The sequence below is a fragment of the Phalacrocorax aristotelis genome, chromosome 17 (genome assembly GCF_949628215.1).
Source record: "Phalacrocorax aristotelis chromosome 17, bGulAri2.1, whole genome shotgun sequence".
Taxonomy (NCBI): Eukaryota; Metazoa; Chordata; class Aves; order Suliformes; family Phalacrocoracidae; genus Phalacrocorax; species Phalacrocorax aristotelis.
This window is the reverse complement of record NC_134292.1, coordinates 7,548,370-7,619,079: the sequence shown is the minus strand read 5'-3', so window position 1 is coordinate 7,619,079 and position 70,710 is coordinate 7,548,370. Positions and strand designations below refer to the sequence as shown.

The 70,710-nt window shown below is 45.9% G+C and overlaps 2 protein-coding genes and 2 long non-coding RNA genes across 10 annotated transcripts; 1 reads left to right on the top strand and 3 right to left on the bottom strand.

Annotated features, from left to right (window-relative positions):
* The first annotated feature begins 3,941 nt into the window (after positions 1-3,941).
* Positions 3,942-14,499, top strand: FAM78A (family with sequence similarity 78 member A). Of its 2 annotated transcripts, XM_075112448.1 has the most exons (3): positions 3,952-4,045; positions 4,456-5,178; positions 13,305-14,499. In XM_075112448.1, the coding sequence occupies exons 2-3, from the start codon at positions 4,916-4,918 to the stop codon at positions 13,831-13,833; spliced, it is 792 nt and encodes a 263-aa protein (XP_074968549.1). In that variant the 5' UTR covers positions 3,952-4,045; positions 4,456-4,915; the 3' UTR covers positions 13,834-14,499. The 2 variants fall into 2 exon arrangements, with proteins under 2 accessions (XP_074968548.1, XP_074968549.1); XM_075112447.1 differs by having other exon boundaries at positions 3,942-5,178.
* Positions 6,094-8,363, bottom strand: LOC142065805 (uncharacterized). Its single transcript, XR_012663543.1, has 3 exons — positions 7,485-8,363; positions 6,816-6,961; positions 6,094-6,315 (listed from the first exon to the last, which is right to left on the bottom strand). It is a non-coding gene; the product is annotated as an uncharacterized LOC142065805 (long non-coding RNA).
* LOC142065806 (uncharacterized) lies at positions 13,936-16,690 on the bottom strand. The gene is made up of 2 exons (XR_012663544.1): positions 15,265-16,690; positions 13,936-14,957 (listed from the first exon to the last, which is right to left on the bottom strand). It is a non-coding gene; the product is annotated as an uncharacterized LOC142065806 (long non-coding RNA).
* Positions 16,691-24,539: 7,849 nt separating this feature from the next.
* Positions 24,540-69,615, bottom strand: NUP214 (nucleoporin 214). Of its 6 annotated transcripts, none has more exons than XM_075112440.1 (36): positions 69,500-69,615; positions 67,841-68,036; positions 66,852-67,003; positions 66,389-66,593; positions 65,830-65,900; positions 65,424-65,487; positions 64,601-64,704; positions 63,898-64,004; positions 63,208-63,274; positions 62,498-62,621; positions 60,453-60,614; positions 58,893-59,349; positions 57,335-57,510; positions 56,559-56,650; positions 55,869-55,958; positions 55,343-55,492; positions 54,944-55,102; positions 52,653-52,756; positions 51,933-52,115; positions 51,360-51,445; positions 51,176-51,259; positions 50,595-50,840; positions 49,707-49,868; positions 48,644-48,752; positions 45,269-45,344; positions 44,447-44,555; positions 43,136-43,241; positions 41,001-41,074; positions 37,456-39,222; positions 35,873-35,946; positions 35,203-35,359; positions 32,841-32,990; positions 29,965-30,136; positions 26,307-26,449; positions 25,432-25,456; positions 24,540-24,764 (listed from the first exon to the last, which is right to left on the bottom strand). In XM_075112440.1, the coding sequence occupies exons 1-36, from the start codon at positions 69,539-69,541 to the stop codon at positions 24,731-24,733; spliced, it is 6,279 nt and encodes a 2,092-aa protein (XP_074968541.1). In that variant the 5' UTR covers positions 69,542-69,615; the 3' UTR covers positions 24,540-24,730. The 6 variants fall into 6 exon arrangements, with proteins under 6 accessions (XP_074968541.1, XP_074968543.1, XP_074968542.1 ...); XM_075112442.1 differs by having other exon boundaries at positions 35,203-35,356; XM_075112441.1 differs by having other exon boundaries at positions 35,873-35,943.
* Between the last annotated feature and the right edge of the window lie 1,095 nt (positions 69,616-70,710).

Genomic DNA, 70,710 nt, shown 5'->3' with positions numbered 1-70,710 from the left:
TCAAAGGAAAATAATACACATCAATTTATTTCTGAATCACACCTTCCAGGAACCTACCCCTAGTCTGCAATGATGATCCTAGCCAGGGGAAAAGCTCGTCCCCTCGTCAAGCACCCTTACCCGGCCCATAAACCACAACCCCGTTCAGCTCGGGTACCATCTGGGGCTGCAGCAGCCCGGGAGCACGCACAGCTGCTGCCACATCACCGACACCCACCAGCTCCCGGCTGATCGCCGGCTGTGCAGCGGCATTCTCACGCTATCGGGGATGTCAGCGTCCCGTCCCTATTTGCTTGCCCTCATCCTGCTGCCCAGCTCCGAGGCATGTGGAAAATCTCAGCCCACCTGACATCAGCCAGCCAGATAACGGTTGTCACTGCATTAACTTGGCTACGGCTGTCGCCTCCCCACTGGACAGCCTCCCTGTTTCTCATGCTCCATGCAGGGCTGCTGCTCAGTGAAGGCTGCTGTAAATGTCTGTGAGCAGAGGGTTAAAGTGCTGGTGGTCAGGAGCCTGCAGAAACAGGGATTCGTCTCTCCCTCCCATCCTGCGCTGCCGGGGATGCTGAGCTTTTGCTGAGCAAGTTCCTCAGGAGTTGTCACTGGGGAAAAGAACAATACCTTGAAAGCCCCGGGCGTTAATTTAATTTGGTGCCTGTCTCTCCTGCTGACACTGATATGGGGGAATTTCTCTGCCTTACACACAGAACTACCCCGGCCTCTGCGTGGGAATCCAGCCCCACAGCCCAGCACGAGTCCTCAGCGGGAAGGGGACAGAGGAGGAAGGGCAGTGCGGGACAGAGGCAGGGCTAGCAAACCCCTGTCAAAAGTGCAGCGGGAAAGGAAAGCAATTTGGTCTCTCCTGCAGCCAGGTGGGCTGTCACCGCCAGTCCCAGCCAGAGAAACTGAGCCTGGGGGAAACAGCCCCGATCCCCGCGCTGGGACCATGCCGAGCACTGTCCCGCTGCACGCACGGAGGGAGGGACGCAGCGAGCTTAGGGAAGACATGCTCTCCTCGCAAAACAGCCACAAAACCAGGCGTTTATAAATATCCCCACTAAACCTGTAGACAGGCTCCCTGCTGCGGCAGGGCTATTCCAGGCCTGACACCCGATCCACGTGGGTCGAGTGCTTCGGAGAATGCCCAGACGTACAAATCCGGACAGACAAATCTGGCACGCTCCACGCATCGTGTCTGCTCGGCTCCGGCTGTGCTCCCTGCCTGCCTGCCCACCCCTGCCTGAAGGGGCTGGGCACTGGTGGCCACAATTCCCTGTGTAGCTGTGGCCATGCAGGGTGTCAGCCACTGGCATGGCCACACAGACCACGCTGGAGTGGGGCAGGAGGGACAGCAACATCCCCTTTCGCTGCAATTCACTGGCAGCTTCGGTGCATCCCAGCCTCCGGCAGCAGCTGGCCAAGAAGCAGCGCTTGCAGCCAAAGTGCTTGCAAGCAAACCTGCAGGATTCCTGGGTGGGATTCTTCTACGGGCCAAAAAGAAAGCTTGGCCAACATAAAACATAATATTCTGCAGCATTTACAGCACACGCAGTAGTGCCAGTCAGGCCCATTAGCAGAGCATAGCATAGCCTCTGGTGGGCTGGTTTCATTTGCCGCTGCTCAGATGGTGAAGGGGAGACCCTGCCTGTCAGTAAACCTGGAAAATGTGCTGGAAGGACATGGAGGCACAGTGCAGGCCATGGTGCCAGGGGCAGCGATAGCAGGAACGGAGCATGACCACGCTACAATGAGACATGGACAAGTGCATCAAATGAGCAGCAGGACGAAACGCAACTCGCAGCATCACCAGATGCTCCTAATTCTTACTTATCACAGCTTGGCCTCACATCTCCAGCAATTCCATCAGTGAGCACCATGCTCTTGGGCACAGGAACCGTTCTGCACACAGCTTAATGCAGCCACTCTGGGGTGGAGTCTGCTAATGCCTTAATCATTCACAGCAGCGCAACGGAGACAGGCACAACCAAAACCCAAAGAAAACTCCAGCTGAAGATGAAAAGCTGATTTAATTAGATTGAGATAATGCAATTTCCTAGTTGACCAGAACACCAGAGACAGCCAAGTTGAAGCGAGACCTGGCTAAAGCTTCAGTGAAACTGGAGTTGCAGAATGTGCAGTTTCACCAGATTCATAATGCTCTGAGAAACTGTGACAAGCTTGTTTGAAAAGTGTGAAAGAGTCTTGGAAATGTCAAAGGATTTCAGCACCTTCTGGAGGCTGCTGAAGCAACTGGATATATCAGAGATGCTCATTTCATTCTTTCTTGTACTACGTGGTAGTAAGTCGCTTGCTTGTAACTTGAGCGCGTTCTTAGTTTTTATATCTGTTGCAGGGCTAGTGACTGTAATTGTGCCCTTCACAGAGATTGGGAAGTCTAAAATAAATACTTAGCCAATGCTTTGAGAAACGTGCAGAAGAAAAACATGTCAATATACTGTGGGTTTTCCACCCCTTGCCAAGGGGGTGGAAAGGAGCAGATGTGCCTCCCCTCGTTCTGTGGCATTCACTTGTCAGGATCACCCAGTAGCTCCGGTCTCCCCTGCCTGCCGGAGGGCAGACAGCAAGCGCACAGTGTTGAAAAACACCAGGCGCTGCGTGAGCTCATCAAGCCTGCTGCGAGTGCGGGGTGTGAAGGACTGAAAGGCATTTACTTAGCTCTGCGCTGCTGTACCATGCCGCAAGTGGCACCGGCAAAGCACTTTTTACCTCTCGCTTCCCCAGGTTTCCTATTTAGAAACAAGTCACGGAGGACGCACACACCCAGAGCTCTGCGTAACGCTCGACGTACAGCAGCTATCACCAAAAAGCTGGACACACGCACCTCACCTGCTGCCCAGCTCTTGAAATTCGGATACTCAGCGGGCTGGCGGTCAGCAGGAGCGGCCAGCAACATTACTCCTAAAACTATCTATAATAGAAGTTTACAACTTTCCCACAGGCTATTACCGCCCCAGACACTTCTCCCTCTATTCCAGCTGCTCCTTAGACCCTCTGCTGCTATGGAGAGCTTTGCGTTTCTAGTTGCTTGAATCACAGCCCATCCAGCCGAGGGCTACGGGCTTTGCAGCTAAGGAGACCATCCCTTTACCGAATCTACCAACCAAGCTCCAGCTGGGAGAAGAAAATCTCAGTCCGAAAAACCAAAAGAAAATGCACTGCAGTTAAATTTAAGAAAAAAAAAAAAGGGAAAAAAGACGGTTCTAAAAAAAACTACATTACCCACAATTCACGGACATGTGGGAGGAAATGCTGTTTTTTGCAAAGGAGGTTTAGCTGCTACAGCTGCAGTTTAAAAGCGAAATGCAGGGGGAGGGATGGGACTGGGCGAAGGAGGGAGGACGGGGAGGGCGCGGGGGCAGAGACCTGGGGCCGGCCCCGCCGCCGGGCCGGGGAGCCGCGGGCATGTCCCTGCCCGGGCAGCCGGCGGGAGCGCCCGGGGGCCACGGGGAACCTACCGACGAGTTTCTACAAAGTTTGACCCGTTTGTCTTTTTGATGCTGCGGCGGCGACGGGAGCGGGAGCCCCCCCGCACCCCCCAGCTCCACCGGCGAGGCTGAGACCCGGCGCCGGCTCCGTCCCCGTATGCATGAATGTATTGCGAGAGAGGAAGCTTGCGGCAGCCGGGAGGCGGGGGCACCGATCCGGCTCCTCTCACCTCCCCGAGCATCTAGCGAAGAGGAGGAAAAAAAAAAAAAAAAAAAAAAGAGCGAGAGAAGGAGGCTCCCCCCGCCCCCCCCGCCGCACCTCGCCCCCGCACAGCGCAGGGGAGCCCGGCGCTGCTCCCCGCCGCCGCGGGATGCTGTGACGCCCTGCAGGACCGCGGGGCCCACGCGTGTGCGGGGCAGCCCCGCCGCCCGCCCATGAGCCCCGCCGGCTGATCCACAGCCGGCTCGCCCGGGAGCGGCGGCAGCAGCGGCAGCAACGGGAGGAGGAGGAGGAGGAGGAAGGTCGGACACCCCTACAGAGACCCGCTCGCCGAAGAGGAGGAAGGGGGAGCCGCGGGGCCGGCGCCCCCCCCGGGCCGGTGCGTGGCGGTGCGGGATGTCACGGGCGGCGATTCCGCGGCGCTGAGCGGGCGCGGAGCGGCGCGGCCCCGGGCGGGAGCGGGGGAGGCTGCCCGCCCCGCCGCGCACCCCCGCAGCCCGCCCGCCCCGGCTGGGGCTGGAGGCTCTCGGCTAGTGCTAAGGGAGGGGGGGGGAAACCCCACACATAGAAAAAAAATCCTCCAAGCCCAAGCCCTGACATCGCTGGCGGCGGAGGCTCCAAAATCGGCGATTTGGCTACTTTTTTTTTGCATTTTCCACCCGTCGTTTCTTTCTGTTATTATTGTAATTTTTGTGCGAAAGGAAGTTATGAACAACTGCAAGTCAGGAAGTGGAAATCCACACCGGTTGTGACAAGCTGGGGCTAACAACTATTTCATTATTTATATAGATGTGTCTATCAACATTCTGCTTTTCATCCAAAGAATAAAGGGAAATACCGGCTAGTCCTATGTTTGACGGTGAATGACAGACCGCGTCTGAGGAAAGGAAGGACTAAATATATCAGCTAAGAACACCACCGTTATTTATTGAACTCAAGAGACCTTTTTTTTTAACCCAAAGACACTTTGAGCGAGAGATTTAATGGGTCATTAAAAGGGGAAAAAAAATTTTAAAGGCCCTTTTGCTTCTGAAGTGCAGCTAACCTCAAAATAGGAGCAGTACTTGTAAGTCAGATACTCAGATTAAGGCTCTACATGATGAATTTTCTATCCTATGGATATCGCTTTTGAGATTACAAACCCAGAAGATCTGTAATTGATCTAGCACCAGATAATTTCAATGCCTAATATTCCCCAGGATTGCTGGAGTACCCTCGGAGCTGCGTCGGACTGTATTCGGGGTATGCCATGGGCTGTATTCAGAGTATTAGCTGCAAATCCAAAGTTTTCCGGGAAAGTATTTCAGTGATTGAAGTCAAAGCCTCCATCGATCCCATTCCCACCAGCATCGACGAGTCCTCCAGCGTGGTCCTGCGCTACCGGACCCCTCACTTCCGAGCCTCTGCGCAAGTGTTGGTGCCCCCTATTCCCAAGAAGGAGACCTGGATCGTGGGCTGGATCCAGGCTTGCAGCCACATGGAATTTTACAATCACTACGGGGAACAGGGAATGTAAGTATTTCCAAGAGCGCGTGCGAGCGGGTGCGTTTGTCTAGTGGGAAGAAAGAGCGGGATGACCATGGCCTGGCTGGGAAATACTGGATTAAGCCAAAAATTATAATCCAGTTGGTTTGATTTTAAAACCCAGCTCTTCTGAGACTTAACGGGACTTTCTCATAGGTTTAAAATACAGGAGAGCTTGTCCCTGCCCTTTTAAAGGAGTAGGTGTTCTCTTCTAATGGGAATGTGCCCAAGCCCTAACCAAAACCTACTTGCTCTCTTAGGAACCCAAAAGCAATGGTATATTTCACAACAGCTTTTAAGCAGCACGGGAGATCCTGAAATCCCAGGTCAGCCCTGCCACAGCAGACACCCCTGTTTCGATACGGGTTTTACACGAGGGGTTCCCCTGACCGCCAGCTCCTCTCTCCGGCATCCCTCCCCATCCCTTGCAGGGTAAAACCGCGCATTGACAAGCCCCAGGGAAACCCGGGGCCGACACTTGTGGCACGGTGCTGTCCCCAGCGTGCTGTACTGCTGCTGCAGCAGGCCATGGCCGTGAGCTCCGTAGCCCACCAGCTCCGGGAGCAGACTTTAACGTCACAGGAGGAATCCTGCTTGCTTTGCCCACGGGAGCAGGCAGCCCACAGGGGAAGAACAAGATGTGTTTAACCCACTGATAATTAAACCCTTTGCATCACCTTGGAGCCGGGTGAAAATTTCACATTAACCTCCTTTTTGGTAATGCAGAGTGGGAATATATAGGTTTACATGTAAGGTAGGGAGAATCTAGGGGCTGTTTGCACGCTAAAACCCCCGTGTTACTGGTCAGACAGTCATAGTGAGACAGGAATGAGTCAAATTAAAATGTCATCTCCCTACCGTGAAAAGTCGTCTCTCCCCAGTCCCCCACCAACGTTTGCTCACCAAATGTTGCAGGCTCTGGCCCTTAGTTAAAGCAGCAACAGCACCTGATCTCTGAACGCCTGCACAGGCAGCAGTTCTGCAACTCACGGCGCTGGGCAGCACCAGCTGCAGCCTCCTGGTGCAGCAGAAATCTGTCTGTCCAGCCACGAGGACAAAACCTGACCGCAGAGCCCGGTGCTGGCAGAAGGTTCGGTGGCTGGAGGCGCTGATGCTGCCCAGGCGCTGGGGGCAGACAGAAAGGACGGGAAGGTCAGGTTTAAGCAACCCTCCCCCTCTGCTCCTCCCAAGTCCCCTGGGTCAGGGGGATGCCGGTTCAGCCCCTCAAGGGTCATTCTGGGTGGCTTAAAAAATGGTGTACGAGGAGGGCTGAGGGAGGATGGGAACATGGAGTAGGGCTGGAGAGCAGGACAAACTCTGACTTAACGCAGCGCCTTTCTGAAGGCCTGAACATCTGCACGCGTGCCCCGGCCCTTCTTCCCTCCCTTCTGCCCATGAGCCCAGGTGGGGACGGGCTCAGCACCTCAGACGCAGAGCGAATACGCAGTGTAAGGTGTGGGCCAGAGGGAAGGTCGTAAGTGACAGTGTCCCCCCCATTCTGCCTCCACGTCCCCAGCCTGCTCAAGCAGAAAGTGCCTTGAGAAGCGAACTGGCACCTGGCAAATGCCAGCAGCAAGGCTCAGCGAGGGAGCGGACCAGCTTATCTTGATTTTAAAAGTACTTACAACAGGCCCGGAATCTGTAGGCTTTTTGGCTCCAACAGCATCTTTAGCAAGGACAATTTGTTGCTCAGATGTTCCCAATTCCAAACCTTTGGGATTTGCTTGTGTCATTCTTAGGTTCATTTAGAAATCCTGTCTTTAGTGACCAGCTGCAAAGAAAACAGAAGAGTCCACTGTATGTAAATACAGCTCACATCCACTGAAAGAAAGAGGACTGGGCAGAGAGCTCTTCTGTGAGTGCTGCTGTGGGCTGAAAACCTCAACATGTCCTTTTATGTCTCTGCACCTGAGTTTCCCTGTGTTTAAAATGAGGATTTGGTACGGTCTTCCCTTGCTGAAATGCTTTGAGACAAAAAAAGTTGTATCTACAAGCTAAGTGCTATAAACAGGTAGACAGAATTAAATGCTGCAGATATGTAGGAGAGCTATTAGCCAGAAAATCATGGAAACAAAGATTTTTCCTGAGGAGGTTCCTTCACATTTAACTGATATAAAAAACCACCAGAGTTACCCAAACATAAGGAGGAATTGGTCTGCTCCTCCAGTCTCTTTCTATAGACCTGTCGCCATCTGAAAGCTATAAATAAAGGCGTTTGGGAGGAAAGGCCTCTTTTAATGCCATTGAAACATGCTCTTGGAAGACCTTTACATAGAGAGGGACACGACACAAACCTGTCTGAAAGGATGGGCCAAGCCTTTAGCTCCTGTAACTCAACGTAATCCCACTGACCTCCACGGAGCTGCGTTGATTTATGCCAACAGAGTATTTGTCCCAACTTTCCATGATGAAGAGACTACTGCAACATACATATTTTTTAATCACTGTGGTGACAGGCAAACAGAAAACTCCAGACAGTAATAATAATACAAAAAACCAGTCGGTCAGTTGGAACATCAATACTTACAGCAGGCTTTAGATTAATTTTTCACTTTTATGCTCCAAAGTTGTTAGCTGTGTGTAAGCTGGCCATTACGTTGAGGATAGAAACAGCTGAGAAATACTAGAGCAGATGGAGCTGTGCATAACGCCTCTATAGGGATATCAGCTACAGAGAGGATAATTTCGACACACGCGTTTAAAGTGGCACTGACAATTTTGGGGCTAAATTCAGCGTTTTTAAATGTAGAGAAAAATAATTAAAGCTCAGATAACACGTAAATGCTGGCATTATTTTACATGTAAGTCAGAAGATGTTGCTGGGAGCTTGAAAATGCCCAGCATGAGGATGTGGATGGGCTTTCTGACACACCCCTCACCCCCCCCCCCAGTGCAGAACTGGGGCAAACCCCCGTTCAGCCCCACTGCTGGTACTACTGCTCCCCCCGAGCAGGATTTTACCCTGTACCCTTCGAGGACGATGCCACTGTGCAGCAGGAGGCATCGGGATAAGGCCACAGAGCTCTGACCTGTGCAGGACATGCTGGACCAGGTCCCTTCTGGGAGCTCCTGGGGTAGGCGCTGGTTTCTGCACCCGGTTGTGCAGCACCTGGTGCGACCCATGTCAGCGCTGGGCAACACCAGAATGGCATTATCCAGCCCTGTTTCTTCATCTCCATGGAGATGTACAAGAAGCGGTGCAGATGGAGATATGCAAAACAGAGAGATAAATAAATCAGAGTTTGAATACGATCAGCCAAGAATCTGGTGAAGTTTCGGGTAGATATTTCTCCCCAGGAGGACCCGATGGGGCAGCTGGGCAGCATTACATCATTGCTTTACGTTACCGGGCATCTCTCTCTTGTGAGATTAAATCTCCTGTGCCCTGCAGCACAGACACAATAAACTCGAGAAATCGACTTGTCAAGAGAATAAACCCCCAGTCCTTGGGAGGGAAAACACAATCAAAAACAGATTCACCAAAGAAAAACAAGGTTACGCTTTCCATGGGAAGCAAAGAGAGGTCAGTTCACCATGCCAGCTTACTGAGATACCCCTCCAGGGGTTTAGAGGAAAGGGCTTCGCTGCCCTTACGTGGGCCCTGGCCCTTACCTGCGCTGTAAGGACGCACCTTAGCCCAGTTAAATAGGTTGTCCACTCTGCTTGAGCCTGCTCAGCTAAACCAGCAGAAATTCGTCCCTTTTTCCTTAATGCCAGTTTTCTGCTAGTTTTTACTCCCTGAACCAGCGTGCATCGAGCATCGCTGCCAGTCCAAGCAACAAGGCAGGAACATGCAGCTGGAGGATGGGGGGGGGGGGCGGAGAGAGACCACAGCAGTGTGGCTCCAACAGCTGCAGAGCAACATCTTAAATTTCCTTCCTGTTCTTTGCTATAACCCTGCCTTGAATTGCTTGACGTGCTGGTGAGAGAGACGCTGTAAAGGACAATTTAAAATTAAGCAGCTCTGAATATCAGGTTTTCTTTCAGCCAGTCACCAGCACAGGCGCAGCCACGGAGGGAGGCAGGTAGGAGCAGGGATGTGGAATACCCAAGATGGCTTTTCACTGCGCCCACACATTGCACTGGTACCTGCACCCAGCACAGTCTGTGTCTGAGCGGGGCTTCTCTTATTTAGGGAGCTGGTGGAAAGGAAGGGTGTTGGCAAGCGCAAGGTTATGCAAGTCCATCTGGCCTGTCACTAGTTAGGAGCTGGCTTTAAGGAATTGGGGTTAACGATGCAATAGTGCCTGATGCCTGTCTGAAAAGGTTAGCTGAATATACCCGTGTCACTGCTGGATGCACAGGGCTGGAGGCTGCTGTGCTTGGATTTGCTGCCACTGCACAGGCCGCTGCAGTGATTGCTTCGGTCTGTGCTGTGGGGCAGCCATCTGGAGGGCTCGGGATAAGCTGGGGCCTCATTTCGTGTGACAGAATAGGAAGAAATGTGTCTGAATGAGAACTAGGAGGGTAAAACCTACAGAAAGCTGCTTAGCTGTCAGCAGCAGGGCTACAGTTGTGCCACAAGAAATAGCTCAAAGTTCCTTCTCCTGGTAGCAAGAAGACATTTGTTAAGAGAGGCTTGTTGGCAGCACCAGTCTCTGGCGATGCCCATACTGACTCTGAAGGTTTCAGAAGCAGCAGAAACAAGCTTGTCAGTATTACAAGCCAGAATCTAGTGATCTTGGAGCTGATCAGCTATAGTGAATCTATGAAACCAGATAGGTTGGTTTCTTTCGATGCCTCTTCCCTGCTATCGTCAGCAAAGTGTTTACTGGGCACTTCCTGGTCTTTCCTTGGCTCAGCACCACCACAGAAAGATGCTGATGCAGCCAAAGATCATTCCACAGCGTTCTTGCCAAAATCACCCCAAAGGGCAGTTGTTGGCGTAGTATTTAACACAGACATACTCTGCAAGCAAAGGCTACTCACCTGGCTGGCACACAGGCTTTGCTGTAGCAGCAGGCAAGGGGCAACCACCATCCGTAGCAACCATTGTACAGCCTCTGCTTTTGCTCTAGTCATGGGACCATCATAAGGCCTCATTTTTCGCCTTATTACTAAGATGCACAGATAAAGCGTGATGGTTTTGAAAGCCCAGGGTTAACCACACTCGCTAGAATTAGGCACAGCGTGCCCACAAAGAAACACAGGCCAGTTTCTTCTTCCCTGTTCCTGCCCACGCTTTCTTCTTAAGCAGGGTGCACTTCTGAGCCACCCCGAGTGCAGCCGCACTGCTCACGAACACACTCAGCTTTGCGGTGGGGGTTCTCAGGCTCTGCAGGCAGCATCCTGCCATCAGCAACCTGCCCGGGCCCCCGCACAGCTCCACCTTTTTTGCTCTCATTTGAACCCTGGTCAGATCCCAAGAAGGTCCTGCAATTCTGTACTGGTCTGGCGTCAGATACGTATGCTGGGAATGGCGGTGGGGACAAGCACATCTCAGTCAACCTGCAGTTTCTGAGCATCCTCTACCTGATTCTCCTGCCATTCACCCACCAGCCTCCAATTGAGTAGGCTGGAGCAGCCTGGAAGATTATCGTCAGCCTCTCGTAGCATCTCAGCTCCTGGTTTGGCACCTCCACACCCACAGAGATGCTGTGGCTGCACCTTAGCACTGTGCCTGTCACTGAATGAACCGCCAGGAAATTGTCACATCTTATCCCCAGGTGACAGCCAAGCTGAGTACTGGCTATGGTCTGAATGGAAAGTAATCCTAAACCATCTGCTGAAAGGGAGAGAAAGAGCCCCCAGATGGTGTTTCAGAGCCGGGCTGTGCAGCGGAGAGCAGGTGGGGGGCTGCAGAGCACGACCTCCGCTCATCCGCCCGCCGAGGGCTGAGTTCATCCAACATCCCTGGAGCTGCTTCTCCCTTGTCAGCTCTCCCTGAAGAGCATGGGGGATGGTGAGCCGGGATGGCTCTGGTTTAGAGAGCAGAGCATGTAAACGTCTCTCTGGTGGCCGGGGGTCCTGGCAGGACTGCTGAGGGATCTGCTTTTGGCTGCCTTCGCTAAAAATTTTCTTCCAGGGAAAGGACTCCCTCTGCCTGCTGGCTATGAGCTCAGGAGGGAGCATTGCTGCAGCCGCGGTGCCGTAGCTGACAGCAGCCCGTAAATCTGCGCAGGGAGATGTCATGCTTGCATAACCCCCGGCTGCTGCTAACCCCCTGGTCCCGCTGCTCAGAGCATCCCTGCATCCCCCGGAGTAGCCGCGTCCTGCCTTGCACTTCACCTCCCGGGCTCCTGCCAGGCCGCCCGACCTGCGAACCAGCCGCCTCCCGTGCGGTGCGGCCCTTCGCCCGATGCCCGCCGTGGCGCGGGGGGATTTCTGCTAGGACCCCCACTTGCATGAAATCAAGATAAACGAGATCTTTAACCCCCCACCCCTGGTATCTTCTAGCTATAGCCAGACATTTACAGCAAACTGCTGAACGATCCAGCGGTTACAAACATGGAGGCATTTCACGGTCATTAACTAATTAACAATCAGAACGGCCTTGCGAGACAGTCACATTAGTCCTGGCCAGTGGAGAGGAGCAGCTCGTCCCAAAGCTGCGTCAGAGCCGCTGGGGCCGACGTGTGCCCCCCCCCCCCGCCTGCCTGCGCCCGGCCACAGCCCCCGCTTCACTCAAGGGGCTATTTTAAGCCACAGCACTGGACTTATTGAAGGCTTGGACAGTTACCGTGATGACCCTCAGCGTGTCCCCTCTGTCTCCCTCCCAAGATAAACCGTGTCCCAAGGCACAGCCCGCAGCAGGGAGCCGCAGGGCTCGGGGGGCTGGTGCACAGCCCAGCATCCCAGCCCCACGGTGGGGTCAAGTGCAAATGCCACGCTGGGAGCTGCTGGGAGCGAGCTGCTGCCGCCACACAGCCCCTTCTGCCGCTTCGACGGCGGCGACAGCGTCTCTGGGTGGCGGGGAGGGCTGATTTGTAAGCAAGAGGGAGAAGGTAAATTAGAGCCACCTCTACCACCCTGGTTTTTAAAAGAATGCCCTTAAAATACCTGGCATGTGCTGAGCATGTGGCCTATGGTTATGCCACCTTAGTGCCTTTACTTTGCAAATATCTTAGTGTTTCTCTGAAACATTTACAGTAGTTTGCTTCTATTGGCAAATCTAATCTTAAAAATTAAATGGGAAATTAATAAAAAAAAAAAATATCCAAGTTGTGCATCAGCACTACGAGATGATGGAGGACCATTTTCACTTACTTCCTTGCTAGAAGGACTGACCTTTCTGTCAGTCTCGCAAGCGCAGCACACAGATAACCGGCTCAGGCAGATCTACAACCTGGCTGACCTCAGTTTCTCCCATTACTGTAATGCCATCCCCAGCCCGGAGCCTGGTGTGCAGCCTTTGACCTGGGTGCTTCCTAGGGCTGGAGAAGGATGGGTTACACCTCCAGTGCCAGGCAGATGGCGGGGAGGGACAGTGGCTTATCCAGAGAGAAGATGAGTGTTTGCAGGTAGGGACTGAAAAGAAAGAGCAGAATGGGGCAATGGGAAGCTTTATGGTCCAGCTCAGTCCTTGATCTTACTTGCACCACTTACATAGGCTTTCCTGTCACCTCACCCCCAGGGCCAGCTCTGAGCTTGCCTGCTCTTCATGCAAGATTTTACGCTGTTGAAAGAAAGAAACTCAGCCCTGAGCCCTGCTCTCACTGGCTCAAGGGTTGAGACCCTGAATGCAGCGCTGGACGAGTGCTTGTGTTCAGCCCTGCTCGAACAGCCAAGGAGCTGCAGGACGATACCCGCGACACTGGATTTTCTCCAACACTGGAGCTTTCCTGAGCACCTACCCTTTGCAGACTTTCTTAAACGCTGACCCACTCCAGGTAGCCACCGGTCCCTGCAAGGAAAGCCCTGGCCCTGCAGGGTGATGGTTCCTCGGCGGTGTTTGACAGCAGGACAGGCTTTCATGATCAGTCCTGGAAATTCACAGACACAGTTTTAATGGCAGGGATGAGCTGTTTCGGCAGGATGGTGTGAAAGGCACAAATCCCAGTAAAAGCTAAAGGGGGAATGCGTTCACAACTACTTCCTCTCCTTCCTTGAAGTCCCATGTGTTTCTAAACTAATTAATTGATGCATTATCCATAATTTGGTTTTGATTATGGCAGGTCAAGTTGGGAGCTTCCAGATCTACTGGACGGTAAAATCCAGGCCATCAGTGACTCAGACGGAGTGAACTATCCCTGGTATGGAAACACGACAGAAACCTGCACCATCGTGGGTCCCACAAAGAAGGAGTCCAAGTTCAACATCAGCATGAATGACAACTTTTACCCAAGCGTCACATGGGCAGTGCCCGTCAGCGAGAGCAACGTGGCCAAACTCACAAGCATTCACCGGGATCAAAGCTTCACCACCTGGCTGGTTGCAACCAACACGGCTACCAATGAAATGGTGACCTTGCAGACTATCAAATGGCGCATGAGGCTGGGCATCGAGGTAAACCCCAGCAGACCCTTGGGGCAGCGTGCCAAGCTGCAGGAGCCCTCTGCTCAAGAGCAGCCCCAGGTCCTTAGCAAGAATGAGCCAATACCACCCAGTGCCCTTGTCAAACCCAATGCCAATGATGCTCAGGTACTCATGTGGAGGCCAAAGGATGGACCACCACTTGTGGTGATACCTCCAAAGCACCGATAATATAAAACCTGGCGTCCCGGCACCAAAAGGGAGAAAAAAAAAAACAAACAACAAACAAAACCTGAAGCAAAACAATCACTTAGGTATTAGAATACACACATATAATCTGAGCAAAATCAAAATGCACTTTTTATTCATTCAACAAATGCAACCATTCTACCTTCTCCCATTGGGACGGATTTCACTGTGCTAAAGCTAAAGAGGAGACCTTTGACTGGGGTCTGTCTCGTCACTGGATTCCTAAGGGAAGAAACTAACACTGATGTCTAACCGTATAGCTTTCTTTTTTTCTTCCCTACTTTAGTTACTGTTTGAACTTCAGTCTCATTAGCTTGTCCAGACTGCCCAAAACAATAAGAACATTTTATCTGGGATTTTAAGAGGGTTTTTTTTTTTTTGGTTGAGAACAAAACAAGTTCCTGGAGCAAAAAGTGGACTATTTAAGATAAGGAATTATTTTTTTTTTAAGCTGTAAGGTTCTGAGTTGCAAATCCAAGTCATGCGGCCTTATGTAGACTTTGCTTTGCATTGCCAAACTTTTGCCTTAAAGCTAAGTTTAAAAAAAAAACAAACAAACAACAAACACACCACCAGGCAGAATGTCCTTTCTACAGAAGTTCTGGGAGAAAGTTTTGCAACAAGGAGTAGATTGTCAGTGTGTCACAAGCTGATGGATGAAAAGGGTATGAAATTGGAAGACGTGCGATAAAAAGAAAATCTTTCTGGTTTTAAAACCTGGAACAAGGAAGCATGGAAATAATCTCAGTTTCAAAGCAATGCAAATAACAAACCTGCTGTAGGATGTCTCGAGTGGGAGCTACTAGGCCATCTCCCTGCTTCACAGAAGGGATAGCAGGCAAGCTTCCACTGCTTACTCTCGGTGATCTCAGTCTCCCATTAGCATTATAATATGGGATAATCTCACAGCTAGAATTGTGGCCCTGGGAGTCAACATAAATTGAGAGGGGGCTGTCCCACTCGGTTTGTCTTTAGGACACGCAGACGTCTGCCCAGCTAACCCACAGTCTCGCCTCCTCGTGGCCTAAGAGCCAACGGCTCGTGCACTGGCTGTTGTTGGGTGAAGCTCTGTTGTCCCGTTTTCCCATGAAATCCAAACGACGGTGCTGTAAGAAGAACAGGATATAAAAAGGATCCGTCTGAAGTCATTGGAGATGCATGGGTGTAAGCCAGGGCAGATCTTGTCTACCAAGTCTACCCAGGAATATCCATAATTCAGGAACAGCCACATCTGAAAATAACATGCACCGTTCCTAGCAAACACTAGAAGCGAAAGCTACGAAAAACTCTTCTTCCCATGATAACAAATCTCATTTGGGTTAGTAGATAATTTTCTTCCAAATGACCTCATGATCTACAATCTACATCACTTTCAGGAATGGGGTACACACAGGACCATGGGTGATTCTGTACCTCTCTGGTTATGGCACCAACATCTATGTAGCAAAGGGAAATGCGTGAGAAGGTGGCAGCAGGGCAACACCTGAGTCTTGGGTTTAGCTCCTCCAGTAAGGAAGGTGCATTTGGAGCCGGAGATGGAACCTGTAGGTTTTAGCAAGGACCTTGTCCAGATGGCCTCAGAGGTAACCAGATGCACTTCTGCAAAGGAAGGCGTTATGGAAAAGCCGTTTGAATGGGAGGGGCACGGTTTGCAGGCAGAGGAAGTTCTGCAGTAGAGGCAGCATCTGGAGGACAGGGCACAGGACGGGGAGCAGAGGATCTATTCTCTTGCTCCAGCACATGGCCTAAGGCAGATCACTTCCCCTTCCCTCTGCAGCTCCTTCCCCTAGATAACATTTCTTCCCCTTATTAACAATTTGCCTCAAGAGCTGGGACTGAGGAGAGCTCAGCGTGCCAGAGACAAACCTGGCCCCGCTGAACTGGTCTGAACAGGTCTCACAACCACACAACACGCTGCTGAAAAGGCTCTCCCCTCGGAGAGGCACCGATTAGCTGCTACTGCCATCTTCATCTTCCACGTAGGACATTACCAGCAAGAAATTCTCCTTCCTCACTTCTCCAAAGCCACATCATCTACTTTGGCAACAGGTTCAACATCACCACCTGCCTGGGGAAAGCACTCCCAGAGGATACGCCCCCCCACCGTGGCAGTCTCAAACCAGCAAACAAGGATCCTGGGTCCCTGCAACCATACCTGCATTTCCAGGGGAGACCACCCTCCTCCATGCACCGGTTTCCAGAGATGCTCAGCCACGGAGCTGCTCTCTTCAACGGGCAGATCTCTGAGGTAGGAAGTCCTGCATTACGAGCGGCTTGCGAACGAGTGGACTGGATCAAACCCAAATCCACAAGCCAAAGGATGCCTAAATCTAGGCTTCAGGACTATAAAGGATGAAGCTAGGGAGACTTTGACTTGCACAGTCACTCTCTGTATTAAACTCCATTTTCTTACATGGATTCAAATCCTAACTATAGCTCTACTGGCACAGCCTTTCGGGACTTGTCTGTATTTTCTCCTAGGCAATACATGCAGAAGAGGACAAAATGTGAGCTGTGGGTGAATAGCTGATAACGCTTGGTGCATCTCGGCTACCGCTTAGATGCGCTTCTGGGCAGTCCCGCGGGTGGGAGCAGAAGGGATATTTATGTCTGGTATTCACTTTGTCTCCAGGTGCTGAGTACTTACAGTTCTCACTGATGTCAGCATGGGTCGAAGAAATCGGACCCAGTTGTCTTAATTAGCTGCACGAAGGAATTCCACGGAAAGATTTCTTCTCAGTCACCAAAAACCACATTCAGGGAACACCTACATCCTTTTCCACTTAGCTTTGTGTTGGCTTAGTCTCCCAGTGCATTAAGTAAATCTGGTTCCTCCTACTCCCTCTACCTGGTGGACTGGATGCATCCATGCAATTTGGTAGTAACCTCCTGGCTAATTCGTCCTGTTGCACTGAACAGACCCAGCTAAGCAGTAAATACGAAACTCAAATTTCACGTTGGGGTCGGCTTTGCATGGACTCCTCCCCGCCCAGCGAATGCCTTTATCCCATGCCTAGGTTGAAACGTGCCCCTCCACCTCCATTCACATCACCAGACGTGGCGTAGAAAAGTGATGCTGCCTCTTTTGAGATTTCATGCGTTGTGATTAAAAGTGATGTTTTTCCAATGCTGCTTCATTACAAAACTGACGGGGACAGATCGAATATGAAAGGAACAGTGGCTGGAAGTAACAGGTGCTATAGGTGCTATAGACGTCACTATTGATACGGTGGTTAGTGGCCATATGGTTAGAACCGGGATTGACAGGGTGCCAATGGGGACTTAAATGTCTGGGGACCCGGGGCATCCTGCACCGAGTAAGGTGGTAAATAAGCAGAAGTAAACAAAGCTCCTTCTCTGGCAGCTTTTTGCAGAACCAGGCATGCACAAAGGATACGCTGGGAAGGCAACGGGGCACCAACATGGGATACTGATGTACATGAGCTTGTTGCTGCCTCACCTCTCTGACCAATGATGCTCAGCTCTTTATGGCCCCAAATCACCACAGGAGCCGACAGAGTAGCCTGGCCATCCCTGTCAAAATCCTGTGGTGGTCCAGGGTGGGAAACAGCAGGGTGAGCCCTGGCCAAGACCCTCACCTGCCCCCTCTCCCCCCAGCCAGCAGCCGGGCAGGGGCTGGCAGGCACTGCCGAGCACGACCGACACGCCAAGCGGCGTCACGGGCCGTTTGGTTCTTGTTTCCTACCCTCGACACCACGATGAGCACGGCGAGAGAGGGGCAGCCCCTCAGAGAGCCAACCGAGATATTAAGCAGTGTAGGGGAGGGGTAGACCTGTGGAGCCGGCGCGGCGGAGAGCAAGGCTGGGTCCGGCAGCAGGCGGTGAGGCGAGGGCTGCCTGACCCCCGGCACTGCCGTCCCTCCCTGCCCTCCTGCCCTGGCTCCTGGCGCAGCAATAAGAATCGTCCTTGGTCTTGCAGAGATACTGTGAAAACAAAACCAAGATGTACCGAGTCTGGACACTTACAGAGATGTAAAAAACAAAACCCTGCTTTTATAACAGACAGAGAAATAAAGTGAAATTTTCAGACGCGTCTGCCTGGAGTCGTTTGGGCGGTGGCTGTTTTTAAACGAATGCTCCACCACCTCTGCACTCACGTTTCACAGCAGCGATAAACACCCTATTTACCGGGAGTGCCTTTTCTCTCCATTTCAGCTCTTACACCGCATCAGATAGAGCGCGGAGGTTTCTGGTTAAAAATACCAGCCGACATCCTGCATTTTTCATTACCAGGCTGCTGCGCATCGTGTGACGGCAGGACAGAGCCGAGCCGGTTGGCGCAGGCAGCAGCTGAACTTCCGCACAGTTCAGGCTCCTGACGCCGTTTGCTTATTTAGCAAAAGCCCGGTCAGATGTCAGCTCTAAATACCGCATCTGGAGAGAAGCAGCCTCTCAGCCAGGCTCCGGTACCCCGGGGCAGCAGCGAGCAGCCCTGCCCTTTCAGACCTGGGCAAAGGAGAGGTTAAAAGCCGCTGCAGTATACGACTGGTTCTCAAATACCACGCTGTATTCGTTCTTTTCTACCACATCTTTCATATTTAGGTTCTGCTTGCTTTTCAGTAAACTGTCAAAATCATTTTCAGAGAGCAGCCAGCACAGCTCCTGTGCTAACCCGTTCCTGCACAGGGCCCAACCCTGGCACCTCCCAGGTCTGTGCTCCAGCTCCTCCTGCCACGGGCTCCCTTCCCACGGCTGTGCTCTGAGGCAGACAGGTTTCTCTTTCTTATTTTCATCCTTTGTTCTTTCAGTAGTTTTGCTGCTCTCTGATGCAGCCTGCAAAGCGCCGAGGCTTCTCAAAAAGCAGCAGAGCAAAAACTTGCTCTGCCTGGTGCAAGGTCATGCTGCTGCATCGGCTCCCACCCAGCACCCCCCGGGACCCTCCTGCCCGGCTGGGCTGGAGAGGCCATGCCACGCTACTCTCGGGGCTTTCCCGGCGCATGCCCCGAGCGCAGGGGCTGGACCCTTACCTGGGCACCCCCCAACAAGGTGCACCTCACAGCGATGCTTCCCCTTCGCTGCATCTCCCCAGGTCCTGCCTGGAGCGAACGAGAGCCTGTTACGCCCCTGGAAGGTTGTAGCCAACCTTTGCATCTCAGGAGGCTTTTGCACGCTGCTGCTGGCCAGCGGGGAGCCCCGGTACCATCACCCACAAACCGCTGGGGCGTGTGCCCACGTAGGACACTAACAGCCACGTTGTCTGGGAAGCTCCTCCAGCACAGAGCAGCGACACAGACCCAAGCCGGGAGGGGAAGGGGAGCAATGAAACATACGGGAGGTCACGGCTCGAGGAAAGGAATGCGCACGGATGGAGCCTGAGCAGAGGAGAGGACAGGTTCCGAGAGCGATTCCTTTCCACAGTGGAAACTCTCCAGCCTCATCTGTTGATAGCAGGTTAAATTTAGATGTCCTAGTTTTGGAGGGAGGGAGGGGTGGAGAGGGGACACCAGCCAACTCACAGCTGTTTTGGTGACACCCTGAAAAAGCTGAAAGCGCCCAGTCACTCACTGTCTGCACAGAGACGTTCGAAAGCCTCCTGAGGAGGAGCAGGAGGACGGTGGGAAGGACATCGGCTGCTGACCCAGCAGAGCCCGGGCGATGGTGGAGCCCAGTTCTGGTGCTTCAGGTAACACCAACACCAAATCCTTTACTGCAGTGCATTCATGAGTGCTGAGGCCAGAAATCAACCTTCACCTTTCTAGAGGTTTTATCACTTGGCTTTGTGATTTTCTAACCTCAGTTTTAAGGAGACTGAGGCAACAGCCTTTTTGTTTGAAGAAATACCCCCTGGCCTCCACAGTCCCTGCTCGAAACTAGTTGTGGGGACTTCCCTCTGCTGATGCAAATCAGGTTTTATTTCCTATTTCTTCTGTCCTACATCTTGTTAAGCTGTTCACATGCGGCAGCTGCAAACACTCATTTTATTCCTTCGTGTTTTCAAGTTTTAAAGCAAAATATTTTCAGTAACGCACTGAAGAGCCCTGAAGCATCCATTAAAAAATAAAATAAATACTGTCGTGTGTTGCATGCACATAGTTATGCACAGAGCTCCTCAAACAATCTGCATCAGAATTTCCAAGGCTGCCTTTAGCAACACCTTTGTACATTGGTTCCCACAAAGCTGCGGGCAGAGCCCTGGCAACACGTCCGAACACAGGAGAGCAGCACTGGAGGGTCAGGTCCGACCCTACCACAGTTCATAACTTTGGGGTTGTCCCACATTTCCCCCTCACAACAGAGCGATAGCTTATTTCACCTTCCATGCAGAAGCCGTTCTGACATCATTTAAGCACTGAAGCTCCTGGCACCTGCAGAGCAGAACTGCAGAGAGGTTCTGCAAGGGGCGCTGGCCTGGGCCCGACTCCAGCACGCTGCTCTGAGAGGGGGTGGCGTGGGGGGGGGACACACCAGTCCCTTCCAGCGCTGGGGTGGGACGCTGTGACGAGGCAGGAGTGCAGGCGGAGGCCAGAGCATCGCCCGCGGCTGCGAGCGCCCAGGAGCAGTGCCACAGCACCCCGGCTGAGCAACAGCCCTGCAGCGCTGTTTGAGCCATGCGCTTGCCGGCACTACGCAACTTCATTTTTATCTCGTGTTCAGGGGACGGTACGGGTTCAGATACGGGCACTGGCAGCACAAAATGTGCCCGTGTGTGATAAAGGCACGTACGGAGAAGTCCCGGCTCTGCAGCAGGAGCCAGAGGCACATTTGCAGAGAAGCTGCAGAAGAACGAGGTGTGCATGGTGCGAGACGGGGAACACGCTGCGCGTAAGCACGGGGCCCTCGGGGACCTGACACAAGCCCGCGGCACACGTAGGCGCGCAGAGTCAAAAAACATGCCGACGCATCCAAGCTCATGCCTCGGTGAGGAAGAGTCGGTCTTTTCTCAACGGCTGCAAAATCCTGGGGCTGCTGCGAGAGGGTGGAAGGATGGGGCTTGTCTCGCTGCCAAGCAAGGGCTGCTCATCCCTGCTGAGCTGCGGCCACCTCTTCCCAGACCCCGGGGCTCGATGTGACATTTATCTAGGAACAAAAACTCCCTCAGCACTACCACACACGCTCATGCCAAAGCCTCATGCAGGATTATTTTTCCTTGGAAGCAATGCTGAAAGCAATGCACAAGGGCAGGACACATGAGAACTAAGAAGGGATAAATAAAGTGTCACTTCAGCCTCCGGGCCTGCAGCGACAGGGACACGTACAGGGGCTGGCGGGAGGCAGCTCCGCACAGATGCTGCAAGGGGCAGAGACCAGCACCCGCCGACACTGCGCACCGCAAACGGGTGGGAGGAGAGGTGGTGCCATCACCTGCCGTCCCCTTTCCACTGCCTCGCTCCCTGCTCCCAGCAGCTGGAGCAAGGGTCTGATGTGCAGCAGCGCATTTCCAACCTCCGCCATCTCTCACGGAGATCCCGCTCATCCCCGAGACTCCCCACTGTACACGCGCACCACGGCAGCTCTGTCGAGGCCGATAAGCCCATCCCGAGCAGGACGGTCGTGTCAGAAACACGCCTGGTTTTGCCCATGGAGCACCAGCGGCACAGCAGCTCTGCCCCCCGCACTGCTCGGGCAGGCAGGTGGCCGTGCGGGATGAAGTGAGCTGAGGGTTATAACCTGGCAGCATGGGCCAAACTTCAAGCCCTGCAGTCCCTCCCTGGTCTGACAGCAGAGGAATGCCTCCGGCATTTGCCCCCCGGCCGCCTCTCCCCAACACGCTACTGTGGCACAGAAGGGCCGAGGCCACTGGGGAGAGAACAGCGATGACCTTCCCTCGCAGGAGATGGATCCAGATGGAACAGTACAGCCACGACCACGGGTACTCTGTGAGACACCCGTATTCTGGAACACCAACTATTATACAGTAAAAGCATTTAAAAACAGGTGATTAAATTTTTCTTTTTGTGCCTCTTTGTGAGAAAGTTACATTTTACCTTTTCCAAAAAAAAGGCTCTTTTCTTTGTTGCTCTTTTAGCCTTCGAGGAAGCAGAAATCCCAGGTCTGGTCTCTCCATGGGTTTGGGGAGATCCTCTTTATGCCTCAGGCTCCCCTCTGCCCACCGAGTCTGTAACACCATCGTTAGCGCTCTGCCATAGCAGAGCACCACCAGCACTCAGCTTCCCGCTGCCTCGAGGCCATGGCGTAGCCTCAGGGGAGGGAAAAATAAGTGTGTTCTTCCATTAGAAATAGTTAAGAATCCACCTTTGATAAAAGCCTTGGAAGATTTCTTTTCATACTGAAGTGGCAGGGAAAAAAAGGCACAACCACATTAGCACAGAAAATGATAAGCGCCCTCAGAGCAGTCACAGAACGGTTGCTATCAGTTATTTGCGGATTAACCAGCACGGACAACACAACTACTGAAACGAGGGCTCCAAGCCCAGCTAGTCGTGGCTTCTTTACCAGGTCTGCCCAGACGGGGGCTTTCTGTGTTAGTAGATTTAATCTTTGGTGGACATCTGTCCACAAAAACCTGGACAGAGGCCATGAGATCCCAGGCCACCTAACACAGATGACAGACTGTAACAGTTTCTGGCAACCACCAACCGAGCGTCACAGGCACTTGCCAAGTCCTTGAGTCATCTAATAAAAATGCAGATTTTTCAAAGTCGACTTTGCTACGTTTTGCGCATATTCCTGTAGGCTTGTGGTCACGATCAGCCTCTCTATGCTGCTCAACTCCTCCAGCAGCTACTATGGAAACCAGGAGCAGCACCTGTTTCTCAAGGGCAGATAGTTCAGGGGGTTGGGTTTTCAGCCACGATTTTGGAAGCATTGCAAGAAAATGCATGTTCAACCAGGACCTGGAATAATTCTTACAGCCCTTCACTTGCAGAGAGTAAAGGAGTTAAACAGGTACCAAGCAGCACGGCAGGGACAACCCCCAACTGCTCCCATCATTCCAAAAAAGAAACTTTAAATGGCTCAGCATGCCAACATCACATTCTCACTAAGCCAATCTTCTCCAGAGCAAGAGGTTTATTAGCTATCTGGGAGAGCACAGCTGATACGGCCTTGGTAGGAGGTGTCGCATGCCACAGCGAGGGGAGATTAATGCGAAGAATTTAAGGTCAACGGTTTGCCCCAGCTGCTATTTATAAAGAGGAAGGAAAGCAGAACAGCAGTATCACCTCTAGGCCTTAAGAAATGTTGTATAGTCAAGGAGAAGATACTGGGAGGACGCACTTCAACCTATCTTCAGCTGCTTCTTCCATCTCCAAACCAGCAAGTTTCAGAAAATTTTGCTCTCTGTTCTAGTGCTGCAGTCCCAGGACCACTGGTGCCTGCCCTCCTCCCTTAGAGGGGAAGGGAGGTTGTAAACAAACCCCTGACAACAGCGCCGTCGCTAATAGGACATGCGGCGTGCCAGGGTTCAGAAATCCAGAGCATATGTAAAAGCCTTAGAGCCTATAGCCTTGCAAAGCCTCTCCACATCTAAAAATAAGTCCTCCTTGCACACTATATGCCCCGTATTGCAGATCTTCCTTTTTAAAGGGAACCTACCTAATGTCATTCCCGGGTGCAGAGATAGGAAGGACACTTTCCACAACTCGGACAGGAGTTAGGTCCAACGCTAACGTTTTAGGTTGACTTGAAAAAAGCGATTTCTTCAGGAACCGTTGATAGATGTAAGTATTTAGTTCATAATACTGGACCTGAAAACATGCAGTTATCAACTATTTACAATTCCAAAAAGCAACCACCTGCCCACCAAACCAAAAAAATGACACCTATCATAATGTTGTGTGGTATTAAAAGGAAGGGGGGGAAGAAACGTTAGAATGTTTCTGCTGAAAATAGAAAAAGCAGAAGTACCCCAAAATGCCCTAACAGGACCAACAAGATAAAACCATCCAATCTGCATGTATTCAGCCAATAGATAAGCTGTTATTTCAAATGCACTTTTCACAGAGCAACAAAAACCCATTACATCATTTAGAGGTTTCGTGGAGGTCAGATGCATCAAATAGAAAAAGTGTTTGTCCAGAGTGCCTCCAGGGCATTCTTTAAAACATTTGCTCAGTATGTTCAAGTATAAACATATGAGAATTTCGCAAACATTATTGACTAAAGCTAAGAGCTACAGGGAAAAAGTACAATCTCATACGTGTTAGCAAAAACCAGAGCTGACAGGAGAATCCAACAGCCAAAGCCACAAGCTGCAAAAATCACTAATGCCTCTGGCTGGAGGTCACAGTTCTAATTCAAGGGCCAGAAGTTTTCCCTATAACCTGAGTTCCATTTTCTGAGTTCTGTAAAATTTACAGAAAGGTAAAAATAGGAGAGCTTTTACTTCCCACCTCTTTGCTGAATGTTACTGCCATGGGAACGTGTTCTGCACGCTGCCAGTTTCTTCTCAGATAATTTCCTATTTCTCCACTAAGCCTCTGGCTCACACATGACTCAGTTTTAGCACTTCAGTGAGATAAGCATGTGCCCCATCCTATACTTAAAATTATCAGGGCAAACTTCAGCCCCTTCTTAAGAGCCTAGGATAATCAGTCATTCTCTTCAATGAAAAATATGCTGGTTTATATCAGGAACCAACTTGAGCTGCTCCCTTTTCTAGGCAAGGGATGAACAACAGAAAGCTAAGCCCAGTACGGGGCTGGTAACCACAGCATACATCTACTTCTTCTAGATCCAGGGAGATAAACCCTTCCAACACAAATAACCTCAAGGCAGACAAAATAGTTTAATATAGAGCAAGAACAAGTGTTGCATAAAAATAAGCAAAATCTTTTTCTTAAAAAAAAAAGGTCTGAGAACTTGTATTTAAAAGAAAAGCTGTTTGTATACTGGTCATGCAGGTGACTCATGGAACACCGGAGCTACGGCACAGTGCTACAGGAGAGTCCAGGATGTTCTTAGCTTCTCCATCCACTAAATCCAGAGGAAGATCTGTGGAGCAAGAAAAAAAAACCAACAGAGCAATGGGTGCTAGAGTCTCCCCCAGGCAGTATTAATTCAGCACATCTCTCAAACAAACTTCCAGCCTCCCTAGGATCAGAAACTTATGAGAACGCATTGGTATTTCCAGCAGCTTTTACCTGAGACTGCATCAACACTTACTAACTAGATATAATTATGCTTATTCTAGAGCCTACCATCTGGAGATACACATGCTTTCTCTGCTTGACAGGGAAACAAAGTAAAAGAAACTTGCGGATGACAGAGTTAACCTCATATCTTAGTCCCGTTCTTTAACTGTAAATAAGCATCCTAATTCAGCCAGAAATGTACCCATTTATTTCATTCCTTGCTTCAACCTGACAAATGGACTAGACATTAGATTCACACACACAACTTGAGCACGCACATCATGTGCCTGAGAGGTGGAGAAAAAGCATGATCTAACTGAAAATTCTCTCGTATAAGAAAGCTTAACCTCAGTGGAAAGCACACATTCAGAGCCTGGACTTTGAGGTCTATGCAGTGCCACTAAAAAGGAAATCAGAACTGGTATGTTCCTGCTACTTTCAAAGCTTGCTCTTGCAAACCATTTAACTATTCTAGTCTGGTTCTATTTGTGTTTTTAATGAAGAATTAGACACAAAATGGTACTTACGTGTTAGATGATCCAAAACCAAACCCTGAAAGAAAGGCAAGATTAGAAAAATAATTGTTAAAAGGTAAAATGAATGTATAAGATTTGTAGTAAATGTCCCCTCCCACCCACAGATTGAAAAACATTTCTTTCCTCCGTTAGGCCAGGGAAAGAGTGATGGGCAAACAATGAAAGTCAAATCTCCATCTGGAAGAAAAGTGACTTGCCTGGGCTCCAAGGAGGGCTTTGCGTTCGCTGCTAATCAGCGAGGTCCGTTCATTAGCAGCAGCTGCATACAATGTGCCTGGTTTATTCACCTCTCCATGAAAATACGAGAACTGCTTTCTTAAGATGGAGTTTGTGCTTAATGCAAGCACATTGTGACAGGCAGACCACCAATGAGCGTATCCTCTCTCAGAGGCTCTGTTCTCAGCCCTGTGTAAATCACTGCAGCTTCACTGGATTATATCAGATAAAAAATTGGCTATTGGTGTTCTAGCTCAATTTTACAGTGCATATTCTTTTGACACTAAGTACTTACATACAGATACCCATGCATACGGTACTGAAGGGATATTAATTATTCCCCAGTATTTTCATTTGAGAAGAAGGAACAACTCTACAAAAAGGGGTGAAAACCACAATCTGATGAGGTGTGCAGAAGAAGTGATTTATTGACATGCCACACAGCAAATCAGTGACGGATTTATGAGATGAAGTCTGAGAAGATGCTACACCCTGCTCCACAGCTCAATTCTGCAGGCCACAGTGCCTTCCTATAGCAGGACCAGGACCAGGCAGATTTCTGACAGGGTGCTAAGGAGTCACACCTGAGTTCCAAGGAAAATCAGAGAACATGGGGCCTGTTAGGTTCATTGTATTTTAGCTTCTCCTACCTCCTCCACCTGTCCCAAAAGCTGAGAATCCACTGCTTTGTGTGCCGAAACCGGTACCCTGTTGCGACAGCGATCCAAATGTTGGGGTATTTTGATTTGCTAGTGTGCCAAATGATGCTGTATTGTTACTGGTACCACCAAACCTGCAGTTTAAACAGAAGATTTGTGTTTGCAAGCATCTTCTCACTTACACTGGAAGTTTGTCCCCATACCCGCAATGGTAACAGTGCAATCCTTAAACGAGGGTACATCAAAAGTGAGACCACCCAATATGAGTAATTATAATTGTTCATTGTGGAAATGGATTTTCTTGTTTGGAAAAGACTTATACATACAAACGCCTGTTCAGCTCCCATTCCTGATGTACACCAGGCAGAAAGGCAAATATGATCATGCTTACACACAGGATACGTTTTCAAGTGCTTGGAAATACCAACTCCAGCCATCAAATGGAATATATTAACTCACCCCTGTGGGCAGTTTTCACCCTTTAACCTGAAATACAACACTGTCATTTCACAAACAGGGCAGCAAATATGGAATTGGTATGAGCTGCTCATGGCTGGAGCACAAAGCAGGGCCCAGATACAGAAACCAGACTCCCAACTCTCACATGGCATCTTACCCACTGCCCACATAAACCATCTGCAGATTTCTCAATCCCTTTCTCTCCCCATCCCATTTTGAACCACACAGTTCCAGTGCTTTCCTGGATCTGCACCTACCTGGCACTTCTCCCCATCACCTTTGGATTACTTCCCTAATTGCTTTTGGGGGACTGAAATAAGGAATGCTGTTATATATGGAAATTGGTCTCCTTTCTCCACCCACTCCATCCAACCAGGCGTAGCAGAGCTATCAGCATGACACACTAATGAGACCATGATATGCATTATGGTTCTCTGCCACCTCCCCCCGCCATACACTTCTCCTAAGCCTGAACATAATAGGAACACTCGAAAAAGGAGCTTCAAGTGTTCCTCTAATGTCAACTGGGCAAAATGCAGACAAAATTTTCAAATGACAAGCTCTGCTAATGCTCTGCCAAGTGCCCATTGCTGCTAGTACGAAGCCAGCACCAGCCCTTCCCTGAGCAGAGAGCGCTGGCCAAGTCAAACAGCACGCCAGCTTTGCAAGGCTGTGCCTCACACTAGCTCCAGTTATTTCTGACTCAAAATACCAACTGACAGCACATTAGCCCACCACTCCATCCATCCAGATGTAGTAGACTTAAAAAAAACCACCACAAAAAACCACACACATCAAACTGTATCTCTTCAGATAAAAGAGAACCCCGTAGCACCGTGACAAGCAATTCACCTGGTAGAGGACATCACCCCTCCTATCCCAGACACTGTCAACCATACACACTACTTCCATATACAGCATTGGATACAATGGGCAATTCAGCGACTTGGCACATTTGGCTCTGCTAACCATCCCCTGTGCCTCTGGTTGGGCTCTTGACCCACGGACCTTGCAGACAACTTCAGCCTCAGAACCACAAATGTGACTTTCTCAGCAAGGGCAGAACAGGTTTTGTAGTTTTTTTTAAAGAAGCAAGATGGGGTGATGCATTTGAGAGCAAGAGGGTTTTTTTACAGTGCTCCATCTCCTCAGGACTATGCCACTAAACACACAAATCATGACCACCCGGTGGAAGGAAGAGGAGGTGAAAACAGTGACAAGGAAACTTGTGGTTCAAACTGCTTCTTTCAGTTGCAACTAGAACAACGTGCCCGTTGAAAAACGCTAAGCGTAGCGGGAGTAGAGAAACAGCTTAAGCTATGGACAGATTGTTTTTTTGTTTTTTAAAACATATAAAAGACATGAGATACTGCCATTGCCTGGTAACAATTTAATCAAACCTATCTTGCCCAGATTTTCAGGTCTTTTGTAAAGCTCCTATACAAAACAGAATTGAGAGGCACTTGAGGTTAGTTTATGAAAGCAAAGAATTATTTGCTCACAAACAGCTGGAACTGCAGACTTTGAAGAAGTGTAGTGGTTTCTATTTTTTGATACCCAAGTAATTTATCAAGTGATGCAGAGTTTTGGGAACTGAAGCAGCAATGAATCTCATGTATTTGAGGTTAGCAGGGTGTTCTCAGGAACGCGGAGCTAATACCGCACAACGTTCTGGCAAGTAACTTCTCTGGATTTGGGATTTTTACAGTTTCACTTCGTGAAAAAGGCAGAAAGGAAGCCCTGCACAGACACTACATTACGCTGCAGAATTAAACTATTGCTCAAAATTTTGTGGTGAAATTTGGCTTTTTGTAAAGCTGCCTGGGAATTCTGCACACTCTTTTAAAGTTTTTAAAAATCAAAATCAAATTCCTCAGGCAACTCTGAAAATATCAGTGACCCCGCACCTTTCTAAGGAAGAAGTTCTCAAAACTTCCCCCAAGTTAAGCCACTGAATTCTTTCTTGGGTGTGCAGACTCCTTATGAAAACCCCCTGCATCACCCCATTGTTTGTTCTGAATCCCATTTTGTCTTTAAGCTTCCAACATTGTCACTGAATGCATCCCGTTTCGGTACAAAACCCTGCAGCACTATGGCTGAAAGTTGAGACTTATCAAAATATCAGTTGAGTTCAAGCTAAGTTGTCCCTACAAGCGCATCCTTCTTTGTGGGGATTTAATTAAGCTGCCTCTATTTTTACCCTGTCCAAAGGGACTCTCCAATTTGCTGCACCAGAGTTCAGGATGTAGCAGAATAACCTAGCTGAAGCCTCGCACAGCTCAGGGGTGCCCTGGCAGATGGGAATCTGCCTAACCCCATGGGGAATTAACAAGTTACGCTTTTGGATGTTCCAATGTGCCTTACGTAAAGGCAGTTCCTCCTGAAACTAAGGGCAAACAGTTGAGGGAAGATACCCAGTTTCCTCTTTTCACTGGAAATTTGTCTTTTTTTAAATTGGGTCTATTCAGTCTGAATATAATTGCAGGGCGTGACAGAGAATTTCTTGCTGAGAAAGTTCATTTGCTGCCTATTGCAGAAGCTGCTTCGCAAGGTTTGAAATTCTGTGTTTGCTGAACAAAACAAGGAATAAAGTGCTGTCTACTCTGGTGCCATGCACAGGCTTAAGAGGTAAAGGAACAGAGGAAAACAATCAGTGTGGGATAAACATAAATCACTCTGGGAGCGCAGGTTGTTACAAGTGCTTCATCCGACCCCTCACAGGTGAGAGAACAGCCTGAATTCACTAGTATCTCTAGCCCAAATCTCACAAGTGGACAAGGCGGCTAGACAGAGTCACAGATAATGATATTTATTATTTTCTTTGCTAGGCATAGTTTGTAGGCCTAGATTTGAACTCATTAAGTGTGCACACAGAAAACACTCCTGCATTCCCTTAGACGCTTGCAAGATGACTCACATTACCTGCTCCTCCCCATCTCTAAAGCTAAAGATTCAACAACGTAGTTTCAGCATTAAAATTAGATCATACACATTTTTTCCTCTGTGGTTAAAGTCTTTGTTTTATACCTTTTTAAAAAAAAATTAAAAGAAACAAACAAATTGAAGACACTTAGAGCTTAGCAATCAATCAAAGAATACATTCTTTACGTTAACGTGATGCAACTAAGCATAATAGCTTTTCTCATGCAAGAATATTGCTTTCCCAAACCCTGTACCCGGGCTGGCTTACCCAAATCCTCCAGCGCTGGCTGCAGCTGTACCCTCGCCGAACACTTTGCCTCCCGTTGAGCCCAGAGGGCTTGAAAAGGTTGGGGCTGAACCGAATGCTGGCACCCCTCCGAACCCAGGGGATCCCCCAAAAGTGGGAGGGCTGCCAAACACTGGAGCAGCACCGAAGCCACCTGAGCAAAACAGAGGCAAAAAATGGACAAGACCATCACAAAAACAATAATGCAGAAAGAGAAGACAAAAACTAGATTTCCAAGCAGACAACCTCCATAATGGGTCTGTTCATCTTATCACACAGACACAGCATTATTTATAACACTAACTGCTGCAAAGCTTCCAAACTGTATAGTATTTTGTTACAAAAGACATGGATAAGAAAAGTGCCTGAATGCATGCAAAAAACTGCAACCGAATTAAGAGACTATCCAGAAGAAAACCACATTCTGGGTCTCTGGAACATCTGAGCACAAGATCAACTCAGTCCCCAGAGCAGTACTAGATGGTGGTAATATACATGCTTGCTCACTGAAGAAGTCTTTTCTTGCTTTATATAAAAAAAGACGAGTATCTTAGTTGTGAGATAACAAGCGTGCACCCATCCTTCATCATAACACTAGCACACCTTTCCAGAAAAAAAAGCTTATGTAGTCAGTTTTAAAGTAAAGCTCTCCTCATCACCATTTAAACAAGTTACTATCTAAAGCAACTGCATATAACAACACAGAACGAGAAGCCTCCTGTAAGGGTCAGCTTCATGAACATTTGCTGCTGTTATATGGTTGCAGTGTTTTACCCTGGCTTCTAATCTAAAGCTCTGGAAGGACGTACATTCATGCAAGTGCTTGAACTGGAAGAACTCCCCAGTGCAATGGGCAAGTCTCCCCCATCTCTTACGTTCAGAGAGTAAACAGCAAGCTTGTTTTTTAGGTGCTCCAGTGATGCAAAAAGATTCAGGAGGGAGGGAATTATCTAATCCTGGTTTAAGTGGTGGAAGCTAAGATGCAATGATTAAATGCCAGGTCAGCGGAACCCCATGATTCCTACAGGGAATTAAGAATTTAACTCTGCTCTTGGCAATTTCTGTTCAGAGTTTAGCTGCCTTCTGCAGCTCTGAAAGGACTTCTACCCAGATTATTTTATTCTATGTTCATCTGCTGATATTATTGGTCTGTTTCTAATTGACGTTATGGAACGTGAAGGACACCTGCTCTTTTGTTTGACTAGGGATGAGGATGGGATACCACCACACATTTTAATACCCTGGGTGAAATTCCAGTCCATGTCAAGGAAATGGATACTGTTTGGCTGTAAACACAAAAGGTCTGGAAAAAATAAATGCTAGGCCTGAATTATTTAAACATAGATCAGATATCTTGTTACCCTTATCTCTAGGAAGTTAGAGTATTTGTCACAGGGACTGAAGCTTTGCTCGGCATATGCTCTTTTGCAATGTATATTAATAAACAGTGGAGACAGGAAAGTGAAACGTGTAAGTAGCGTAACCAGGACAAAGGGGGATTCAAATCAAGTAAACCCTTCCACTGGAAGGGAGAGTGGTGGAGAGGAAGACACACCATTCATTTCAATATTTAGCAAGTATAACCAGAGGAGGGAGTGATCTGAGGGGCTCTGTGTGTGTGGACGTGCCTTCTGCAGAAACCTCTTGAAAATCCTATCTCAAGAATTTTGAAACCAAAATAATCAAAAGCAAGGGAAGTGTCATTGGGTGAATGAAAGAACAACTTCCTTCAGCAATGCCTTTCTCCTCCTCTAGCAAAAATAATAGATGGGAGGTATGCCTGAGACAAGAAACTCAGTCCGCTACCAAGTGGAATGCGGTACTTGAGAGACACCTTACAAATGGCTGCTGGATCTGATTGCATTATCATTATGCTCTCAGCCACTTCACTGAGAGCACGGCTACTGTCCAAGCAGATAGTGCTTCCTCTCAAAGCACTGCTTCCCTAGAGGGAGTTCTTGAGCACCACTGACTCAAAACAACTGCAAGCATGACCAAGCCTCCCCTACTTCCCCCAGCGATGAAGCTTCAACAGACACACTTGGAGCAGAACACCTATCGTCAGCGTTCACTGTAAGAACAGTCTGAGGATAGAGGAAAAAAAGCTTTGCTCTGCCTCACCCTTTGGGGCCCCATTTTTGCCTGGTAATTAAAAAAAATTAACATGTTCATTAGAACGGAATGGCAAAATATCACAGTCAGCACTACTTTTGCGTCTCTTTCTTTGGGCAGGTGACAGTTAAAAGGAAAGATGTTTTGTGAAATTTCCAATATTTGAGTCATTTAACTCAATTTACAGAGGAAACAACAGCACAACCACAGAAGAGAGTATAACAACACATCAGACTGATTTCAAAAGAGAAGGATCTGAAGCATATCTGAGTTTTATGAGGAAGCTTTCCCATTGTAGACACCTGTGCATTCACTCACATGAAGAAATGGGGACAAAAAGGGTTACAAAACCCAGAGTGAATTTTGGAAGATAATATTCCAAGGAAGCAACTACAATAGGAGAAATTTATTCAGTTCCATGTTCCGTACTCTTCATGGTCCGGTACATAAGACCAGAACTAATTCACACAGCTCTCTGCTCTTAAACTGCAGTAGGAATTTCTGGAGTGGACACCTGAAAATGTAGTTTACTGGATGCTTTTCTGCACAGGAGATTGTAAATCTCTGCCTTGAATCCAGCAGCTAAAGTTCCACTCACTAAGCCATTAGCTATTTTTATTTATTGTTCAGAGACAATTCCTGTAGACATACTGAGTCCAGGCTGTAGGTGTCTAAATGGTAGAATACTCTACTAAATAATTCACAGATAAGCGTGGGTGTTCATAGTGGGTGGACTGAGGAAGTACCTGCTTTGTTTGGACTGGAGAACCCAAAGCCTTGAGATGCCACACTTCCACCACCAGAGCTGAAAGTGCCCGTGGGCTTCTGTTCTCCAAATGATGAGCTGCCGAATCCAAAAGTCTTTGCTCCGCTGTTTCCAAATAAGCTAGAAGAATCTGGGAAGATGAAGAATACTTGTGAAGCTCATAACAGATAATATTCTACATTACATTTCATTAAGTGTATCAGGAGAAAGGGAAATGCCTTTTACTTCCCCAACCCCCAAGCACAAAAAGAACACCACACTGAAAACAGCACTCTGCAGAGAGGCCAAGTTTTCCCCCTGTTCCTACAGGACTTTGTAGATCCACCAAGATCCATTCTGGATCTGATGGACCACTAATAACCCTTTATTGCTGCAATCTAGCAAATCACACCAATGGATGATTTGTTGAGTTGCATCCTGTGCTGCAGTCACTAAAAGACAATCCCTCAAGTGAGAAATCACAGCAGCTAGAATCAGTCTCCCTTGACAAAACAAATATCCATCCACCGCAAATTAAAGATTCATGATTTTGGCAACGGCTGGTATTTCTTAACATGACCGTCTAACAGGACCTTGAAGTAGGAGCCAAACTTTTCCAGCCTTACTGAGAAATAACTCAAGTTTTTATCTTTCACAAGGCTACCCAGATTTTTAGCATCTAGTGGCAGGACACAGAATAACCAAACCTTTTCTCTGGTGAACCATCTGTTTTATTTCATCACCAAATGAAGCATTGCAATAAAGGAGGACTAAATTAGTGAGGTTAGAGAACCAACCTCAACCATTAATCCCAATGGATCATTAAAGACGTAGTAAAAGAAATAGATTTGTTCTCCCAAGACTTCTGCTTGATGCAGCTTCATGGCTACTTCCAGCCACTTGCAGCTCAGTCTTCAACTTTCCTTTGTTCCCTGCTTTTACATCTTCCCCTTTACTGCTTGCCCTTCTTTGTGCGTTCTACCTGCTGGACTCCTCCCCTTCTGCTTTCCCTTTCTGCCAAACCCAAGGCACCAGTGATGAAATAACGAAGCTGGGCAGTCATTAAATAAAAGCCACAGTTAAATCATTATGAATACCTTTTGTGACATACAGATGTATGTAACAAGTGCAGATCTGCACTAGCTGCACACGGAAGGCACAAGAGAGCCTGCTAGTACTTCAAACCAATTGCTACAGCAGACAACGGCATACATACATCTGAGCTCAAATTTTAGAGTACTCCAAGACCTGTTAGCCCAGAAAACTCAAGACTCATGCATTTTCAACTTGACTCTGGCATAAAAAAAAAAAAAAAAGAGAGATCTCTTTACACTCATAGACAGTGACTGATTCTTGCCTTTACAGTTAATCCTTTATAGCTTCTAGAAAAAATTCCTAATAGTCCGTTAAAGTCCCTGGTTCAAAGGAACCTGCAGGTAGCTTTAATGTATTCTTAACTACTTTTCACGCCTCCTTTCGTTAGGTTGGTTGGCTGGGCAAGAAGCAACATGTGGGAGGGCTGGTGTGGTACTTCACATGCAGACTGATTTAGCTGAAACACACATGCGGACTGATGCCTTTTAGCTGACAACTGGAGCAAAAGAAAGGACAAGTGCTGAGTGCCTCCTCCCAAAGAGGGCTTTCGCACAATTCCTCTCATCTACCCAGCTTTCATGGTGCTTGTATGAGTTTATCTGTAAGAGATCCACCCTATCAAATTTGGATAAAAACTGATAAAAGGAACTCCATAATTCTGCTTCCTTACCAAAACAGACTACATGCCCAAACCATCCTCCCAATCTCCTGAACCCAAATATCCTCTTAGACATGAAAAATGACTGAAGACGTATCTATGAATTACAGCAAATTTTGATACAATATCTTGCACATGCTGCATAAAGATAGCCATTTTCAGGACAAAGCTGAGGAAACTGCTATCCTTCATATACTTGCCACCTCGGTTTCTCTTGAGCATAGGATTCTGAACAATTTTTAGTGTTAGGGCAGATGAGAAATAATTAAAGCTTTCTAACTTCCAACCAAGTTGGAAGCAGAAATTCAGTGACAAGAATTTAGAGTATTCAATTTTAAAGAAGCATTTGGCCAAGAATTCCGTACAGAATATAGATATTCTTCACACTTCTTGCATCTGCTTGCTTGTTTCAATGGCTTCCCTACTTGCTTTCCATAAACCTAAAAGAAAAATTCCAGATTACACATCACGCATACTGTCTGGTACCACGAGAAGCATTTCATGTTAACACAGAATTTACTCAAAGATGACCAACAGCAGAAAAGCAGATGGGATCGCAAAAGCAGATGGAAATCACAGCACATTTCGTATGCTTGTTTTGTTCACTTACTCTGTGAAGCTGCAGATCCAAATCCTCCACTGGAGGAACTGAAGGGATTCTTATTGGCTGCATCCTGACTTGGCTTTCCTCCCAAACCACTGAAGAAGCCTCCATCTCTCCCACCACTTCCAGCTCCAAACAAGCCTCCGCTGGAAGATGATGGCTGCTAGAACACAAAAAGGACAAAAAAAGGGATTTAAGTGAAGTCAAAGCAGCACATGCCCCCAAGGCTGATTTTTCTGTCTGGCCTACTCCTCTGGATGCATGAAGGGGCTGATGAACCAGCAAGCAATTACCTCCCAACACTAATGCAATCGAATTTTATTTAAGTCTGTCTTAAACCTTGTCCATGGTAAAGAATAATGCCTTTGAAACTTGCCCTACACTGTCCACTTTCCACTTAGCATGCAACAAAGGCAGGTCACTTACCGCATCTCTATCTTATCTCGCATGTGATAAAATATTTGTCTCTATACCCCTTGAAAGACATTCATGCAGATGCCGCTTTGGTGCCCACTGCAAATAGCAAATCTCTTTGGTGCAGACTGTGACACTTTTTATAGAAAGTATCAAATTCTGTCTTTTTTTTTTTTTAATATATCAGAAATAGGTAGGGAACCCTGAACAACTCCACTACACATAATAGTCCCTTGTTTCTACAAAAGCAATAAATACTTGCCTGGCCGAAGACGGTGCCTCCAGTATTAGCTGCTTGCCCAAACACAGAACCTGTGTTACTAGAACCAAAACCTGCTAGGAAAAGAAAGGAAAATAATCCACCAGAACTACTACTAGGATATAAGACAATTCAGGGAGGTGACACTAGTCCAGAACAGGGAAAGGACAGGTCTCCCATGCCAAAACATAGGGATACAAATGATGTTACCAAATGTATCTAGGTTAGACAAATTTAAAGTATGTGCCATCACACAAATAATAAATTAAATTGAAAGCTTATTTGAAAGTCATTCTCCTTTTCTCTTCAGCAAACTTAAAAACAAACAGAGAATAGAAGGCTTTTTCACTTTTGGGATTGTTGCTAACAATATTAGAGAATTGGATTTCTTTTAACGTTGCTATAATAATGCTGCAAGTCATGAACTGTAGCATTCTGATTTCCCTTGTGTAAGGAGAATCTGAGCTTTGTTACCTAAAGATTCCTGTTATAGATAATGAAATGTTTTGATTAAAAAAAGAACTCCCCATTCCATTTCCCAGTTCACTTAAATGTGCATTTTGTAATAAAACTTGCATTTCTATAATTAGGAGCACCTTTCTCAAGCAGAGTTCGCTTCCCCCGATTTAACTATTCTCTGTTACTGTAGTTAAAATGAGCAAGCAGTTTGCCTACAGTGCCATAATTTTTAATTAAATGAGCCTAATTAGTTTTTCTTCCTTGGAAATACATGTTCCCTATTATTACTATGTACTTTTCACTTTTCCCTGGGAGCTCTCTGACGATTGTACAGACAAAGCTTTGGAAAAAAACCAAAAATGTATTGTAGCAATGTGGAGAACAAAAAGAGACTGACAAAGAAGGTTTGGTCTGTGCAAGTATTCAATTTAATTGTGTAGACAGGTAGCTGATGGTCATGTTACCACTATATGTAATTTCGAGATGTTTCCAAATCCAAAAACAGATTTAACAGACCAGTTCCTAGCTGACCCATCGCTTTGTTGGCTTAAATGCTTTTTGCCATCCCAGACCACGATACAGTACTGTACGTGGCGTATACATCCACTGTTGCATGTGCTTAATGCAGACCACTGCAGGAAGTGCTGCATCTGTATTCATTGCCTTGATTATGGTCTCAGAGCTGCCTTGCCACTTCAGTGTAACAATTTACAACAACATACTGGTTTAAGATCTTTTACACTATGCTGAATGCAACCCACTTACTGTGCAACAGGCAGGACAACACATAATTCAAAATTAAGTAAAGGTAGAGTTCTAAGTATAAAATGAATGCAAGACTGGATTGAAAAGGCTACATTCAGAGGCCTACTGATGAATAGTGAAGCAAAGCAAAAGCTTCTTTGGCCTCCAACATTAGCCTCCCCCTCACACACACTGCAGCTCCTATTCTTACTAACTGGGGGAGGGGGAGAACCCAAAGGAAAAAATAGAAACCCAACAAACCAAAAACCATGAAGTGGCATAGGGGAAAAGAAAAGTCATTAAAAAACAGCGATACACTGCTCTCCATACTTCAGCCAGACAGCACCATTGGGATATCACATCTCCTTGCAATTTATTCTTACCTGAAGCTTGGCAGAAGCTGAACCCAGCAGATGACGTTGTAGTAGTAACGGCGGCAGCGCTACCAAAGACGGATCCCCCTTGCCCAAAGCCAGTGTTCTGCCCAAACACTGGAGGGCTGCTTTGTCCGAACAACCCACCTCCAGTGCTGGCAGATGGCTGTCCAAAGGAAAAGGAGCTGGCGCTGTTGGTGCTAGCTGGGGCTCCAAAAACATTGCCACTGCTCGAGGCTGCTGTGGAAGCCGCTGGCTGGCCAAAGGCCGGCATCGTCCCAAACCCAGACTGGCTAAAGGTAAAACCACCTGAAGAACTGCTTGCTGGTTGCCCAAAGGTTGGTGCTTGTCCGAAGGCTGGCTGACCAAACCCCCCAGTAGTGGTGGTGCCAAAAGCAGAAGTACCAAAACCTGAGCTGGCAGCCTGTGTGGTAGCAGTAGCAGTGGACAAGGTACTGGTGGTGAGTTGCCCAAATGGAGAGGATGCTGTGGTACCTGCTGGTAGTTGTCCAAAAACAGGTGGTGTGGAAGGGGTGGCAGTTGTGTCACCAGCAGGCTGGCTAAATGCTGAGCTGGAAGAGCTGGAACTCGGAGGCTGAGAGAACACTGAGGAGCCTGCAGAAGTGGGGGCAAACACAGAGGCACCAACCGCTGGACTCTGAACACATGTAGTAACATCAGAGGTAGCAGCCAATGCACTTGTGGCTTCTGCAGGAGAGGCAATGTTTGCTGTGGAGGTTGTTGCTGAGACATTCTGATCTGGCGGGGCAGACGCAGAGATGGTGGGAGGCACTGGTGCCTTCAAATCACTCGTGGAGGCAGGAGTAGCAACTGCATCAGGGGGAGGTGCTGCCAACGTGGTACTAGAGCCCGCAGAGACGGTGTCCCCGGTTGTGGCCTGGGGTGAAGCAGGTTCTTTAATGGACTCTGAAAGCTGTACTTGTGGCTGTGGTGACTGCGTCATTGGAGGTGAAGACCCAGCTGATACGGATTCATTTTCAGATGGCTTTTCTGACACAGACGGTAATTTGGCATCCCCTGCACCCTTACTAGAAGTTGCAGCAGGGACAGCAGCTTGTGATGAACTCAAGAAACTTCCAAATGAGAGGGACGTTGAAGCAGAGAGAGTAGAAGGGGTAGAGGTGGATGTGCTCATACTGTTTGCTTGCTGAATACCAAATGAAAAGGTGGGTTTGTTGCCACTAGAGCCTCCAAGATTAAATACCCCAGAAGACCCGGTGTTGGTTAGCTGGACATTGCCAAAGAGACTGCCTGTGGCACTAGTGCTGATGGACGGGGATGCCGTGCCAGCTGGTGTGACTGCTGTTGAAGCAGCTTCTCCTGCTTTTCCTAATGACAGGGGAGCACCAAAAGTAAACCCAGAAGGTATTGTAGATACTTTAGTTGACTGTGCTCCTGCAGCACTGGTAGATGGTGCTTTAGTGGTGGTCTTGGCATTATCATCTACCTGACCAACCCGTAGTCCTGAGAAGCTCCCAAGAGTTTCCCCAGCTAGATTGCTCTGAAACAAGAGATCTCCCGGTTTAGATGGAGGGATATCCAACTTGCCAGAGGCTGTGGAGGAAGCAGAAGATGTTGTTGCAGCAGGTTTGTTTGACTGGGTGCCATCTGCTGAGGAGGTATTTCCTACTAAGGCTCCTGAAGCACTTGCTGGCTTGAGGGACCCAAAAGCAAAGGAGCTCTCAGGGACTACTCCAAATTTGGAACCCCCAGCAAGCGAAAATGAATCAGTCTGGGTGGACTCTTTACCAGGGGCTGTCAGTGAGAGAGATAGAAGTTACAAATTGAGCTACAGTATGCAAACCTCATTTATCATTCTTACAATAGCATGCCTTAGTGCTTTACAATTGTTAGACAGTGCTCTTGCCTCAAAACTATAAAGCCTCTGACCATCAGGTAACTGCCACTGCCATGTGCATTCAGGAGACAAGAGTGACATTTGAAGCCTTTATGGATAAGGTTGCAGTGACAAACACTGTTACTTTCATGTCATAGCCTCCACTTAACCATCCTTCTCTCTGTCTACAGACAATTTCAGCCTTTGGCTCCTATCTCTTTCAACAGTTTGATAAAAACATAGAAGACCTGGTTACTACAGACCATTTACTGTTAACTCCATTTTCACCCTGTCTTACTTGGTTCAGCTAAACAATTCCTGACATTCACTACAGAAGTGTCTGTTTAAACCAATGGCTCAGAACAGAGGTTGGGTCATAAAAATACTTTCTGGCACTTGAAGAGTCTTCTACAGAATCAAATCTTTCTTTACAAATTCAACGATTTATAGACCACTGACCAGTTTCTATGCAGCCTGCTTTCAGCTTTGAAAGACTCTCAAATGTAATTGCCAAAGCAGCTCCACTTATAAGATACACTGCTGTCCAAGAGTGAGAAACTGCTCAAGTTTTAAGGGAGACCAGACTAGTTTTATTTGATGTCCTGCCACTTCATTTTTGAGCACCACACACACACACACACACACACACAAATTCTGACTTGAACACATTGCATTGGTGTTTGGACTATGGGTTGATTTGGACAAGGTACAGGAAATCTGCATGGAGGTCAAATAACAAAGAGCACAAACTTCTTAGCACAGCTGGCATTATTCTTGTGTTTTACCCTTTAAGTATATGAAATATATTTAAGTATATTAGTAACTGACACTGAATAATGTAGCATTTGTTTCCTACTGAGGCACTGAAATTCTTTCTGTTACCAGCTAACAGATGCAAAGGTGCTCCCTACCATTCCACAGAGCAGTGTGAAGTAACTGCCACAATGCTATGGGTCACAAGTCTGTCTCTCACACCTCCCACTCCTCCTTTAATCAGTGTTAATTACCTAACCTTTTACATTAGCTAAATCTTCAAGTTTTAAGCCAAGTTAGTTCTCTCTGCTTAACATCAATAGAGTATTAGTAGCATTGCTGTGGCTGTGATGGTCACAGAAGAAGAGATCTTTTATTAGAGCAACCAATAACATTGGAAGCAAGTTTTTGACCATACAACCTCTTTTGCGAGGCTGAAATTAGAGGCAAAAAACTTCAAAATTATAAAGCAGTCCCCTTTTTCCAGACCAGGCAAATATGGTCTACCTATGAAACGGAAAGGCAGCCTATATATTATCAACTCAGTTTTAGAAGCAACACAAAGCCATCCCAAGCATTCCTCTCCCATCACTAAACGCTCATTCCATTTAATGACAGTTTTCTGTGTCAGACCACCTCGGCAACTTTAAATCTACAGATTACAGACAGCAGAGGAAATGACTACAGATGTTACCCTTTTCATAAACTAGTACGTCCTAGATGTTCTTGGCAGCAAATATTTTGCTTACTCTTAATTGAAAGGCAGGTGGCCTGGATTTCTGTGCATTACAGGGCATAATCCAGCATACGTATATAATGTTATTGCAGCTACTGCAATTTTAATAATAGAACTGCAACATAAACCAAGAACCACACAAATTAGGAAGAGTAAGCATTCTCTTAGCAGGGAAAAGATGTCGTTTGCACTCTCTTCCAAACTAACCTTGCGAGGAAGCGAGGCTGGGCAGTGTTGGTGATGAAGCAGCTGATGTGACAACACCAAAATTAAATCCAGACCTAGGAGAAAAGAGGAGAAAGGGAAATAATGACACTTAGCTCAGAGTGTTGAAACTTCCAACCCCATGACTGAGACTCAGATTTCCAATACAGACCTGTACAAAGTCAGGCACAAGAACAGTTTCTCCAATAAGTAAACAGGCAGACAGAAGCACGCAAACAGACTCCATTTGTTTCCCCTCTGACAAGGCTTCTAGAGGGCTAAAGAGAGTCAGGTTCAAAGCTCTTTGACCACCCCTCATTCTCCCATATTCTTCCTTTTCTGCTGTATATTTCTTCCCCATTCAGCTCAGTAGCAGTCACCATGCACCAAATCCTGATAGCTTTTCAAAGACTAGGAAGAACAGAAGCCACAGTGGCTACTAGAGTTTATTTAGAAGAGCTAAAAGGTAAGAGACAGTGCATGTACGAAAGGGAATAAACGGATACTACCACCTGTCAAAAAGGAGATCACTCACAGCAAGCCAGAAATTAAAAGTTTTAATGACTATTTCACACTGAAAATAGTCTGTCTTGCAAAAACTGCTGTGATCTTTCATAATAAGCACTGGGGTCCTCCAGAGACCTTCATTCCTGAGGCTTTTTAAGTTTTCTCTGATTCTCAAACACCAGCTGCTGATACAGAAGTCAGGCCATGTAACTAAGACATCACTGACAACGGCACTGTATTTAGCATATGGTTCACAGACTGAGGCACTGCAGCCTGGGACAAAGGCAGGGTTTGTTTGCTTTTTGAATCTGAATTTCCATCTTGTAAAAGGACTATTTTAGCCCTTTGAAAGGCACAGCAAGCCGTTTGGGTAACATCCACTTGACAAACTTGCAGAGAAATGGTTAAGACTGAAAGAAATGAGCTATTTGAAAATATGGGTGTTCTGAAATACTTAATGTTACCCATTTCCTAAAGAGAAAATCACTTGAGTATTAGATAGGTAAACATGCAGAATTTCAAACAATCCTTTAAGGAGTTTGGGGTTTGGGGGAGAGGGACATGATCAAAGAAATATTTTTGTCATCCCTGAAAAAACACTCCATAAGCGAGATTTCAGAATAACTGTATGTTCATAACATGCACCTTGCTTTGTGTTACTGTTATGTAACAGAAATCACCAGATGGCATGGGGACTCTCTAGTCACCTTCATGAACAGACTACTTTTCAAGCCAAAACATGGAAATTTTTCTGTTGTACTAAAATAATTCAACAAGTTTGACCATCAACACAAATTTCAAGTCCTAATCAGGAATTCCTGAACTTCTGTCTCTCAAATCTCTGCCAACATTTGAAACCCGTATAACGCATGCCCAGGTTAGGAAACGCAGCATCATTCTCCTTGGAATCCATCTTCAGAGGTGACAAGTGTTAATATCACCATGTTCAGGTTCTTTCCTCCTCTTCTCTGGGAGCAGAAGCTCCCAGTGATCAACCTCTTCCCCTGCTGCTGTAAAAGCCAAAGTCCGTTCTCACATGCCTCTGCACAACTAGCAAGTTGATGGGATGGTTTTCCTGCTACTGCTCTTTGTTCACTAGATAAAGAACATGTTTTAAAACTAACTCATTTTGCTCTTCCTTAACCCCAACATACAAGATACAGCATAAACGTTCTTCTCCAATTCTATAAGATGTGATGTGCACTCAAAGACAGTCAGTGAACCCAATGCATCAGACCATGAGTGGGTGCTTTAACCACAGTCATACTGCTCTAATCTCAAATCATCAGCTGATGATGAGAAATACCAGTACACATAGGGTATGATTTGTTCAACAGTCTACTATAGATAAACCTAAAAAGCCAGTGATTATTTACTCTTGATTAATTACAGACTGAAAAACCTCAAAGCAACACAATATTGTGTGCAATTCTCACAGACCTGCGGACCTCACTCAGGTAGGCTTCCACAAACAAGGTCTTCCAATAAGTCTGGTGCAACCCCTGCCCTCCCAATCTAACATTTGCAGGCGCCATTTCACAGTATTATGCAGCTTGTAGGTAACACTTGCTGTAACAGCCAACACTCATATTTAACATCAACTACAAAGAAATCTTAATATTCATACAGACCCCACAGAAGAAAACGAGAATGCTTTGTTAAGCTGTGCAGTTGTTGCTTGTACTGATGTCACTGTAGAAGATGTCACAGCTGTAACTGTTTTTACTGTCCCTTGTCCTGTAAGTTACAAGAACAAGCATTACTAAAAAAAAAAAAGCATCTTGTCATCCAACTGTCAGAAAAGGAAGGAATAGTTTGTACATGTAGCCTGCAACTTTATCAACTGGAAACAAAGCCTTTTTGCCACTTATACCACGTCTGATATTTGTACACAGAAGCATTCCTGCTACTGCTACAGTGTCAGAGAACATATGAATTATTTCAAAGATTAAGGCAGTAACATATATGAGATTAGACCAAAGATAGGTGTCATCATCTTGCAATAAAAATTAAACAATAAAAATCAAGAAATCCTTGGTAAAATCTCTCATCAACATATCAAAACATTTCAAGTAAAAAGGAAGTGCTATCAAATTCAAAAGCTGACATTTTCAATAAACCAAAATTTGAGAAGCATTTGCCAAGTCAAATATGATTCCTGGCTATTTTTACTGCTTCTTACCCCTGGCTCAGAGACAACCTACATCCACGGATTAAAGGCAGAAGACCAATAGAGATGGATTTCAGACATTTATGCAAGAGGCTTATAAAACCATGTCCAATGCAAGCATTATTATCTAATACACATTAAAAATCAATTCCTTCCTTCCCTAAGTGTTTCCTCTTCCTCCATTTGCACCGAATGATGTAAACTAAGTATTCCTTTCCTTATAAGCTTCTAAACTGTTTATGACTGATCACAGTATCTGAACTGGCTTTGAAGTTGGTCATACAGCTCAATGTACAACATTGAACCTGATTTAGTTCATTTCAAGCTAGTTCAGGTACTCCTATGGTGCTGCATATTTAAAAATCAAACCAGCATGTTTAAACGTTTAAAAACAGCATGATTTTCATGTTTAAAAAACAAAACAGCAGCGATGGCTGCCTTTGATATGCTGTCAAACCGCAGTAGCCTTTGCTAGATGTGCTTTCAACATTTCCTCATAAGCATTCCACGTTCTGAGTTCACTCTGAACAAGGAATTGTGTCACTGAATTCTAGATGCAGGCACAGAAACAAAACACAGGGCTGTATACAAAACCACTCTCCTGCTCTTCTGTACCTTGGTTTTTCAAATTCTCTCCCTCGAGACGGGCACATCAGCCTCGCAGTGGAGGCAAATCTTTTTTCCTCAGTGTCTTCATTCTCTGGATTGCATACCCTGACAGGTGGGAAGAGACATCTAGGCCTCATTTCCACCTCCACTAAAGACAACTTACCTGAGATTTTGTTGCCAGATGATGTTGGACCAGCTGTAGATGCCATAGGACAGGGTGCACACACAGTGGAAGGTGGAGTCTGTCCCTTAAGTGAGCTTGTTAGAGGCGTCTGAAAACACAACACCACTTCAGGTCAGTGCAGTCTGTCCATTAACAAAGGTCCTTCTGACCTCGGTCTGGCATTATGAGTCATACAATGACTTAAGAACCAACTAGAGGAAGGTGGTCAAAGCACTTAGAAGTGCCCTTCAATCTTGGTCCCATTATGTCTTGACACTTAAATACAGGGTCAATACTAGAACTTTTTCAACAAGTCTCTTGCAGAGGCCAGTAAGCCTCCATGGGCAACAGTTCAATGATTCCAGGGACAAAGACTGCTGCATGTTTTTTGATGTGCGAGCATAAAACTTAGCAGCTTCTATAAGAAACCTATAAGAACCTATAAGAAACGTTTTCAGTAGAATAACAGGATAGGTAAACTACACTCTCCCTTAATCGCCTAGCGCTTTTTTTTTTGTGTGTGAAATTTAGGAGTATCTATCTAACATAGTTTCCTTGGTTGTTAGTTGCAGCCCTTACTGCTGCAAGGCTGTGACCATTAGAAAGCTGCAAGTCTTCAAATGAGTGAAAAGGCAAGACATAACAAAGACATGGCTGGCACCACACTGTCGAGGTCACAGATAAATAAATGGGTTTGCCAAGAACGCAGGACAAGCTGTGAAAAAGAGATTTTAGATTACCCGTTCACCAATAACTAAACCCCAAACTGTGCTGAGCATGCCCATGTACAGTATTGCCCAGGGAAAGGGTTCTGTAAGATACCTGTTTAGCTTGATTTGTAGCAACAGTTGCCAAAACTTGGTGGACTGCCTGGGCTGCAGAGTGAGGCACAGAGGATCTTAAAAAGAAAAATTAAAATGTTAAATGAATGACTAATCTAAAAGAGGACTTCCTCGCCTCTCAAAAAGCACAGCTTCCTGAAGTCTTGAACAACTGCCGCTATTAAAGATTCCACGCACAACTCCGAACGAACAAATCTGATTAGGGAATAAACCTCTTAAATGAATCGTCCATGTTTAACAAAGGAAGTCTGCAAATGTGTTTAAAGCTCGAGACTTAAACGATCAAGTCTTCCTCACACACTCTTTTCTCTGAAGAGAGTCAGGCCTTTCTATTTTACAGGGAGTTGACAAAAAATCAGCAGGTAAGGGGATTACAATTTTATGCCTAGCGGATAACAAATTTAAGAAGCTTCCTTTATAGTGTGGAGCCCAGACAAGTACATGCAACTCTCAGAAATGCTGAGCAAGGAGACAAATCTGGGGGTGGGGGTGGAAGAACTTCATGTCTTTGAAGTGTAGTATAAACACTAACGAAATAATGGCAAGAACTGTGATAAAATTAATGTACAATCTACATTATAGGTTTGGGAATTTTGACCATGAAATAGATTGCACATCAGAGCCCGCAGACAATTGCTGCAGAATGGCAGCTACTCCTGGGGGGAAGCATCCTACCTACATGCTGTGGGCCATTAACACACCAAATCACCATAACTGGGGAGCATCTCCTCAAGTCTGGCTCACCAGGTTCAGCAGCTTAAATGGCCAATCCCAGAAGCTTTCAGAAGCTTAAATTCAACACTTATTGCAGTCTCTTGGTGGCAAAGGCCAGTCTTCTCTTACCCTAGCAGGCTCCTTCCATCTTGACTCAGGCTGGGTGTTCCCTAAGGCGATAAGCAATCTCTATGCTACAGAAAGAGCTGAGGCTGCAAATCCCAGACAGTAAGTGAGTCCGGGCATCAGAAGTTATGTACCCCATGAAACATGAGGCCTCCCAAACTGCATTTACTATTTGGTCAGTCACAGGCCGACTCACAGAAATTTCCTACTGTATTACAAAGGAAGGAGAGACACGCATGAAACCCTGATTTTGCATAGCCTTTTGGTCTTGGGTGGGGTTCTGTGCCTTAAACAGCTTTGCTTTACTAGTAAGTCCTTCCTTCCAGCAATGAGCGCTCTCTCTCTACATTGCATGGCCTGGATTTGCCCTCTGCCCGGAGAAAATGTAAAGCAACCAAGGAAAACTTCAGATTAGCACTGGAAAGAGTCCATGTTGGGAAGGTGTAGCTGTAAATTTCAAGTTCATACGAACCCTGAACAAAGAAGAAAAAAATTGAAAGTCTGAAATTCATGATGGGGTGGGACCTTTTCCCCAGAAAAGTCTCAAGATCAATTTACCCACAGCTTCTCTGACAAGGCTATTAAAAACACTGGTTCTGACGTCAGTTGTGGAAAGGGTTTTTTTTCAGCTGAAAACTATATATAAGTAACTAGACTGGGACCACCAATGCACGTAGCCACAGGCCATTGAACAACCGATAACAGCTGAAAAATCATTACTGCTTAACAACCCGAAGAGTGTGCTGTGGCGGCAAAAGAGAGCCAGGATGTCTGAAGTAGCAAAAACTGATGAATTAACTTTTCTGGGTGAATGCGCTTTATTTTAGCTCTGAATCTGACTGGCAGGCACTGTACATTTGGGTAGAATTTTTAAAGAGTACATTTTTATGAGTCAGCTATAAAATAAGACTGTAAAAAGCCTTCAAGATATCAAGCTAGCTGGTGCCCTATAAATTAAGAGAGATCAATCAATATTGCCAGTCTAAAACTACTTGAAAGTAAGACAGATCTTTAACTACAGTTCAGGTGAAAACCAGTCTCAGGTATGTATCGCTCGCTCATGTCCTTGTCCATGTACAGCCAGTATTCTTTACTTTTTCATCAGTTTTGATGAAACAAAGGGTGGAGAATTCTTCCTGGTCATCACACTGCTTTTAGCAAAATTTCCCAAGCAGAGCTGTTCGCAAATTTTACTTTCAAAAGATGTAGCAGTGCTCTTCGCCGTCTCAGTTTTTACTATTTTATTTTCTTCTAAAAGTGATAAAGTTCCCAAACTGTTTCCCAATTACAATGCAGAAGAAACCATGAAGTAAATTTCAAGGTCAGCAGCTGAGTAAAACTCTTCCCTTTTTTGAAAAGCTGCATCAAAGGAATTTCACCTTTTTAATTTGACAGTGAAGAGTATACATACATATATGAAAACTAGAAGTGACGCCACAGCAGAAACTGTTCCAGGAGCTGCATGTATAGCCCACAGTTATACGGATAAAGCATTTGCAACTCCATGCAGACTTACATCAGATTTACATGGCGCGTTTATCCTGCTTTATGGAGTAGGCTCAACTTTGCTCAGACTTTTCAGTCTTTGCCTCCCCAGCCCAGAAACGGCCATGTGTTATCTTGGTCTTAAGCAATAGTGGGAACTTCAAGCAAAGACAGTTCCAAGGTTGTTACGACAACAGGGAAAAGGACCGGTTCTGTGGCTGGTGACAGAGCCTGGTGATAAGACAGAAATCTCTGGAATGAGCTGAGCTGGCTGATGTCTGTAGGAGGCGGAGAAGTAGAAAGCCAAATGTTACAGCTAACTCACAAGAAAACTTCATAAATTCAAGGTTAAATACCAGAAGGCAATATTCACAATTTACTCATGAGGAAGACAGCCTTGCAGCTCTGTATTTTTCCAAAGTGATCGGCCCCTATTGACACCCAACCCTTCAGTCAAAATTCTGGTCACAAAAATTTGAGACAAGTTTCCAGGAAAGCCAGAGTGCAGTTCTCCCTCCCCCAGTGGGAGAATCTGGGAACAGACTGAAGAGGCACAGCTCCAGAGAAGGTTTTCTCTGTAGCGGATGATACAGTAGAAGGAACGACATCTGGACAGCTTAAGGCCACAGACCACACTCAGCAACAGAGGGATGCACTTCCCTCACAGAAAGAGGCAGAACAGAAGTAGTGGCTGGGGAGACACCGGATTCAAAGTACGTATTAGCAGTGAAACTGCTGGATCCCAAAAGGAGGGGATGCACTAAAGCACATTTCACAGACTAATGGAGAAGGAGGTTAATACTGGTCTCATCGTTTGTTCAGGACAAGCTATTAGCAAATCCTTGAATGACCTGGAAAGAAAATATTTCTTCCTTTCATTCCACAAACACAAGACGCTCTTCTAAATGCACCCACCTTAGGCCTTCCATGGTTAGGCTATGTAAAACACTACTACTGCTCCCCACTGGCAGATGTGCTCTATTGCAAGTGCTACCGAAGGCTACCAGAAAGAAGGGGAGCACCCACTCACCCTATTACAGCAGAGACAGCCGGAGCCAATGCACCAGTCTTGAGTTCTCGCACATTTACCACCTGAGGAACGTTCTTCAGAGTTGATTCAGTCAAGGACGTGCTTACAGCTTTAAAGAAAAAAGGAAAAAAAGAGGTAAAGATGATCTCCATATTATGCATTTCATTCAACACAGTGCCTATGAGTAACTCCAGAAGAAATCCATGCAAGTTTCTAGAAGGTATGTGGTTTATCTGGCCGAGAATGTTTGATATGTCAGCCCTCAATAAGGACACCAAAGAAGTGAGCAGCTTTCTGAGAGTTGTGCAATTTTCCTTGTCAGCTGACCAAATCCAATTACTCTTACAAGCTTTCCCTTACCTACGCTGTAACATTTTAGGTTACCAGAAATGACCTGCCTAGTTACACCCCAGCCTCTACCAGAATTCATGTCAGCAGTCCACTTTCTGCACTTACGCTCTCCTTGGGCAAGGAAAATAAACTAATCCAATTACTCCACCGGTAACTGAATTTTGTTTCTTTTCTGCACTGACTCCGCAATACTGGGGAGGCACCGAGAAATGCTTAAAACCAAAGAACAGCATAAATTGGGGAACCTTTCCCCTATCAACTAAAAACCTTACAAGCAGATCCAAGGCTTAACTCAATAGTTCACCGTTAACTTTTCATTAGAATTGTTTTACAATTCAGATATTTAATTGCATAGCAAATAATGAAGAGTTATTAATATTGGCCTGTGACATCCTTTCTCTGCTCTCCAAAAGTGTTTCTTGCACACAGATCAACTGCTATGCCAGGACCTCCTAAGAGTCATTGACATATCTGCCACTTCACAGATGAGAAGGGGTACAAAGAAACCTGAGGTGGGAGTTTCTCAGGCATTCTGTACTAGTAGCTTACAGGAAGGAGGAAGACAAAGAAGCACTGGATAGCTCAGAGGTGCAACAAATACAGATCTGTGGCACATTCTGTTTGATAATCTTCTCCCTTGGAAGCACTAAATTCCTATGAAAGCCACATTCAACTGCTCAGAGGTCTTTTGGGCAATTAGCCATCCTTTTACCTGGGGACTGGTTAGCCATCTGCCTCCGCAGAGCTGCAGCAGCAGCTGCTTGTGGTGCTGGGACAGTGACAGTGGGAGCAGGGGCCCCATGTTTCACGGTCTTTGTGGCAAGCATTGTACTGTCTGCCCCTTGTGGTATGATTCTGTTTGAAGACGTAGGCACTAAAAAACAAACGAACAAAAATATTACAGTTCATTGTATCTCTACAAATCAAGGAGACTTGAAAGCCTTTGCTGAACTACAGTTCCTCTAAGTACACAGCTTCCTTCTGACAAGATTGACGCACAGGCCTTTTAAACAATCAACACAGTCTGTCCCTGGCAGTTTCTGTATATCCCAATGAATTTAGCAAGTAAGTCTCAATAGCTGTCATTTCAATGCATAGGTGACTTTCAGTTTGCTGTTACAGACACTTCTGCTGACACCTTATTTTTCTCTCTGGCTGGAGACAAAAAAAACCCTCTCTTGCACAAGGAAAACTCAGTGTATGCAAATATAGTTCTTACTGTGACTCACGGGGCTCAGAACTCCTAACCTTGCCCACACCAACCAAATGCAGTAGTACTTCAGTTTCCTGGTCTTTGGGCAGTACTTTAATAAATAATGGCATACACTTAAGGCAAATTACTAAAGGAAGACAGTGTTACCTATGGTCAATACTATCTGAAAGAAACAGGCTACCAGAAAAACACAGTCAAGATATTTTAGTGCTTTTAGCTCAAGTTCATGAAGTTACAATGTCACTCTGCTAACTGCTTCTGGAAACTCGGCAATGTAAATCTGGAATCTCACTTCTCTAAGACCTGAAGCGCTGGCAATGGATACAGTGGTTGAAGATACCGACAAGAATGCATGCAGAATAGGAAGATATTGCAAGAACAACTCACTCAAAGTACCCAGGGAGAGGTGCTGTTTCCCAAAGGACGGAGACTGAGCCATCAAACCAGGTTGGATAGAGGGAGTACGGACTACAGGAGCATGACGAGGGACTTGGACTGGAGCAGCCTCTTCTTCTTGGTCCACTGCCTGTGAATCATCATTCTCTAGCGACTGGGAAACTGAGGATGTTGAACTGACTTCATCCAAATCTTCATAATATCTTGTGGACAAGAAGGCAGATCGGGACAAACTTGCTGCAATATCAGAAACAAAATCATGTATGTATATTAAACTGAGGGAACCACCCAGCCTAACAGCCAAGACAGAGATGCCCTATTTTAGGATGCTCTTTTACTGGCTTGTTTAATCCTGCATTGATAGGATTTGACTTCTTAACTGCCAGGAAAGGCAGCCTTCAACAAGACAGTTACTGACAAAATTTCTTAATGAGAGCAGATAGGGGAACAGGAAATGAGAAGCAGGGGTCGAGGAGTGACAAGCCAAAAGCTAACTTCAGGACTGTTTCCCACAGCAGGTAAGTCACTCTCCTGGAAAGCATTTCAGGCTTCTATGGTAACTGAAGGTTTACCTGGAGCTGTAGATCTAACTGGTGGAGTTTTCCTCTTGGCCAGGAAATTCCTCAACTGTGCCTGCTTCACGGGGGATAATTTAGCTGGAAAACAGAAGACAGTTATTAGTCTATAATCAAATTGCAAGTCAAAAAAAGTAATTAATATTTATGGTGTGAATGCCAGGAAGAAAGAATAAATTACCAGGTACTTTAGGCAGAGGTTTGGCATGTGATTCCAAAGTAGTTTTCATCAAGGCATTGCGCAGGCTTTCAAGGTCACTGTCAAAACTGGGACAAGGCAGAACAGTGAAAAACCACAATCAGCAGAAAGAAACCAACCAAATAAGGAACAAAATGGGGCCAAAGGAGCCACTAGAACCATTGGCTTATCTGGAAGAACAATTGGCTCCTCTAGATACTGTGCTATTTAAAAATGTGTATCTTTATTTGGGAAAATCTAGGAGCCATTCTCTTCTTCCCCTGACTTCAGACAGACAACCAGCAGTACCTCAGCCTGGAGACTCTATTATCCTGTTTACTATAAAAACCGATAACTTTTAGGGGAAATTTCTGATAAGCATCGAACAGGGTATCACAGAATATAACCAATGAGCTTCTGTATTACCTAGGCATAGTTTAGTATGATTTTTAGGACATCCTGTCCTCCCACATCATGTCCACAAAACATCATTCTTTAGAGGATGCACCCTTGCACATTGCTGAGGGCAAGAGAGAAGGAGTGTCAGCACCACTCGGGAACGCGCGTTTCACATACCTTTGAGCATTGCTAAAAGAGGATGTATCACTGGGAACACTCCACTGAGATGTCTGATTATACAGTCGGAGCTGCTGCAGGCTGTTCACGAGCTGATTTAGTCTCTTCCTCTGCTGATTGATTATTTCCCGGTTATTAGCCAGGGTGTTAAACAAAGTCTCTCGCTCAGGAACTATCAGGCGCCTTAAGACATCAGATCAAGAGACAGGGATAAGGACCATTCTCTATATCTGGCCACAAGCAGGCATGCATACACAAAGTAGTTTAGTGGTTCTAGCTACTTAAACTCCATGAGGTTGAACATGGTTTGATTTGAACACCAAAGCAGTTCAGGTCGTCTCAAATGCCTGTTCCTACTCTGGATATGCTGCAAGTTTATTCATTTAGCTCATTTACTTCAAGATGTTTTATTTATTGGAAAGGTTTCATTAGCTACCACCAATAGATGCATTTGGTTTCTACGCAGCTTAAGAGTTTTTCTATAACCACTGTTTAAGATGTACACAGAGATGCAGCAAGCTTATAACACATACAAAGACAAATAGTCTGAACCTGTAGCTCCCATTAGGTGTCTTAGTCAAGCTTTATTCTTAGACCCTCTTGACAAAGATCATACTGTTAAATGGAAAAGGGTTTTTGTCTGTTGATTAGACACTAATGCCCAATTAGGAACTGACATGTTCCTTACAGTTGTTCTGTATTCCAATTTCAATTACTTACTTCTGCTTTCTCTTCTGTTCCAGGTGCCGATCCCACTCCAAATCCAAAACATCATTCACATCCTGAACAGCAAACTTCACATACTGGTGCAAGCGTCGGATTTCCTACCATGCAAAATAAAGTCAGCTTTTAATTCAATTCAGAAGTCTCAGTTTCAGTTGAAGGAGCTGAAGACCCTTTGGGCTCATTCAGTCCAAGCCATGCGGCACTTCCCCTGTTTCTGCCTGGGAAGTTGTATCAGCACAACAGAACCCAACATAGTGAAAACCTAATTATCAATTAATGGGGCACCCGCAGGGCTTGGCTTGGACATTTTATCCCAGCTCCCAACCAGAAATAATCATTTCCATAATGTTTGCAAAACATTGGCAGGTCTTTACAGAAAGGGTTTTTACAAACATCAGGCATTATACATTACACAAAACGAATCTTATTTCAAATCTCATTTCCAGAACATGAGTCATTTGCTCCCATTTTACAATGTTGAAGCTTCTAACAATTATAGGTGATCAAAGCTTTGCAAGCTATTCACATGGCTCTAGGATACCATCGTTCACAGACTATGATTCATGAAAGCATTCACAAATGCTCACAACTCCCACATTAAGGCAAGGAATTAACTTGATTTTTATAGGTAGGAAATGAAAAGAAAAAAAAAAAGCACAGAGAGTAAAGTGACTTATCCACAACCACATAAGTTGTGCAACCAGCACAACTAAGCCAGAGACCTCTGGCTGCAAGCCCTGATCCCTAAACAAAACCAGCATTCAGTCTCATTATTGTCATGCCTCTAGCCTCTCATGGCATGAACATGTCTTGAACTTTGATCTCGTAAAATGGAACTGGAAACTGCAGTTGGTTTCAGCTCATCGCAGCAGAGTGCTCACTGAAATACAACAATGAAGCAGTCAAGTAACACAGCTTGGGAAAAATTCCACTGCAGCTGTTTTCAAGATACAGCATGAAATTCTGATGTGACATATCCAACCTGAAACCAAATCCAGTCCTACTGTGGGCTTAGTGTTACACGGTACCAAGCACAGGTTTCCTCTCTCCAGCAACTATGAGTATTATATAGCAGCAACTCTCTGGACAGCAAATCAATATGGCTGGACATCAGAAAAGCCTCAGGATCTTTAAATCTTCATTGAAACCTAGTACACAAAGTTGACTAAGTGAGCTTTTCTCACCCAGGAGAATGTGGATGATGTAGACTGAACAAAATTTAAGAGTCAGACTAGAGCTGTCTTTTCATAAACTTTCAGAAAGTTGTCCTGAAAGCTCTCCCCTTACATTCCAATCCAGTTCCACTTCTGTCCCACTCTGTTGTTCTTTCCTCACAATCCCCTCTCTAGATCAGCGAAACAAGCATTTCAATATTATCATCTCTCTGAAGTCATGAGCATGAACTTGAAACGTCACAGAGGCATAGTGGACATCAAAGCAGGCGTACAATTAGGACTGTAAATCAATCTACAGAATCCAGGTGAAGATTAGAGACCAGCTGATTCCTAGTAGTTGTCTGTGTGCATGCTCTTGATACCTACCGTAACAAAGATGACATTCAATTATATCTTCAGCCTGCTAGTCAAACTTCTTGAGGGGAAATTATAAGCGTATAAAAGACCAAATATAATTTGTAGGGCACATTCAATCTATTTTGCTTAGGGCTAAATAGCCCTCTCATCACCAGAACTGTAACGAAAAGAGTGCTTCACCCCTAGTTTCCTTCGTGTCTTTGAAAGCCTCTTTATGTACTGCTGGTTATTTTCATTTGTGCTCCAGCTTTTAGAATGTCATTTAGCTTTATGCTCCACCATCCATGAAATTAACCACACAATTCTGTAAGTCATAATAAATCATCAAGTTGTTCCATAAGGCACTTGCTGAAGATAAAAATAATTCCAAGAACTCTTTTACAAAGTGTTGGAAAAAAAAAGAATATTCTTTTAACTGAAATCCCATAGCAAACACTACAGGCTGAGAAGGAACAGGATGTCAAGAGTCACATTCTAAGCTTAGAATAGATTTAGATCTCAGGTGAACTACTTCCCATCACCAGGAGTTTTGAATCATTGCTGCAAATGGCAGCACCACAGAGGAGCTTTAGGAGAGGATTTTCAGCACATCTTGCAAACTCATGGAAAACAAAGCTCATCACACTTTTACTAGACTATGCTGAAATAGCAAATACCTAGGGCATAACAAAACTGCTGGGCACTTGCATGTGCAAGCCTCAGTTTTATTTTATTTAAAACTCTAGGTTAGAAGTTGGCTGACATGCTTCATACCTGAAGCTGTGCTTCACTCTTGGGATCCAAAGGTTTCTTATACAGCAAGTGTAAATACCCCGAGCTATGATTCCGTTCATTCTGTTCTCTAGCCTCTTCTACCCCTGCAAATCCCTCCAGCAAGGTTGTCTTCAGAATACTAATATCTCCATGAAGTGACTGCAAACAGAAATAGAACAGATGGACAAGGTTCAAAGTAACATTTTTTAATTGCCACCTCTAGCACAGGGGCTTCTGCAAGAGTCTGCCTGAAAGTACAAATGCAAGTCACTCCCATATTAAAGCAGCATAGTCAGATGTTCCACCTACATCAGCTCAGCTTTACCAGGTTAAGTAGGAACATCAGGTGAGACACAGCCATTGCTGAGGAGCTAAACAGTTGGAAGATATTCTGCTCACCTCTGTTGTTTCTTTAATTTCCAAGAGGAAGGTATGAAGATCATCTGACTCAGTTCGTAACATCTTCATTTCCTCTGGAGTACCAACTTGGAAACAGGCTTTGGAAGTCCGGGCCTTCAGTTCCTCCATCTCCTTTTGAAAATGTGCTATCTACAAAGTCAAGCAGAAGAAAGTGCAGCCACTGAAACACACTGGGTCTGGAACAAATGTCGCAGCTCTTGGATAATGTTTCTACTACACCATAAACACCTGTCACTTTGCAGCCAAAGCAGGAAATTCCTCTTGAACATTAACAGGAAAGAATATCTACATTTTCTAGCACAGTGACTGAAATTAAAGATGGCCGAACAGGACACACAAACAGCAATAACAAAGCAGGCTGGTTGTCTTGGGAAATATTTCCATTCTGATTCCCAAACTACTGACAGACACCATCAGAACAGAGGTGAACTGAAAATAAGTGTCTGAATACCTATACAGTGGTCTTACAGCTTCTAAAATGAAGAAAACTGCTTGAAAATCTCACCTCCTCTCTGATTCCTGCTATGACAGGATCTGAATCCTTCCACTGGTGGGCCTGTTTCTCTAAAGCTGTGCTAGGGAGTGCTGATTTGCCCTGGAAAAAAAAAACCAAACACAGTATTAGGGGTATATCCTTAGCAACAGGAAGCTTAGAATATCAAAAAAGGCCTGCTGTTAGAAACTCCATTCAGACACCAGTCACCAGGGAGACAACTGTCATAAGCATAAATACTAGATACAGAGTAAACCAAGACTGGTATGTGCACGCATGAAGTAGGACTGCAGACTACCTGAAGATATGTGGCTAAAGTTTTAAGAAAGCAAAAGAAATCTTTGTGTGCTGCTCTGTATTACTGCTTTGATTTTAATACCGAACGAACTTGGTGTGTCTCTTAACACACAGTCAAGGCATCTCTTGACTGCTTATTAGCTAGGAAGGTTGTGAAACCTCATTTCCATAACAACAGGAAGAATTAGTTTCTACAACTCTGATTAAGACAACATACATCAAAACACAGCTCTCCAAAGCCATGTATAGAAAATACTTTTAGTCCCACAGATTTGCTACTGTTTTAATGTCAAAAGCTAGCTAGTTCTTCAACCTAAGAATAGCCATTCAGTCCAATGAATTCTAAGCAATTCATGAGCCATGGAAAACATCCACCTTTAAAGAATCCACTCAAGTTCCCATTACCTGAGTAGAGCTTGGCTTTGCTGCAGATGGGGTGATTTTGGCTGTCTTCTGTAGTAAAGAAGCTGAAGGCATGTTTTGAGCAGGACGTGCCACTGGGATTTAAAAAAAGCAACAGTAATTTAAGAACTTATACAAAGCTTGAGAAAACAGGTTGTGATCAGACACAACCATAATCACCACTGTCAAATCCAAAAGCAAAGCGCTATGGGCCCCAGTGCAAGAACACACCTTCCTTAGATGCTGTTTTACTCCCATCCAACTTCTCCGCTAACGGTAACAACTGTCACTCCGCCATATCTGCCTGAACCACTCCTGAAGGACCTCAAGACCCCCAGTCACACCACCATTTGAGAGGTGGAATATTATTCTACTAACAAATGAGTGCTATCTAGTTTAAACTCATTTGTGACCATTTTGAACTCCAGTCACTCCAGATGCAAGATAAGGCACCGATTTGTGTGACTGCTCAGAAACATTCATAACCAGAGCTGTATTACTGAGCACTGAAAATGCCAAAACTTCTGAATAAACTTAAGAAGCTGAATATATTCATTTTGCATATGGCTCTCTGGGGAACAAAGTACACAAATGGAAAAACTCAGTTTCAGTACTAAGTCCATCACATCATTACGGTATGCAAATCAGGAGGTCTGCTGCATCGGGTAAAGCAGCAGGAAAAACAAGGAAGAAAAGTCAAATGAAGCTCACTCTGTCCTAAAACTTTTAGGCCATTGATTATAACACATTATTCCCAACAATATGCATCAGACTCGTACCTGCGGCAGGCACAGGGGTCGAAGCCTTCAGTGGTGTGGTAGGGGAGGCTGCGAGGGGCGTGGACTGGCTCAGAGGACCTCCAGAAGCAGTTTTTGAAGTGGTTGAGAATGAAAACATTGTGGAAGTGCATTGACCGCTGCTGCTAGTGGGAGAAGAGGTGTCTACAGCAGTGAACCTGCAACAGAAAACAGAACATCTTTCAGCTCTGAACAGGTCCTGGCTGTTTCCCTCCATTCAAAAAGAAGGACTAAGTTCCAATGAATTAACATCCTCTGCAATCAACAACTCAATCTCCAGATACAAAATAACAAGTGTAGTTTCTGGAGGTAGTGGGAAGGAACCATTCATATAATTTCTGAATATGTGGAACCACGAAGACTGCTACCATGGACTCACTCACTGAGCAAAAGCCAAACGCCAGCAAAAAGTGCTACCCTGCATCAAAATGCACCTCACCATTTTACACCAGAGCACCCACTATAGCAAGTCTGAGCTGCTGTTCAGTGTCATCCTTGCAGCAAGGCTAACAACAGAAATTCTGCAAGAAAATACGATTTTCCATTCATCTGCAAACTCAGCTCCTCAAGGCAGCCAATTTAAATATTCAGCCAATTCACAAGCGTATCATTTGCTCTATACATAAAATATAAAATTTAAAAAGCCATAAGAGCTACCATCAGATCTGGCGTAGTAAAGATTTTTCTAATTAAAAAATAATCATTTAAGCCATCAGAAATTTCTTATGATGCATTTACATGAAAATTGCTCTCCGTAGAAAGCAGCTGCAATTAACATAGCTCTGTGTTTTAAACTGTTCTTTCTAAAAAAAGAGAGCAAGTCTCAGGAGCGGGAGGGAAGAGTGGGTATATGAAATCTGAGAACATTCATCACTCAAATCCATTTTGCATAGCTTCTACTCAATATTAGTTTTCTTCCAGTTGGCATGAACAAGCTCTGGAGATTTCAGATCCTGTGTTCAGGGACCAAGCATCCATTTAGGAACAAAACCAAAAGGTGTGGCACCTTCTCCACTGAACACGGGAGTGGAAAAGAAATCCATTAACTGTGGGTACAGCTTCCTCTCAGCTCTGCAAGTTCCTCTTTAGGTTGAGGGTAAGGAACCTTCAGTCAAAGAAACTACCAGCACCACACTGAATCAGTCCCAGGCATAAAGGATTTCAAATCCCAGTGTTTTTCAGGAGACTTTAACCATGATTTGCATCAAACCAAGGCATGGAATTACCGTTTGATGTCTATAAAGCAAAGACATGAAAACACTAGGTCGCTGGCAATTTGGCAAATTATCAGTCTAATTATTGGCATCGTCCCTTGATTAACATTTTGCCCACAAACACAACTTCTAGCATGGGAAGGTTTTTACAGCCAAGATGGCTATGTCTTGGATAAAGAGAGGCCTCCTCAGTGCTTCCTTGGGAGCATGGGGAACACCTGTCAGGGTAAAAAGCCAGAAAGCATCTTCAGAACCACCATGCTCTGTCCATGCCTGGAACAATTTAACAATTATCCAGCCACTGCATTAACTACTTATTTATTTACTTCTCATTGAGGTTCACTTTAACTGAAGAAGCTGAAGGGGCAAAAGACGACTTCTGTGCAACAGGTGTAGACGACAGTGGTGGCCCAGGTGAGCTGTCTGCAGCTGGTTTAAAGTTCATGGATCCAAACAAAAAGGAGGTGGCAGTAGCTGTAGTGGTGCCTACAGAAGGAGTGGGAGTCATGGATGCCTTTGGAGAAGCAGAGGAGAAAGAGAACATTGCTGCTCCAGTCAGACTGGGAGCCGGGGCTTGTCTGGAGGCATCAGTGGCAAAGGGGTAAGGTGGAGGATCACTGCTGGTAGTGCCAGGCATCTTCACAGTTGAAGGCATAAAGGAAAAAGCAGCTGCTCCACCCCCCGCAGGAGGCTGACTTGAGGCAGGTGCAGTAGGAGCAACACCTGGTACCTGGTCAGGCTTTAAAGAAGTTGGAGGAGTGGTTGGAGTTGTGGCACTACTTCCTGCAGAAAAACAAATGGAGAAGAAACAAACTCATTTGGCTGCACTGACTAATGCAAGAAGATATTGCAGGGCCAAATGCTCTCTGATGGAGACAGTTCAGCACTATCTCGCTCACTGGACAGACGGTACGGTGAGGAAGAGAGATGACAGAGCCAAGCTTCCAGTCCCCTAACCCAGTAAGCAGTACAGAAATTGCACAAAGTCCAAGCCACGATCGATACTATGGTCTGTCTAGATTAATGTTGTCTGGAATTCCCTGTGAAAAGGCTTCACCTTTCTCCATTGATTTTCATGAGGTTCCTGCCATCTCAAATAAAACAGGCTGTCAGCACACAAGTCAGCCAGTGCTGCAGAAAGGCAGGCTGCCAAACAAAAGCATTTGGTTGGGGGAAGGAGAAGCAAATTTGGGCTTAGGGAGGAAAAAGGTGGGTTTGCAGTTATTACTGCATGCATGCAGACAAACAAAACAATCAGCTTACCTGATAACCCCAACATAGGAAACTGCCTACTGGACACTGCATATGGTAACACATATATAACTCGGGTAAAACTACTACTCTTCACCTGCTAACAATTTTCACAGTGCTGTAGAAAGCTTTATTTAAATAAGCTTTTGCTGCAGCCAAACACTGTAGTTCATATTATGGCCTCCTGTGGCAAAACATACAGTGGAAAACCATCACCTTTCTGCAGCATGCAGACCGCACTCTGGGTCTGCACAGTGCTTCCTCCTTGTCCCCAGGCAGAGAAAGCCTGCAGTCACTGCTGCAGTTCCAGTCATACACTCCAAAGCTGGGCAAAGGACCTCCTAGAACTTCTTTGGCCCTGTTCCCCAAAGGTTGATTGCACAGTAGAGTCTAAGTGCACAGTCTGCAATGTGCTTGAGATCCCATATAATGAACAGGACTAGATAATTTCATACTGATGCACGAAAGAGAGAACAGTCCTGGGAGCACAAAACACTCAAGAACTGCTCCCCATTATCATTATAAAGAAAAAAAAAAATTCTGTGACCACATACATGTCTGAATACCAAACTGACAGATGAAGATGACAAAGATCCACAAATGCAACTGTTTTCCTAACCCACTGGAGCACTTACCTGATGATTTCGGAACTCTCTCCCCTGCTAACAGCAACGGCTCTGGGGTCACAATAAGTGATCTGACCCCCGGGTTTTGATTGATCATGTAAAATGGGCAGAGCACACCATCCGTAGAGAGCAGGATCAGAACTGGAGCTGGAGCAAGGGTCTTCTCATCACCTGCCAGACCAGAGATCACATATGTAAGTCCTGCAGCCAAAATTTTCTGTTCTGTTCCTACTGGCATTGGCACCTTCACGTGACTTGATTAGAACAATATTTCTTATGTTTCTCCCTTCTTGCTTTCACTTGCGTCTTTGTTCCTTTGCTTCTCCGTGAATGCTAAACTCTTTTTTTCCTTCTTTATTCCTTCCTATTCCTGGCTTCATGTTTCATAAATTCATAGATGCAGGGTTATTTTGACAATCAAATGTCATCTCCCGAATGACAAAGCCCAACTTTCAACCATGAATTCCTGTGCCAAGCTTTTTCTTATGTCGAAATAGTCCTTTCTTCCACCTATACACTGCTCCCTCCTTTAATCCTTTATGCCTTTCTAAAATCCCCACATTCCATTAGGTCTTGTCACATCATTAACATTCATATACATAAAGTACAAAAGAGCACTGCTAGATAGGAAGCTTTTTCACTTTAAGGAAAGCCAACATCAAACAAACATCCTGATGATCTGAACCTCTGATATAAAATACTTGTGTTCTGTGCAGCTGCAGCTTTGACCATAGAGTCTGCTTCAGTTCAGATAGTCTCAGCACAGTTAAAGGCCCCAAACCACTCACTATATCTCTAAAAAATTTTCCATAATGGTTTAACTGTGCTTAATTAAGCATAAAACCCCAACAAATCCAGGATGCAGGAAAAGTCTGCTATAATCACGGTGCTTTGTTTGTCAGGCAGCGCAGTGGATGGCCATGCTTTTCTACTTATTGGTTCTTCAGAAAAAGCATGCTAGGGAAGGGCAAGCTCCAGGACAAATGAGGTTTCTTTGCAACCCAAACTTGCTGTGAACTGCAAAACCAATTAATGTGCAGCCAAAAGCAAGCTGACTGCACTCCGTGAGAATGCAGAGAATGCGTTAGCAAAAAGCTTCTCCAAAAACCTTTCTAAAAACTCTAAGGCAGCAAAACCTGGGCTTAAAAAAAGCTGTCCTGACAGATTCCTTAATCCAATAACTGTATAGATTAACAGAGAACATGCTTCAAATTCAATTTTGCATTCAATTACAAAGTTTGACCTCAATCCCCTTCTGTAGGTTTTCATTCAGGTAAAGTTCTCAGTTAATCGGCACCCTCCTGTGCTCTTCAGGAACTCCTGACTGCAGTACCTTCCACTCTGCCTGAAGGCATCTCTATTTCAATCTGTCTCTGGGTTTCAAGGGAGAGTTTTCAGAATTCACTAAGGTAGAACACAATAGCTCAGATGTATCTTCAGTTTCAGCTTCTGACAAGGTGCTTTGAAGAGCCTTCAGGCAGCACAGAAGGTACAGCAATAATGCGACTGGCTAGATGCAAAGCACAGAAGGGTTCCGTCAGTACAGGCCTGTGCTTTAATACTGAATCAAAACCTATGCAGTCACCTCAAGGATCTTCGCTTTTTCTGGCTTAGAAACTAACCCACTTTTCTTTTAGATCAGTGCAAATGTACTTCATACAAAACAGTTCCGCAAACGACATAAGCTACAAGAATAAAGAAAACATCACAGGCAGTCTGAAATTCCCAATGTTAGAATATGACTCCTTTAAACTCACTATTATTCCGGCTCTGTGAAACACAGACATAACTCAGGTGCTTTGTTTGCCATGTCTGTTAGTGTAGTGTCCCAGGCTGCTGAAAGCTTTGAGGAAGAGCTGTATTTAACACTTTGCCATTATAAGCCTCACACAGAAGTAAGCCCACATGTGCTGTGGGCTTGGTATAAAAAGGCAGGAGGTGTTCTCTGTGTCGGTCTCCCTTTCAGAATGATCTCCCTGAGAACCAGGCCCTCAAAAATCCCTCATATCTTGCTATTATTGGAGTATCCCACAGGAAAGACTAACAAGACTTACTGATCGGGATAGGCATGTTACTGGTGTAGTCTACGGCAACACCAACAGGCAGAGTATCATCGCTCTTATCTGTCACAGGAAGTTCTGCTCTGCTGGAGTCCTCCAAAACCCATGATTCCCAGTTCTGCAAAAAGTAGGATTATTAATCTGAATACTGCTTTCCTGTGATCAGCCTTCTTCAGAACTCTAGCCTACTAGGGTTGAAAGATAAGACTACAAAGACAGTTAGAGAGCATCTACTTAAATTTGTCAGATTAAGAAATGCCAGAAGTATCAGGGCCTTTAGAAGACCTGTATGTGACTTCTCACACATCATTGCACATCAGAGTTAAGGTCAGACAGTTTTACTGTTTAACCCCAACTGGTGACCTCACATGAATCACTTTATTATAGCGAGCGTCACCAAATTTTGAGACTGCCTAGTGAATCACAAAAAATAAACTTCTGGTACTTGGTTCACAATATACTGTGTGTCTGTTTATCGTCCCTTGTTTTGTGTCACTTGGATCTCTTGTTCCTCTAAGAATTACGTTTATCTTAAGATTCTGTACAACTCCAATGTAAAAAGAAAGGGATTTTGTTTGCTTTTGAGGTGTTTTTTAAAACTATACCATCTCATTGTATTCCAGGTCTTACATAGGTTATACTTGGTTAGATTTTTGAGAAAGAGGAGGTACACATGCACAAATGCAATAAGAACAAAATATTACCTGATCCCCTTGCCTGGCAAGAATGCTGACTTCTGTGGAAGCTGCCGAAGCTGCCAGAACTAGATCCCTGTAAGCATAGAAACAAATAGGTTAAAACCAACATGACATTCCACAGCAAGGTCCCCAGCTCCACAATTCATTGTCATCTATACAAATTCGTAACCAGGAATACAGTTACAACAATATGAAGCTGACTTTTCCTCCCAAGATGAGGGAAAGATATCTTGCTACATCACTGCAGAACATTGTTTTTCCTTTAACACTAGTCACCAGGAGCTCAAAGCCTTTGCCAACTAATGATTCGACAGCCACTCCATCATCATAGATAATGACGATCCAAGTCAGGTGGTTGAAAAGTTAGAAGCAGATTCTTCACATAGAAACACAATTAAGCAAGACAAAAGGTCATGCTTTACCCAACCCATGACTTACAATCTCAAGGAAAATTGTTACGACAGATATTAATAATATGTATTCTCACCAGACAAATGAGTATGTTGGCATGGAGACAACGCATGCAGGAGAAATGAGCTGTACTTACACAAAGTGTTTTCAAAAGAACAATTTCCTTTGTCTCATATTCAGGTACTATACAGTTTACAAAAGGGAGGAACACAACACACTGAGCAGCACTGATCACTCAGACATGCATAACAAGGGAAAGACTTTGCCATGACTCCTGCCACTCACCATTCCTCAACATAGTTGAGGAAGTAATGATGCTGTCTCTCTGAGCAGCTCCCATAGCAAGGCTCCATGAAATTCACAAACTTCTCTGGTCGCTTCTCTTCCTTTTTCTGTAAGGCCAACATTGATAATTTACCTTCCAATGTGGAAATCAAGTAATCTCCCATAAATACAACTGCCTCCAGGTACAGCAATAATTGCCACATACTTGAAGTGAGAACAGGCATCGTAAGACCATTTGAAAAACAAAGAACGAAGCAAACAAACTGAAACCCTCCTCCAAAAGGTAAAGGGAAAAGAAAGAGGTTACCAGGGGGTTTAGATATCACAACCCCTCCAACAATAAATAACCTGATACTAAATAAGAGCATATCATCAGGCCTAAAAAAATCTCCCTAACCTAAAAAAAAAAAAAAAAAATCAGGACTCTGCATCAGGTAAGGATTTCTTCCAAGTGTTTATTTCCGAGGCTAAAAGTCTTCATGTCATAATTTGATCTCGGCAGGGAACAGGTTACTGATTGGTTTTCAAGTGGATGCTACTTCCCCCACTCAACTCCCCCAGCCCCCAAACCATGATTTGCAGCACTACCAAACTCAAATTCTACATGATGCCAGTAGGAATAATAAAAGCAACTTGCCATCGTAACAAACAAGTCAAAACCAAGCAACAAAGATTTCTGTCACTGTGACTTGCTGGCACTTACAGGCAATATGGCTATGACCACTTCTGGAGGCGTTTCCAGCGTCCCATCAGCCGCTGCATACACAATAGTAAAGACATACGTGCCAATCCACAGTACATCCAAAACTGAAAGAGAGGAAACAAACACCTCAGCCAGAAACACATCAGAATGATACTTCCTTGTGTCTTAACTGTGCACAGCACACAACAGCAAATGACAAAGAAGCAAATAAGGAATCAGTAACTTCCAAACTACCAGGATAAAGAATGTCAATGATCTGTCTCCAGAGCATCAATCTCGTTAGGGGGCAAAAGCTATTTGATCCCAGAAATTTCAAACACAAACCAAAAAAATAGATCTGTTTTGCTTGACAATATCACAGGCAAGACAACGCCAGTGTTCCCAGACATGGATGACGTTTTGGCGTATCCAAATGAAGTGTTTGTGCTTTTCTAAACTTACTGCTTTGACATTTTATTGAAGAGTCAAAATGATGAGATGAAAGTCACACAAAATATGAGAACGGTATTTATATCCAGTTAAATCTTCATGCTAAAGGGAGATTACTTGTGACAGTACTGTCTATCACATCGATGAGCAAAAAATAGCTTTTAAAATGCATACTTAAAACATTCTAGAAATAGACAAGGCTCTGTCCAACTGGTAATTTTTCTACATAACCAAGAGATAAAGCATATAATTTTTTTTTCAAATATTTAAAAGTCACATTGTAATTACATAACCTGTGCAGTATATGGCTACTATAACTAAAAACAACATCAGGAGGAATGAGTGAAAATATTTTCAGAGAGAAAACAAGTTAAAAAGAAATAAGAAGATGTACCTTTAACGGGATTGTCTGAGTCATAAAAGGGAGGACAAGGGATTACTTTCTTCTCCTGCAGATTCTGCAAATAAAACTACTCTTAAATACAAAGAAAAAGCCACCAAACAAAGCCAACTGCAAGTTTTGCAGAAAGCCCAGAGACCTGCTTTAGAGCAACTCACCCACTCTTCAACCCTCATCATGTGCCACTCTGAAATCATGACCTTTCAGTGGGCAGGGGCAAACCTTAAACTAAACCCCACATTGGTCTAAGACACTTCGATATTACTGAAGTGCTTGGGCAGTTTCTCACAACTCATACGATGTGCCACCCAACCAAATTCCGTAGCTTGTGATGCAAAGAAAAAAAAGCATATTGCAAACTAGTGATCAGACATAAGGCCTTACCACCAACAATACTTACAGGCAGATATTGCACCACGGTGCCATTTTGCCTCCCTACAGCCAGTTGTTTTCCCTTCGGGCTCCAACACACTAAGCAAAAAACCAGAGAATTTCATTAGCACTAAGGAACTGGAGAGTTACAAGGCCCCACAAAAGCAGGACCAATAAATTAATACCACAATTTCCACCCCCCCGCCCCCAAAAAACATGAATCTCAATTAAACAAACAGGGAATCATCCAGTCACAGAGAAAGCAAGACTGCACAGATCAAAAAGCAACAGATGATGACTCTTATTTGCATGCTTCCTTGGAAATGACAGTCAAGTCTGAGACAGCACAAACCACAGGTGGGCACATTTGACTCTAATTCACAAGATGCAGCATCTCCAATCGACCAGGAAAGAGCCGTTAAATTGCAACACGTTTTCCGAGTCTTAGGAAGTTTAAATCGTTCCTTTCTGTGAAGGATTTTTTTTTAAAGAAACCTCCTCCCCAGACAAATAGCCTGTCTTTTTACACCTATCAGTCTGCTTCTGTTCTTCAGACATTCCGTCTGCTATCCGAGGCTGCCACTCACCAGATGTAACAGCAACAGAGGAAGGCAGCGTGGCGTACACTTTCACAGAGTCTGTGACCTGCAGGACAGAGATGCTGCCATCGGACAGGCAGATGGCCACCATGGCGGGACTAGCGGGGTTCCACTTCAGGTCATTGACCATTGCTGCGCTTCCCGAGTCCTTGGCCAGTTTGTGATAAGCAAATGCACGTTTCTGCTGTTTTGCCTTTTAGGAAAGACAAATACACGAGACAGTTGAAACTGAGCACAACCAAGTTCTCCCAAGGTCATAATGCAAAGCGGTTTTGACCTTCCTATAAATAAATTAATGACTGATAAAAATAAGCAGATTTTGAGCTCACTGAACAAATCCTTTACAAGACACCTCTCACAGAGGGGCATAAAATCCCACCCGAGGTATGCCTCTCCTCCTGCTGTAACTTGAAAAAAATAATAGAAAAACACCACTTTGCGTACGCTTTACCTGATTTAAGAACGTGCGGACATCAAAAAAGCCGATGAAGGAACCAATCTCACTGGACATCATACAGACGGACAGCGTGAGATTATCACAGTTTAGAGCCAGGTGCTGCACAGGAAACTTCAGGGGAACCGAGGTACTCTGAACATTCTCCACTTAAAACACAAAAGGAAAGGAAGAGAGATTGAAGGGGACAAATTTAAACAGCAAGAAGTGTTCTTGTAAAATAGTATCATTAGAAGGGGTTTATACAAAAATCACCAGTCCTATTAACAGCGCTGTCAAAGCTAACATATAGAAAACCTAAGTGACAGCAAACCCGTTCATCTCTATCAATACAGTCTCAAGAGCTGCCAAATTCCTAAGGAAATTCCACTTTCCTTCCTCAGTAACCTCAGGATAAAATAAGGGGACAGGTTTTTGGTTTTACTTATGTATGCACATGAATACCTCAGGTGCTACAGTTACTAAGGACAACAGGAGAATGAAAACCATTTTGTACTTAGGTGTATTTTGCACTTAGGTGGTGGAACAGCAATCGTTTTCTCCCTTGCAGGACAGTCCTTCAGTCAGAGTAGGTAACTCAGTGCAAGAACTCACTCCCTCCGCTCGCACACATCCCTGACACATGCACAGGCTCACAGCTTAAAGACTGGCTACCAAGAGAGTATGTGGCTGCAGGGAAAGGGGTACATTTTAAGTTAGGAGAAGTCAGCCTCACTCTATGGCACTGAACACAGGTGAACAAACCTGAGTGACACTTGAACAGGAGCTAGCACAGAGCATCTTGGTGTTGTGTTCCCAGCAACTGTGCTTTATTTCAGCTAAAGCTACAGCAAATATTGTTCCTGCCTTCTCACACAAAAAAACATGGTAACTTCAAATGCACAAAAGAACATGCCAAGGACTGTATCAGAAGTCAAGAGCTCCATATCATAAAAACCCATATAATACTCTCTCTGCAAAGACCATGAGATGCAAGTGTGCCTTACCAATTTTATTGGGATCTTCTCCCATCTGGTTTTGCATGAGAAGATTTCTAGTGTGAAAGATCTGCAGGCTGGTTCCTCCACCAGCAAAGACCAGCCCATATTTGTTAGAGACTGCAAGGAGGCTGGAGCGCTCTTTGGGAAGATCATCTGGAGCATCAAAGATGCGGACCTTCTTCAGTGCTCTGAACTGAAAATCCTGTTGTAAGAGAGGTGGGAAGTAGATGTACATGTGCTGGTGAAGAAGAATAGTTCACTTCAGCTTCTCTAAGACAGTAAGTTGAAAAGCCTCTTCACAAGAGCTGCAGAGTCTACACCCACACTGCCACTGGTCATCCCATCGTATTTTCTCTCTCAGCTAAGAAAGAGTGGGATCACACCATATTTTTTCCCATTGGCTGTATCTCTCTTCTCCACAGTGCCTACGTTCATAAAACCTGTAGGAGTCGAATCTGTCCGCGATATCGAACCTTCTCAGAAACATACCAGAACTAGCCAACAGATACAGAAAAAAAAAAGAAAAAGAAGGGTACAACACAAGGTACAACACAATTGAGCAAAACTTGCTGCTGCAAAGCTACAAAGCACATATCTGCTTAGATGTGTCTTTGTTTGCTACTGTAATTTATGACACAGAACAAACACAGTTATTCCTTCCACCCACCCCCAGTAATTACTTTGTATAATCAGACTTGGTTTTTGCATTCATTTCTCTCATAATTTACCTTGTTCTTTTATAAAAGCAGGAAGAGAAAAGCAAAGTGAGAGAGAAAAACTCCAAAAACACAGACCAAATTAAGAAACAGCAGTTGTGCTATTTCCATGCAAAACCTGAGATTCCCCTTAGGAATGAGTCTCTTTTCCCAAGGTGCCAGTTGTCAAATGGAGCACTGGATCTGATGCCAGTAACTGAAATCAAGCACCTGAGTTTCACTTCCAATTATTGTCAAAGCACTGAGTAAATACATTCCTGCAACCTGAGGAGGGTGCAGGAGCTCAGAAACTTCTGCAAAACAAACAGCCCCACTCCCTTGTTTCTGAAGGTGCCTGAGCAGAAAGCAGCTGCCGAAGATCCACATGGGCTTCAGGAATCTGTCCCCCATGTCCCTGCTTACACAGCCTCACAGTAACACACCAGGAGATGCAGCGATGGGCTAGGCTGGCACCATACAGCAAGACTCCAGTCTGCGCTGTCCCACAGCAACCAACCACACACGCTGTTCCAGAAAGCGAGAGATTCCCAGCACAAGGCATGCTGACAGGACTTAGAAACACACTGCTCCTCTCCCAAAATAAGGTTTCTCCAACTCTCACATCCTGCCTCTCCTCCCCCAGGCGTTACCAAGACCCGGCTCCACCACAGGCCATGCCAGCCCCTCTTCCACTCCACAGGCTTGTACCAGACTCGGCCGAAAAGTCCCCAAGTGCTTCACAAGCCCCGCAAGGGGAGGACCCGGCCCCAGCCCCCGCCGGCCTGCCGGCCCCGCGGCCCGAGCCCAGTCCCTCCCAGGGCCTGTCACCCTTCACAGCCCCGGCCGAGCCCCGCTCCCCTCACGGCCCGAGTCGCCCGTGTCCCCCCGACCCGGGCCCAAGCCAAGCCCCAGCCTGAGCCAAACGGCCCGTCAGCCCCCACGGCTCGGCCGCTCCTCCCCCGCCCCTCACCTTCATCTCCCGCTCGGGGATCACGTCCATATCGTCCCCCATGGCGGCACCGGCAGCCCCGCTGTCCCCGCCGCCCTGCGTACAGCCGGGAAACCCCCCGCGCGCCCGCCACTGACATCACTTCCGCTTCCGACGGGGCCGCTCTAGCCACAGCTTTCAGTGCTCCGCAGCGGCCCGAGTCCTCCAAGGGGTTCCGCCTTGCTGCAGCTGTAGGGGACTAAAGGATGGGAGGGGAAACCCTGCTCGCACGGCGAGGCTTAGCAACCGGCTTGCTTAATAAACTCCTTTTTCCTTATGTTATGAGGTGGGTCCTGCATCCCCAGCAGCGTGGGCAGCGGGCGAGGGAGGGGATTCTGCCCCTCTGCTCCGCTCTGGTGAGACCCCGCTGCAGCCCTGCGTCCAGCTCTGGAGCCCTCGGCAGAGGAAGGACACGGGCCTGTTGGAGCGGGTCCAGAGGAGGCCACAAAAATGATGCGAGGGCTGGAGCAACGCTCCTGCCAGGACTGGCTGAGAGCTGGGGTTGTTCAGCCTGGAGAAGAGAGGGCTGTGGGGAGACCTTACTGCGGCCTTCCAGTGCTTAAAGAGGGACTATAGGAAGGGTCACAGAATGCTTTGGGTTGGAAGGGGCCTTTAGACACCATCTAGTCCAACCCCCCTGCAGTGAGCAGGGACATCTTCAGCTAGATCAGGTTGCTCAGAGCCCTGTCCAACCTGACCTGGAACGTCTCTAGGGATGGGGCCTCCACTACCTCTCTGGGCAACCCATTCCAGTGCCTCACCACCCTCGTTGTAAAAAATGTCTTCCTTATATCCAGTCTAAATCTACCCTCCTTTAGTTTAAAACCATTACCTCTTGTCCTGTCACAAAAGGCCTTGCTAAAGAGATTGCCCCATCCTTCCTATAGTCCCCTTTTGATGCAGCCCAGGATACAGATGGCTTTCTGGGCTGTGAGTGCACATTGTTGGCTCATGTCCAGCTTTTCATCCCCCAGCACCCCCAAGTTCTTCTCTCCGTCCCTTCATCCCCCAGCCTGTATTGACATCAGGGGTTGCCCCGACCCAGGTGCAGGACCTTGTACTTGGCCCTGTTGAACCTCATGAGGTTCTCACAAGCCCACCTTTCTGACTTATCTAGGTCTCTTTGGATGACATCCCATCATGGGATGGGGACAATCCCAAACCATTCTATGATCCACCCCAATGGGGCTGCC

Excerpts from the sequence above, each read along its gene's own strand:
- FAM78A (XM_075112447.1), top strand. The coding sequence starts at position 4,916 with ATGGGCTGTATTCAGAGTATTAGCTGCAAATCCAAAGTTTTCCGGGAA. Across the intron at positions 5,179-13,304 it reads CACTACGGGGAACAGGGAAT|GTCAAGTTGGGAGCTTCCAG; the intron begins GTAAGTATTTCC and ends TGATTATGGCAG.
- NUP214 (XM_075112440.1), bottom strand. The coding sequence starts at position 69,541 with ATGGGGGACGATATGGACGTGATCCCCGAGCGGGAGATGAAG. Across the intron at positions 35,947-37,455 it reads CAGCTTCTGCCAAGCTTCAG|CAGGTTTTGGTTCTAGTAAC; the intron begins GTAAGAATAAAT and ends TTCTTTTCCTAG. Across the intron at positions 35,360-35,872 it reads GAGGCACCGTCTTCGGCCAG|CAGCCATCATCTTCCAGCGG; the intron begins GCAAGTATTTAT and ends TTTGTGTTCTAG.